Below are 72,089 nucleotides of genomic sequence, written 5' to 3'. Positions count from 1 at the left end.
AAATGATTTGTTAATGTATATGGGGATGTTCTGAAATAGGACCAGAAGCTTAGGGAGAATATTCATCTTGACAATGTTAATTCTCCCTGCTAAAGTAAGATGGAGGGTAGACCATCTATTCACATCTTGTTTGATTTTGTCCATGCAAACAGCAAAATTTTTGTTGAAAAAGAGCTTTATATTTACTTGTGATGTTGACCCCTAGGTATTTAAAGTGATCTGCAATGATAAAATGAAGGTGTCCAATCTAATATTGTTTGCTAGAGAATTTCTTGGAAAAAGCACAGTTTTGTCCAAATTAATTTTGTGGGTCTGATATATACAGTACCATATCAACTGCATATAATGTTATTTTTTGTTCAAGTACTTCTCAGAAAATTCCCTTTATCTCTGATGCATTTTGAAAGTGAACAGCCAATGGTTCAATGGTGACTGCAAATAACAGTGGCAACAAGAAGCATCCGTGTTCTAGTTTGAAGTTGTCTGAAATAATTTGAATACAAACTGAAGCTTCTGGATTGGTATACAGTAGTTTGATCCATACACATATGTTCAGGCCTAACCCAAATTTATGCAAAGTGGTGAACAGGTACTCCCATTCAACTATATCAAATACTTTTTCTGCGTCCACAGATATGATGTGATCATCTGTGTTAGACTTGAATAGGTGAATATATTGCATTAAATAGGCATCGACGATTGGAAGCCAAATGTCTACCTTTAATAAATCTGGTTTCGTCTTGTGATATTACTGAAGGGAACACTTTCTCAGTTCTTCTAGCTAGGGCTTTAGAGAGTATCTTAAAATCATTATTCAGAAGTAAGATTGGTCTGTATGATGCACATTGTAATAAATCCTTATTTTTCTTAGGAAAAATGGTAATTAATGCTTGCCGGAAAGTTTAAGGTAGAATTTTGTTTTTGTCTCTGGCTTCTATAAATGTAGCAAATAAGAGGGGTGCTAACTTAACTGAATTTTTTTATATAAAACCAGCAGGGTAGCCATCAGAGCCTACTGCTTTTCCACTCTGAAGTGAGTTTAAAGCATCTAGTAATTCTGAGAGTGTCGGAGGTTTAACCAATTTCTTTGCACTTACAGTAGGATTTAGAAATTTCCAAGGGTCTGATAAGTTAAGATCAATTAAAAACAGTGTGACTATTTTTGCCATGTTAAATGTTGTCACCCCTCTAGCTAAACACCTATCTAGGTCTGGATTTAAAACATAATTTAAAGTCTCCAGCCATTATAATTTTGTGAATGTTAAAGTTAGGAATGGATGCAAATACGTTTTGGATGAAGTCTTTATCATCCACATTGGGGGCATAGATATTTATCAAAATCACTTTACAGTTAAATAAATTACCTATAACCATCACATATCACCTTTCACGATCTGATACTACAAATGAAATTGTTCTTTGAATTAAGATTACTACACCTCTAGTTTTTTTTTTTTTTTTTTTGTATAGCTGGAGTGGAATATATGGCCAGTCCGGGTTCGTTACAACAAAAACTGATCCTTGTTGATTTAAGTATGTCTCCTGTAAAAATACTATCTAGACCTGTTAGGTGAGAGCATACTTTCTTTCTGTTTAGTTCATGATTGAGACCTTTCACATTTCAGCTCACAAACTTTACTGTTTGGTCATAGAGGCATTGCTTCTGATCTTTTTTTGTCATTTTATAGTCTTAAATTAAGGTTGTATATTATTACATATGATAGCTGTAACCTTAATTTGTAGTATTGCAAGGAGTTATGATTATGAAGCCTATTGTTGTGTTGGCACTTACAATTGTGGGGATGAAAAGGATAGATCAGAAATAGCTTTCTCTCTTTTTCTCCTCCCCCAAACCCCCATTTTGCCTCCCCAAGTGAGGCTAGGTTACACTTCATGAAGTCCCAGTTCTCTAACATACCTAGAGAAAGAGCACGTCCACAACAAAACAAGCCCCCAAGCAGAGGCGTAGAAGGAATAAAGTAGAGATATGTATTGGCAGTACATTTCAAATACTATAAGCCAAAAATTGGATCTTAAACAGTCTTGAAAGAATAAACCTCAGGGTATAATGTTAAACAGTACCCATGGAGATCCAGTTAATGTATGATAGTTCACTCATAATACAATAAACTAAGGCTGTAATGTTAAACAGTCCCATTTGGAAACAAAAAAAAATATATTATATATATATATATATATAGACATTAAAGTAGCAGGAAAGGAAATAAATTGTATAATTATGACAAAAGCCTCACTGCAGATAGACCAAATTGCAGGTAAAATCTTCTTTGCCTTGCCAGGACACTATGTGATTCACAATCGTATTTCAAAAAGTGTCGGGATTATCAATGATGGCATTTAGTCTGATGGCCAAATAGCTCAATTTCGATCTCATCAAGCCATGTAATTTTTCCCAGCTGACGTCAGAGTCTCCCATGTGCCTTCTGTCAAACTCTAGCCAAAGTATCAAATACATTTTTTTAACAGTGGCTTTCTCTTTGTAATACCTTCAGAGTTACCATAGTTCTCTTGGTGGCCTCCTCTCTAGCCTGCTTCTTTACATTAACTCAGTTTTTGTGGATGGCCTGCTCAAGGCACATCTGTAATTCTGTCATGCACTTTTTGTTTCTTAATGATCCATTTAGCTGGACTCCAAGGGATATTCAGTGAATTGGATATTATCTTGTCTTTGACCCTGATTTGTGTTTTTCAATCACCTTTTTCATGGAGTTGCTTGGAATACTCTTTGGTCTTCTTTCTGTATGTTAGGCCACAATAATGTAATTTATACTGTATTACAATCATTTGATGCCCCATGACTATGCACAGGTGATCTTCATTGAACTAATTCTGTGACTTCTAAAGCCAATTTGCTGTACCAGTGATAATCTGAGTGTGTCATATTATAGGGGCTGAACACTTGTGTGATCAATTATTTTGGGATTTATATTTGTAATTAATTTAGACTAATTTGAAGAGATCTGTTTTCAATTTGTCATTAATGGGTCTCTTTCTGTTCATCAATGTCAAAAATGTTAAATGTGGTTAAATGTTGTATAACAATAAAACGGGACATCTTTCAAGGGGTTGAATACTGTACATTTTATAAGCACTGTAACAAGCAGATTAGAATAATCACAGATTTATGTGATGCTCCTTTCATTCCTGCCTCTCCTGGCAGCTCTTATATGAAAGTCATAAAGTCTAGATTATCATTAGCTTCACATAATTTAATCATTTCTCCTGCTTCTTGCATTGACCTAGCATAAGAATGATGATAATGGGACCCCAAAAATGGTTGCATTTATGTTCAAAATAGTCTTTATAACATCAGTTCAATTTTTAATATCTCTAAATGGTATTACACTTAAAGTGTTTTGGCTTTGCTAGGAAGGATACATGGAGATTTATTTTATAGTCACATCAGGTTTTATAAATAATTTTGTTGGATATTTGATTATATATCTTTCATGGAAACAAATACTCTGAACAACTTACTGAATAAAATAAATTATTACACAGAAATGCTATTATACAGATCATTACTATAATCAATCATTCACAAGTGCAGAAGTCCTAATTACGTTAAGCTGTTGCAGTGTTATTTATTTTAATTGTTTGGTTATAGTTTTCTGCTTTTAAAATATATCTCCAACAAAATGGGTTAAATCTGTGTGTAAAAAAAAAACAGTTTTCCAACTCTGAATCACTATTACATTTTGCACATCTTTTTCCTTCTAAAGATGCAAAGCTTTGACTGCTGTCGGTTCCACTGCAGAATTCATTCTAATCGCTTATTGGGAATGGCAATTCAAAGTCATTTTGCTGGTGACATATCAGAACAAGTCAAGTTTATGAGTCTATTATCACTTACTAAACATTAAACTGCCACATACTGTACATTATGATTGACTTTTCAAACATTATCTCAACTTTTCTATTGCTGTTTTACTTTTTTAAATCTCTATAACTGCTCTAGTTATCATGTTAGTGACGAATAACAAAAGCTTGAACTCCAGAAAGAAAAAAATTGAGAACTGCAGAAAAAGCTTTAGAATGTGAGAAACTGTGACTGTATGGAGGAGTAAGCAGAGTACCTGCTCCCTCAGCAAGTGACATATTCTTTTTACTATCGTCCTGAATTTAATTTACTTACCAATGAAAGTCACTCGTGTTATTATTATTATTTTTCAGAAAGTAAAATATGGCTTTACTCTCGCTGAATATTTCTCTCACCTAACTAGTGGGGTATAGCAGCCCTACTGACCAAATTTTAATGTGTGTATGTACAGTATGTATTTATTGCAGGTATTTCGTTTTTCCATGTGAGGGTTTATGAAGGATAAACTATAGACTATCACTGATTTGCTCAACTAAACTGAAGTGAGGTGTGTAACAATCACAACAGACACGCTGATCTTTTAATAAAGCTAAATTGGCCCCAGACGGGTGTGAGTGTGGGTGTGAACATAATAGGGTCTTGTAATGGACTTGTGGCTTGTCCTTTGCTGCTTCTTCCTTTGAGCCTGATGCTGCCAGGATAGGCTCTGAGTCCCTGAAATGGATGAAACAAGAATATGAGACTCTCATGTTATATTTTTTAAAGGACTCAATCTTTTCTCACACATACAGAAGTGGTAAGCCTCTTACACAGACGTTTTTTGGTTACATGGATGGGGTAGCAGGTAAGCCGAATGTCTTTTCATGCAGTTTCTATTTTCCTGTTGAGAATGGAGGAACAAGTGGCTTGAAGATGCCTGACATTAAATACCACTTAGGAATCTCCTGAGTTGGAACCTAAAACCGTTTTCTATTCAGATGTGTTATTTGTTATCTATCTATCTATCACCACACATGTGCATCAGAGGATCACTTTCTAGGCTCATCAAAGTTAAGCACAACCACCTTGGGACTCTCCTTTTCTACCCAGAGTTTTGAGATGCTGCCCAATGAGGAAAACTAATGCAGCCCCTTGTAATCCAAGAGCTATAAAATCAGGGATCTCCCAGGAGCTGGCATTTCATTTGTTAGTCAACCATCCCAAAAGACAGAAATCTGAATCTCAAGCCTGACAGCTTTAAGAAAGCAACATTAACTAATGGTTAGAATGATTTCTGTTAATGTCTGTAGCATCGAACACTTATTATTTTGTTTTAACCTAAATGGGGTGGCCCAACCCCAACATTCTGAGTTCCTATCCTTTTCAAATGGTCAACAACACTATCTATTTATCTATCTTTACAGTAGTCCCAGTAGAGAGCTGTAAAAGAGGACTCAAGCTTTTGTATGATACCTTCACAGTTCTGAAGCCTTTGCATTGGTGCAAGGAACATATCTGGTATTATTTTGATTTTTCTTTTTGTACTTTTTGAATTGTTATTTTTATTTGTGCTGTTAACTTTTTTGTTTTTATTAATTGTGCTGCCATTTGTTTGGTGTTTTTCTACAGACACCATCGTTTTCATGGTTCCAATGTATATAGTATGTGGCAATGACCCTCTTCCCAGTCATGTACTTCACATCCTTTTGATGTCACTGCACAGATGCTATAAAAGATGGTGCAGCACATTCAGTCACATGTGATGTTTATAATTTATGATTATATTTAGTCATGATATTTTTGGCAATTGAAGGTATTTGACACTCATACAATTCAAATTTTGTATTGATTTTTTTGAATTAAAAGTAATTTGAGATGGTGCTAATTGATTTGCATCAGTTTCATGGGCAATGCCATTTCAGGGAGTTTGCTGCATTGCTTCCTGGGAAATAAGTTGGAAGAGTGTGATGTTATTGTGGCAACAAATTAAAGTCTCTTCCACATTTGAGACTGTGGATAAAACAATGACTCTGTGCGATTGTTAATAAAATTAGTTCTGTTATATAGACCTCTAATTCCTTTTTTTATAATGATTTCTGGTTACAATTTTGGTTTAGGCAACGGTATTTTTGATTACTCAGTTTCAACTGATCTTTTGGTCACTGCTTCTCTTTTCATGTTAGTTATTTTACTTAGCACAGCAGGAACAGCAACACCATGTATTTATTTAAGTGTTTTACAAGATGACAAAAATGTATAGGACAGAAAAAACAATAAGATTAGGCAATAATATATAAGAATAAGTAACAAAGGTAAAAGGTAAGGTTCAGATGGCCAGAAAAAAAAAACTAGAACTCTAGTTAGGCTGGAGAAAAAAATCTAATCTGCAGGGTTTCCAAGGCAAAAAGACAGCCCAGCTCCCACTCTGCTTTCTACCTAACATAAATCAGTCCTCTTTGTTATCAAGCTTCACATGACAGTAATTGATGATGGTGACCTTGTGGACATCTGAGACACCCACCTTCAATCCATCAACACAAGGTGTGGTATGGTGCCTTGATTTGGTGGTGGTGGTGCAGATCGGCACCACAGAAGAACTGGATTAAACAGCAGTAAATAGAGATTAGTACAGGTTGTGGATTCATGAAGAATACTATGTTCATTTAGTGTATTAGGAAATACTAAACTAAAATGTAGCTATGAAAAAGCCATATTGAAATAATGGGATTTTAGTTTTTTAACAAAAAAATAAAAACTCCCCAAATCTTAAATGTTTGAAAGAGAACAAATTAATAATAATAATGTTTCTCACTTTTTGACTGTGAATTAAATTTTTGATTTTGTTTTTTAGTTTATGTACCCTGCTTGTTTTGACTAGTATAGTCAAAAATATGCAGGTGGATGAGTGTATGGTGTCCTAGATAAATGGACTATCTGTCCAGGAGACCAGAGTTTGAAGACAAGGACTGCATCTCAAATCTGGATGTGTGCAACACTGTAGCACCACAAGGAACATACCTGTCTCCTTTCCTCCTCACACTTTACACCTCAGACTATAAATATAATACCAGGTCATGTCACTCAGAAATTGTCAGATGGTTCTACACTTATGTGGTGTACTGATATGGGGAGTGAGACAACGGTGAGTGAATATAAGGGTCAGGTTTCTTGGTACAGAAAGAATTGCCTGCAACTTTAACATCAGCAAAAGCAAAGAACTGATATGGACTTTTGCTGTATGGAAGAGCCTCAATGACCAGTCACTGTTCAGGAATTGGATGTAGAGGTGGTCCTACAAGTATTTGCAAGCCCATATCAATGACAGGCTGGACTGGTTTCATAACACAGAGGAATTATATAAGAATGGGCAGAGCAGGCTTTTTTTTAGTAGACTGTTCTCCATTAATGTGTGTAGAGACATCCTTCATATAGTCTGTAACTCTGTGGTGGTCAGTACAATTTTCAATGGTGTGGTGTGCTGGACCAGTATCATAAGTTCATAAAGGTCCCACCAAATTAAAAAAAAAAAGATTAAAAGGGTAGGCTCAGTTACTGGGCACTTTAAACAACCTGGAGGTTGTAGCAAAGCAAAGAAGAATGCAGACAAAACTGAGCAGCATTATGAACAGTGTTGTACATTCTTTCTGTAAGATTACTGTCAGCCAGCAAATTATTCAGCAGAAGTGTGTCAAAAAATGCTACAGGGCATCCTTTATACCAATGGCAAAATGCCCGCATAATTCACTGGGACTGTAACTGTCAAGACCAAAGATTCTGGTATCTGTTCAGACCAGTGAGTGTGTGCATATGTGTATTTATTTATTTATTGAGCTTTTGTAAAAAGGCAAATTTCAACCTTGAGACAAAGTTCTATCCATCTATCTAATTTTAGATCTGCCCCTTAATATTTATTATTACCCTGTCACAAAAAACAAAATGAATGTTATCATTTAAACTGTGGTTTTAGTACTAGGGTGTTGTACCGTGTTAGCCATTATGAATGTAGTGAAACGTCAAGCAAAATGACACCTTTTATTGGCTAACTAAAAAGATTACAATATGCAAGCTTTCGAGGCCCCTTCTTCAGGCAAGATGTGAAGGAGAACCATGAACCATGGGCTAATTCTGCCTGCCTTTCTACCATTTTTCATACCCTCTTCACCTTCCTTTAAAAGCATACCCATTGATCATGAGTAGAAGAACGTTTGTTCCTAATTTATTGTCCTTTGACTATGCTGTTGTTATCCTAGCACACCTCATTATTCACACTCCTGTATTAAACTGAGCTTTTACACCTGGGACTCCAACCCTTCACAAGTCTTTTTGTGCTTTGTTTTTCAACTCTATATACTTGGATGCTAATACTTAAGCAAGAAACTCTACATTAAGTTATTTAGTGTTGTAAAGCTTTTTGCCACACACCCTGTGTGAATCATAAGTACCAAAACACATTATAATTGTTTTTAAGTTCTTTCATTTTGTTGGAATGCATAATTACTTTTGCATATGTTTTTCATACAAAAAAAGGCCATAAAGTGCTTGACTGATGAAAGTCACACCTCAAATCCCATTACTAAAGCGACATTACAGACATTGTTAATGATATCCCCAGAGAGTCGTTTTAGCTTTATTTTCTCATTTGCTGGTGAGTATAGTTCTAATTAGACCTTGGAGAATAAATTTAAAAATAATATGATGAAAAGGCATTTAAAATACATAAAATGGACTAAAAGATAAAAATAAGTTTAATCATCTACATGTTTTCATTCAGTAAGCAGCAAAATGTTACTTAAAAGGACACTTTGTAATGCATTTTGGTGAATGAAAAACAATTTTAAAATGGTTTGCATGTAGCTGAAAATGACCCTCATTATTAGAACTCGTTACTTGATAAGCCTCTCATTTCACAGTGGGACCATTACATTTTTTTTTATACTATAACTTTGCTATATTTTGTTTGACAAGGCTGTAGTCAACAGGAACATTGAAGCAGAAAAATGCTTTGAAAGATTCCTCCCTTGTCCACTATTGTATTGGAGTAACTACAGTAGTTCAGTGTTTGATGGAGATTCAAAGCTCCTTCCCATTAGACTGCAGGAACCTTGTTTTTTCAGACGGGTCACTCTTCATTTTTTTTCTGAGAATTCTGATGCACTGCTACATATCAACAAAATACATTGTAATTTGACTGGTAAAATCTAGATTAACTGTATGAGTGGAAGGCAAGCCAAGAGTGTTAAACTGTCAGGAGGGCTAAGGTGGTAAGATAAGTGTGAAGGCTGAAGTGCAAATTTTATGTTAGCTAGGCCGGACAGGGCAGTCAGCCCTCTACTTTGTGTTAATGTTAGTATCAGGTTAACACCTTTATTGTGTTCTTATTTTGTTAATGGATACCTTTTTTACCAGTATGGCTTATCTTTAACTCTGGGTTTATGAATGTCTCTAGGGTGCCCCCTATTGTTGACATGATTTAATTTTTTTATTATTATTGGAAAAATACTGTATATACTTATTACAGATAATAAATTAGACCAGTCTTAATTATATTAAGTGGGTTCAAAATTTGGATGGCTGGAGAGATGAATTGATATGTCGAGCTTTTGCTACCACCATTTTGATGTTGTACTTCAGCTGAGACAACAATAATTTGGGGTCTGTATTATCGTGGTATTTTCCTCTACTTGCCCTTTTACCTGTTTCCTCAAGGGTGTTTTCGTCAAGTTCGTTATTGGGTTGGTCTACTGTTGCACTTTAAGATGAACACACACATACATAGCTATACGCATAAACACAGACCCTATCCACAACAGTGCCCCATGAATGACGCACACACACTTATTAACCCCTAGCACTTTAAACCACACAAGTGCTATAGGAATAACAGCCTGTCATTCAGCACTTCAAGAGACTTACTTATTTTTGGTAGGAACAACATACAATGTTTTAGTGATATCTCAGACCTAAATATTACTTTTGGTCTCCAAGAATACATTTAAACATACAAAGACTCAGCACTCTTGACTATAGGTCATTTATCAGCCAAAAATACCTTCTTTTCGTATTGTCCCTAACTATTGAGTGGCGCCCTCACTGTCAGCCTTATAAACCTCACAGCACAGAAATAATGGCAAAAATCCAGCTACACTAGGTGCTCAAAGAAATGTAACTTATTATTTCAATCACTCTAGACATTAAGACAAAGCATAGAAAGTTAAAAGCAGCATGGTATTTATTGCAAGAATAATAATAATACCACTGGAACAAAGAATACTAGAAAATAGGTACTGATAGGAAAGTCTGAATATATAGTTGTCGCAGTAGGGGGCAGTAGTGCTCCCTTGAATCCTCAGTTCCCCCCTTAGCGACGACAACTGCGGCGGAGCGTCAATCCCCGCTAGGGAGTCATCCGGACCTTGGCTGTGTTGTTTAAACCTCCCAGCGAACCTTGGGGGAACGGTGTATCTTCTATCCCACCGCTCCCCTGTCCTCCGGGAACAATCTCGCCACACGTGTCCTGGTTGCCGACAGTTGTAGCACCGCCGACGTCCTCCTGGTTGTCTCTCTTCCCGAGACCTGAAACATCTCGGGAATTCTGTCAGCTCCACCCTTTCCCCCGCTAAGGAGGGTTTTACAGCTGCCTCGCAGCTCTCGATTCTTTTTCCCATCTTGTCAGGAGACCCGCGCTTTACTTTGGGGACCTCCTGTTTACTCTGGGGCTTGGATACAGCTGGGGACTCTCTACCAGAAAGAGAGAGCCCCTTTGCTGTCTGTACGCCCGTTGATTTATGTTTTTTAGGAGGCGGTTTCATCAGCGCCGCATCGCTCCGTGTAACAGCACTGTTCAGCTGTACCGGTAAGATTGGTGCTTCCCCCGTCCCTTCTGTCATCACACCCCATTCCCTTGTCGGGCACACTGTGCTTTGACACCCGCTACTTATTAACCGCGGTGCCGGTTCGCACTGTGTCCCTTTATACTGTACGATACGGGTCGGACTCATCTGTATTCCCGCATCGATCATCACTGGAGCCTCCCAACCAATACGCTGTAAATAATCCCATATTTTCTTCAGCGGTGCTTCGGCCGTCGCTCCCAACTCTTCCACCTGGTTTTGAATGTTTATTAAAGTCTTTAATAAAGCATATATGGGCTCGAGCAATTTCTCGAGATCCCGCAATTCTATTTTGTCATTTAATTCGGCCGTAGGTAATTTTACTTCCACTTTTTCCTTACCTACCGGCCGTGAGCCAATAAGCACGTCCTCTCCGGCCGGGATGGCGCTACTGGCCGACTGCAATCCGCCTTTTCTATTTTATCGGCGGATCGTTCAGTCACGTCCTGTCCCTCATTACTTTTAATTACAGCTGGCTCTGCTTCGCCTGCCTCCCCCTTCCCCTTCAGGGAGCTCGATTCCATCGAGGGAACGCTGACCTCACCTCCGTACTGCTGTCGACCTTCTCCTTCCCATAATCCATCTGGGGAAATCACGTGCCCACTTTCGGCGAATGGAAGGTGGCCCTCATGGTCATATGATCGACTGTAGTTCTTTGAGTGTTCCCAGCCTGCTCCGGGATAGGTTACATGACTCTCTTCGTCGAATGGGATCCCCCGTTTTCAATTCCTAGATGGGCTAGCCTGTTCGTCATAGCGGCCATCTTGCCTAGGTGGGAAGTACATCTCCGACTCATTGTCAGAAACGAAGAGACCGGCTCCTGCAAAATAGGAATAATAATTTCCCGGCGTATCGGGTGTTTCTCTGGCACATACCTTTCTATTTACAGGACGTTTTCCCAGTCCATTTAGGCAGTCCGGCGTGTCCGATGTCTGGCAGCCTTCCTGCTGCCTTAACGCACGGGCCCTTTCGGCTTCAATCATTATCTGGTCTTCCTCGCTTCCCGTAAGGTAGGTCCACAAGGTCGCGCCGTCATCTAGGGCCGTTTTCCTTGGGCGATCCTCATTCTTTCTCCCAGATTTCTTCCCCATTGTGTATCGATGTATAAACAGGCTGTCTATTGCAGCGCTCTTTGTAGAGGGTAGCGTTTCTACCTTCGGACGTTCGAGCGGGACCTTCTTAGGGTCGTCTGCGTACACAAAATTTGTTTTATATTCAGGTCCTCTGCGAACAGACGGCCAGAGAATCCTGCCGGCTACGCCAGTGTCGCAGTAGGGGGCAGTAGTGCTCCCTTGAACCCTCAGGTACCACGCCAAACACCTGGTAAAATTGCCACAATAATTATATTTATTATAATAATGTGCACCAAGCACCCTCCACTCCACTATATTCATAAATCACAATAACAATAATAAACCAGTAATAATCACAATCCTCCACTCCCAGACGCGTTGCCCTCCTACCACCCAGCTCAGCTCGTTGTCTGGGAGTTCCCAGAGTCCTTTTATTCCTCCTGACCCGGAAGTCTTTCTGCCCAACAGTTCCACAAGTCCTTATTCCTTCCGGGTCAGAGTAAACAGTACTTTTCTTCACCCCGGAAGCCCGTCGCTCTTCCTGTGACGAACGTCCGGGTCATGGTGCCCAAATGAGTCCATTGGCCTCCTGACAGCGACTCCCAGTGGCCCCCAAGGTATCCAGCAGGGCTGTGTATAAAAACTACATAGTCCATGAGGCCCTGCTGGAATTCGGGGCCCGTATATGCTCTCGGGAGAGCTCCTCCTAGCGGCCAGGGGGTGAGGGCCGGAGTAAAATGCCAGCAATCCACCACAATAGTCTTTAGAAAAAGCTTACAAAAAAGTTACAGATGACAAGGATGAATGTCCCAGGGAGGCGTTTGATTTAGCAATCAAAGTTCATGATGCCTTTCTGACGACCAGTGCCGTCTTCATCCGTTCCTCTTCTTCTCCTTCTGTACTTTCTTCTTCTCCTTCTTCTCTTTGCTTCTCTTCTGTCTCAAACCAAGGCATATTTATTATGAAATGTCATGCCTTGGTTTCACAACACATGCACCTGATTGGCTGGCTGTCAATATGATGGATGAATTTTGCTCCCCAGGTAATAAAGTTCTGCCTCAGTTTTTCCTTTCCCAGGCCGTAAACCCAATTGATGTCCCAGATGTCCATCCGTAAAGTAATCAATAGCCTGAGGTATCAGCTCAGGCTTCTTTTCCCAGGCTGTAAACCAAATTAGCACTAAGCTATGAACAACTGTTATAAAAGTGAGGTATAAGGAAGAGGATATGTCTTTTTTATTATAATGCCTCCTACATCTGAATTCATCTTGTTGGGACTGAGCACAATATAATACAGAATAAGATGTAGATTTTATACACTATAACAGGGTCCAAAACTCAATATTATTAAATCAGTAGCAATAGCACATAAGTCTTAGCAAAGCCAGAATTTACAATTTTCTGTTTGAATTTCAGCAGGCTATTACAAGAAGCTATGAAATATTCTGTCTTCACCAGCCATACAGTCCAAACATTTTGCTTCTTCATGGTCGAATGGATTATAAAAACACACTTACATAGTGCACTTTCAAAGTGTGATTGTTTTATATTTTTTGAGGTTGATGCATGATGTTTTATTATGCTACAGAACACATTGTATTTTAAAATATCCCATAATACTTCATGTAGAGCATTATTAGAACATCATTAGCACTTTGTGTAATCCATATTGGTAAGACAAAACACTGCAAACATTGGCCCCATTCATCCACCCATTTACAGAACTTGTTTGTTTCCCTTAATGGGTTGAAGAACGCCAGATCTGAAACAGAGTGATGAATGAGACATCAGTCCATTTCTTGGAATATACATCACCATGTCCCCACATCAGTTAGATAATCGTCTTTACCAACTTTTTTTTCAGTAACTGAAATGATTCTTATTACAGGGAAGACATTACAGCCGGCAAATGTTATTAGAAATTATTCGACCCGCTAAGACCAATTAAATTTAATTACATTGATTGACTATTTTAAGAGACTAAATTAAAGGCTGTGAATTTCTCCTAATGTATTAGCTTCTCCTAATATGTATATTATATTTCATAGTTTATCTCGGCTTGTTTTACCTTAGAAATGAACATGGCTTTGATTAGTAGCATTAATCATACTAGTTTCAAGTGCTGCCATCATGTCCTTCTGCCACTGCTTCTCGTGAGCCTTGAAATCCAGTTAACTTACCTGAGGAGATTATTCAGGTGTGTTACTTTTATTGTTTATTGTCTAGAACTAATGTACTCCGGGGCAGACCATGACACAGAACACTGCACTAACCACTCTGTACTGATAGAACATCCTCACAACTTGTTACACGCTGAGTCTCATCAGACAGAGAGGTCTTCTCTGGGGGTTTGTATATCAGATCTATGTGTGATGTTGTGGGTTAGCTCCATGCTCACACTATTCTTGGAGAGCCTGTTGAACCCGCCACCATCGATACTGTGACCAGAGATGAACCAGGCACACACATGGCAATGGGGTAGATGCAAAACTTTTAAGTGCTTTTATTTAAAAACCAAACAGTGTTCAAATAGTGCAGTGCATCACAATTTGCATAATTCATAAATAATTCAATAAAAATGAAGTGTTCAGTGGAGGTTAAAACCAGTTCAATAAATAATCCTTTAGAAATAGAGGTTAAAATTCCCAGGCAGGAAGCTGCCTATTAAAACTCAGTCCCTAGTGCAACCCTTTTAAAACTGACATCTTCTTCTTTTACCTCTCATGAGGCCTCGCAGCAGAGGAGACGTCCATCTGACAGGCACAGCCGCCCTTCTCCAAGTTTGGGTTCCTACTGCTCCATGGTTCCCATCAGGGTGTCCTATTCAAACCTCATCTCTCCAAGACTTGTGCCCCGTGCAGCCACAGCTCTCCTCCTGGCTGGCTGCCTCCTCTCTCTCTCTCCCCAGCTCTCTCACATTCCTGCCTTCCTTCTGCCATCTTAAATCTTTGTCTTTCTGCTTCTGCTGAACTTTCATACCCCTAACCCCCACCGCCATGCTGGCTACCCAGTATATACCTCTGTGGATGTAGCGACACATTTGTGAACCACAGAAAGCCAATGGAGCAATCAAGACAGACCACACAGTCACGTGCAGGTGTGTTCTGTCTCACTCACCCCACCAACCTCCTGCAGCCGTAATGAGCACACACACCACCTATGGAGATCGAGCCGGCTAATTAATTATTTATTTATTATGGACCCCATACTGCTTAGGTGCTGACCCATTATTCCATACTGTGCTGTCCTGCAAATTTAGGGTATTGTTCACATGCACCACATCCAGTTCCTTTTCACCAAAGGCACCAAAGGACACCAGACATCTATCACCAACTTCATTTTCTTGGTAATGTTCAATTGTGGGCCTCACAGTAAAGGAGAACTGGGTTCGCTTCCTGGGTCCTCCCTGCGTGGAGTTTGCATGTTCTCCCCGTGTCTGCGTGGGTTTCCTACGGGGTGCTCTGGTTCCCTCCCACAGTCCAAAGACATGCAGGTTAGGTGCATTGGTGATCCTAAAATTGTCCTTAGTGTGTGTGTGTGTGTGCCCTGCGGTGGACTGGCGCCCTGACTGGGGTTTGTTCCTGCCTTGCGCCCTGTGTTGGCTGGGATTGGCTCCAGCAAACCCCCATAACCCTGTGTTAGGATATAGCAGGTTGGATGATGACTGACTGACTGTTCAATTTTGGGTGAATCATTCTACACCACTTTACAAAGTCCACTATGATATATCTATACTTTTTTATTTCCTTTGGTTAGACATCATTAGAGAACTGCTGTAGATGGCATACACCAGAGTTGTGCTTAAAACTAGATGTGTAGACGGGGATGAGAAATGGAAACAGGACAATTTCCTTGAGGTGCTCCTGGGGTGTCTCCTGTTAGTTAGAAAGTCCATTATCCATGAGCATCTACCTACTGTATATCTCCTTGAGTTTACTCCCCATCAGTCACAGGCTGGATAGTGTTAACATAATTCGTGAAATCAAAAAACAGGACTATATCCATGGTGAAAGCTTTGTTCAGGTGGGAACAGACTTTGTGGAACATTTAGAGCATCATGTATTTCTATATTACATTACATTAGAACAGTTTTGACAAGAAGAGACCATTCAACCCAACAAGCCCTTCAAAGTTATTCACCTACATTCTCCAAAAATACGTGATTGTTAGGCCAACTGCAGGGCATCTATATATGGTCTAACAAACAGCCACAGTTGTTTCAGAATGAATCTCTCAAAGGTTTTCATGATGTGTAATGTGAGAGCTATTGGCCTGTAGTCTTCAAGAGCACTGGGGCAACCATTTTTATGCACTAGATATATAGAGAATTTTTTTAACAAATGTTGCACCATCTGAAGATTCAGAGAAATTGTGAATAGGGGCTCAAGTCATCCGGTACATGCCTTGAACATCCTCAGACTAAATGGTCCTAAAATGCTACGTATAAATTCAAAATCTCATTGAAGCTTATTGAAATTCATGGGATATATATAATAATAATTAGAGAAGCTTGTCCCAGTGTTTTTTATTAACAATTTCAGCATTCTGTTACTTTTGTAGTGTTTGGACACCAAAATGCACGACAAACATAGCAAGATGGCCTATTTGGTTCAATATAATTTGGAAATCTCATTCCATCAAATCAAGGTCTAGGTCTCCAAATATTACCATCCGCTGTAGTACTTGGAAACTTAGCTCCATGAATCTTTCATTTCCTATATGAAGAAATATTTCCTAGTTCCTGTGAAATTTACTGTTAACCAGCTTCCATCTGCGCCTTTGTTTAACATCTCATTATATAGTAACAGCTGGCATACCCAGTTAATTCCTAATATAATTTTAAACACTTGTGTTATGGTGCCTGTTAAGCTGTTTGCTCAAAATGAAAAGTTTCAACTCCACATTTAACGAATATGCTGGAATTCTATGAGGAATCAGCAATAGCATATGATCATGGGTATGCATATGATACTTTTTATCTTGATTTTTCAGAAAGTCTTTCATAAGATACCACATGAGAGGCTAGTAATCAAACTAAAAGAAGTGGGAATTCAAGGCACACTGAATTGCAAGAAGCAAAGGGTTATGGTATAAGAATCGTTTTTCATTAGGTGATGTTAGAAGTGGTGTTCCTCAGGGATCAGTACTGAGGCTGATATACTTTGTGATATATATTGTCACGCACATGAAGGGGGACAGCTTTAGGGCTCTCATGATTGTAATTACCCACCGCTCCAGGGACTGCCACTGTGTTCTAATGCCTTTTCTCTTCCTCCCTCTGCAGACCAGATGATTGACAGCTGTAACATCTCTGATATCACTTCAGGTGTCCTGGACTTTGAAACTCCTGTTTAAATAGATGCTTTTTGCAATTAATGTTTGTTTATCTTTGCTCTTCCACCTCCAAATTATACAGTGTCACTGTGTGTGGTACCCCAACTGTTTATCGTTGACTGCCTAATATCTTACAATATAAACGATTTTTATAAGAATATAAATAACAAGCTGATTAAATACTGACAGATTATGTAAGGTAGAATCACCTGAATCATTTTAAAGAGACCTGGACAGAATTCAGACTTGGCAGATGAAATTTAATGGCAGTGTATGTAAAGTATTACAAGTAGAAAGTTAGAAATGTTGCATATTAATACACAATGGGATATTTGAAACTTGGAAGTACACCTTATGAGAAGAATCTAGGAGTCATAGAGGACACATCACTTTCTATATCCAGACAGCATACAAATGTGATTAAGAAAGCTAAGAGCTAAAAAATGTACTAATGAGCCTCATCCAGAGTAATGTGTGCAGATTTTTGTTTTTACAAAAAGACTTAGCAGCACTAGAGAAGGTCCAGAAAGGAGGAACCAAATTGATTCTGTGTTGACAAGACATGTGCTATGAAAAAAACCTGAAGGAGTTTAACCTTTGGGTTTACGCGAACAGAGAATAAGAGGTGACATGATTGGAGTTTTAAAAATTATTAGGGGAATTAATGCAGCGAATCTCAGGTGTTACTTTAAAATTAATTATTTGACATGAACATGGTAACATAGGTGGAAACAAGTTTTACTTCACACAGCGAAATATAGAAACATGCAATAAGTTACCAAGAAGTGCAGTACACAACAGTATTTTGGGAATCTTCAAAACTCCACTATGTGTTGTTTTGTAGAAATTAGGTGAATAGAATTGGCAAGGTTGTAGGGATGAATAGCCTGTTCCATTCAAATGTGATATGCATAAACTTCAGCAGTGTATCATGGGTTCACATATTTAGAAACAAAAGGAGAAGACTGAGGGAGCGAACACATTTACTAATCACTGTTCTATGTCCACCCTTAGAGTGAAGGAGAAGCACTCAGAAGACACCTGACATCACTGGCCCCGCCTCTTCTTCCCAAGCTGCTGTTTAAAGCATTGGCTGATCAGAAGTCAATGTTAATTTCAGGACCAGTTACCCAGCAGGTCAGACCTCAAGGCAGGTCACCTTAAAGCCTGGCTGAAATATTTCAGACTTTAATTATTTTTCTCATTAAACCTTTCTTTTCATCCTTTCACCATTAAACATCCATCCATCCATTATCCAACCCACTGTATCCTAACTACAGGGTCACGGGGATCTGCTGGAGCCAATCCATTAAACAGAACATTCCAACTATTTACACAATATTATTCTAATTTCCTTCAGTCTTTACTGATAGTCTGAAACAAGTGTAAATAGTTCTCTAAAATTCTCTGCTGCTGTCATATCCTTTGTTATTTGAAAGCTAAATCTCAATATTTTAAATGAGCCCTGACAAGACATTTATACAGCATAAAGATGGACACATATAGTATGTAATAATTGTATTTTTTAATAACATGGCATTTTCTTTAAAACTGAATGACATTATAATCTAGTGGATGATCCGAATTTATTCAGGTATAACAAGGCAGGAAATTAGACCAAAGCCTACTTAAACTCTTGTTTTTTTGCTGCACTGCAGTTGTTTAAGGCATAACTGCTTTCAGTATCATTTGGCATTGTAGAATATAACTGAAATATACTAATTGGTGGCTTGAATGAGTCACCATGACAGCAAAGTGCTCCTAATTTGCTCTCGTTGTGGCCTGAATTCACTCAGCATGGTGTCTTTACTTGGTGTTAACTCATTATTTGTGTCTTCATGTGGAACCATCATGGAATTAGTAATCTATAAAGTTTGCAAATGTATTTTCATGTGAACTTGTCACAGTGCTCTGCACCTGTACTTATACAAAATTAAACTGAATGCAATTAATGTTTTTTATTAATTATGCAAACAGACGTTTCCTTCAAACCCACCATATGCTTGATGGAACTGAGATACGGTGGCTGTAATTGCCAATAAATTAAGATAAATTTGCAATCTTGTTTCTGAAATTGTTCCACATTGTCCTAACCTTGTCATATGGAGCATTACAGTATTTTCCAGTCATAATAATGTACACTGTAATCATAGAAAGATGGACCTGAAATGCAATGATGTTCTGAAACTGCAAAGCATTCCCTCTCCAGTTCAATCTGGTAAAGACCATCTTTTTGTTATCCCAGCTCATCCATCTATTCAGCATCCAGTTTCTGATCAGCTTGACCCATTATCGCTAATACCCACCAAGCCTGTTCTCAATTTTGCAGTGGTGAGTGAGGACCAGCTGCCCTGCACTGACCATTTTGCAACAGTCCCTCAGTCTTGTAGATTTACTCCTTACTATAGAACATCCACAAGATCAGTCAGAGTATGCACCACAGCTCCTGGTCCAGGCTTTGGTGTTGTGACATCTGGACTACTGCAACACTCTGCTGACAGGAGCACTGGCATGTGCCACCAAGCTGCTGCAGATAATTCAAAATGCAGCAGCACATCTGGTGTTTAACCAGCCAAAGTGGCCCCTCTTTTTTCAGATCAATCTATTGGCTTCCTGTAGCAGTATGTATCAGATACAAATCCTTGTTGCCTTTTTTTGTAGTTTTTTTTTTTTTTTCATTATTTTTAAAGACAAAAGAGGAAAAGGAATGATCAGATAAGAAAAGTTTAGTATCAAAAAGAGAATAAAGTTCTCATCCCACCCAACAATCCATTTGGAGATGTCTGGGAAAAAAATGAAAAAAACTGCTAGTTGCATGGTCTACACATCCTGATTACAGCAAAGTAAATTACATTTAATAAGTGCAACTCCTTTTTCTGGAAATGATAAGGTGGATGGAGAAGAGAAATGAATATGAGCTGCTGAAAGCCTACAGAGGATTTAATGGGTCTGCACCTGTATATATGGAGACATTTGTGCGGCCCAATGCTCCTTCTCAAGCACTCGGATCTTCTGATGAAAGGCATCTAATGATACCAACTCTACCTGGCATCACATCTCAATCATGTGTAGCTCATAGCTTGTGGAATGAGCTGTCCACCTCCATTCAAAATTCTGATCACCTCAATGTGCCTATGAAGTTTTTAAAGACTCATGTTTGGTGAGTTTCTGTCTAACTAATATTAGCTGAAAGTTAAAAGTATTTGACTGCAACCAGTATGGTTTCCTCTTCAGTCCTCACTACTGACTCACTGGCCTTCAGTGACTCATTTAAACTTCCTATGTTCCATTGGCTCAAATGCATTTTGTGAAAATTAAGTCTTTTGTCAGCACCTTTTCAATGGTTTAGTGAAAGTCATCTGTTTTTAATGACTAATTGAAGGGGTGGTTGAGGGGGACATATTTCAGTTATAAGCTTCTCCCCAAATCAGGTAATGTAGCACAGTTACATCAGTAGCTTAGACCTTATTTTATACACAAACACTTCAGCTAAGTAAGCAACCCCTCAGCTTCTTGTATAAACAATAATAAATATAATAATGTATAAGAAATAATAATTGTGCACAATAAGTGTTTTTATGCACAATTCTGCAAACAGTATAAATATACTGTCCTTTCATCTTGATTCTTGTATAAAGATTTTCAGCTTTAGTCAACTGGTTTGAATCTAAAATGAAAAGTTTTTTTTTTAATTTAGCTACCAATTACTCTGTCAAGAGGTGATAATTTAAACTTTATATTAATAATTGCAATATCTCAATTTAGACAACAGAGAGATATGTTACAGAAGCACTGAAAAACCAATAACAAATTGAGTAATTATTTCAAATCACAAAACACTGATGGCACTTTGTATCAAGCTACCTCTTGATAAAAACTGTCTTTGGTTAAATGCAAGTTAAGATGCCTTCTGTGTTTAGTTTACAGCTCCTTTTCCCGTCGTGTACGTGTAAGTCTGCCTCTGAGGTTCAGGTTTGACTTTATAGTCCAATGATGTGCGCTTGCGCGCGCATCGTTTACTAGGCTACTATGTAGCATACTACATAGTATGTATGTAGTACATAGAATGCTACTATGACATAAAGGAAACTCCATCTATCCCAGAAACGTAACTGGCTGATAATAAATAACGGAAACCTGAAAAGGTTCTTAACTCGAACTAAGCAAAAGCTTGTATTGGTTCACGTGATTCTACTATTGCAAAAAACAGTAACTGTTGTGAAGATTTTCAACAGCACTGCTTTAATGTTTTTTTTTTTGTTTTTTTTTTGTCATCCGACTTCATAATTCCACACCTATTTGTAGTATTGCACTCCCCCCTTATGGCCGTTTGGGTGATTCGCACAAAGATAGCAATGCAGACTGAAAGAAGTTCTAGAAAAGTCCACAACTGCTGTGATCGTTCTTTGGGAGTGAATCAGAGCACTTGACAACAGGCGTTACGCCCTATAAATACGTAGATCAATAAGATCAGCCGCAGACCGCTACCAGACTGGCTGAGCAAATAACGGGTGAGTAGACCGACAAGCGGACACTCATCTCTGTAAATAACGCTGGCTGTCATTGAGCTCTGCATTAAAAAAAGGAGATTTTATTCCATTCCAGTCGAAAGAAGAAGGAATATCTAGCATTCTAATTTCAGTATCTTTTAAAATATACTAGCAAATAAGTGCGGTGGGATGCGTCATTGCAGATACAACGCAAGCTTTTAAAATGCTGCTCAAGGAATACTTGGGATTTTTAATTACTCACATGTTTCCTGTTTTTGCAATTTCCTTTGTTGATATGTTGGAAAACAAAACAAAAACTCATTGTAAATCAAATGGACTATTTAAACTGCAGTATGTAATTTAACCTTTTTTTTTTTTCAAATGTTGCGCAATTTGATGCAGGGCAGTCGCTTTGCGCAACTCGTTTGCTGCATCATTACGCTGCATAGATGTGACGAATCTTTTAAATTATTCTTCTAATAAGCAGTTAGAAAAAGTTTGTGTATGGTCTGTTGGTGTTATTAACAGCATACGAGCTGATTATTTACATAACGAAATATTAAATAAACATATTTTCTCATGAAATAATGAAATTGTTATTTGGTGCTGTTGGTTAAAAGCAGCGTCGTAGTTGCCGTCTGTTTGCAATCTGTTTGTATGTGCGTTGATTTTCCGGTTTTATTCAAATTTTCGAAATACTTTCCTGTTAGTTTAATTGACGACTGTAAACTTAATGCGAGCGTTGGTGTGTGAGTGAGTGGGTCCTGTGATGGGCTGGGCTGGATTAACCAGTTATGAGAATGCTATAATATTTAAAAATATATGATCATTTTGTAATGCATTTCTACATGATGGCATTGACAAATGTGGCATCTTTAGGTTATACCTCAATTAACAACAGTGCAATGCAAAAAAAAAAAAAAGTGCCACACATAACGCATATTATTATTATTATTATTATTATTATTATTTTAATATTATTTTAATATAAGGGGAGATGACGGACATGGGATGCAGCTTCTCAATGTTTGGATCCTGATCTGATTCCAAGTTGAGATTCCTTTTGTGGGCAGTTGACAGGTTCTACTCCTGAACCCAGACACTCCATTATCTCCTCCATTAAGGTCCAAATACAGACCATCTAATTCTAAGTCAACTAGGTATGTGAAAGTTTGGACACGAGCTTGTGTGTGCCCAGTAAAGGGCCTGACTGAGTATGACACCATTGGATTTTGGCTCCCCACAACCCAGAGCTGGACACAGTGGGTTCAGAAAATAAATGGGTGGATGGATAAAGAGGGGTGCCAAACACATTATTATCAGAATCTAGTTACAAAGCCACTTATTTTGGTCAGAGTTACTTAACTATTATGATCAAGTCATGCTTCAAATGCTTATTTTGGTTGTGTTTACTGTTATTATGGTGTTTCGAGTTTATTCATGAACCTCAAAAACATGTTTATTGTGGTCAGTGTTCCTGGATAAAGATAATTATGATTGGTACTTTGTTTTTAAACTTAATCTAATCAGTTAACACAAAAGCAGATGTTTGCAAAAACACATTGTTCCTTGATGTTTCTGCCTTCAGTTCTTTAGAACACATGGCAAAAGTATTAATATATTTTATCATAACCATTTGAAATTTTCTCAAAATTCTGGTGGAGTACATCTATCCAAATCTTAATTGTCACACTTAATTAGTCCAGTTTTAAATTCCATGGGCCAAAGCATTTTTCGGGTAGTACTGGCACCAAAAGCAGGGTGTTAGTTCATCTCAGGCACCCACACCCATACCCGCTCAATCTAAAGTGGCAGTTAAATCAACGCCTCCTTCGTGTGTTTGTAATTTCTGAGGAAAGTCAGAGTACCCTGAATAAGAAAGAAGAGGGAACAAAGCCCAAGCACACGGTACTGAGGCTGGATTTGAACCCAGGATTTTAGAGATCAGTGCTAATTACAGCACTACAGTATTCACCGTGAAATTAGTTATTCTGACAAATTATTAGAAAAAAAAAACACTTTTTCTGCCTTGTAGCTTCTATGTAACTTCTCATTTAATTTATAGTTGCACATAATCCTTTTAATTTTAGAGGTTCCATGCTTAAAGTACACAATTTTAGCATTGATCCTTACCATTTATATAATTTTCATTCATATACAATTATCATATTAAATGTGAGATTTATAAGCCAACAAAGAAATCATCTGTTGATGACGTTTAGACAAAGAGATTTCTGACGCTCAGCCCTTCTGTCCCAAAGGGTGATTAAGATGTGTCTTCATTAACTTTGCCAATATCGCTTTTGCAGCTGCAACAAGGAAAATATTTCATCATTAGTAGGTCAGCATTTCTCTCAGAAATCCTAAAACAAATGCATTTGTTAAGGCTAGGCAGTCCGTCCGGAGAGAAGGTGACCCTGTTTACAGTACATAATGATTATCAGTGCCCTGTACAGAGTGTTATATAACAAAGTCAAAGCTTGCCAATGAGGCCAGAATTCCTGCATTGCCTGCATATCAGCTGACATGGGAACTTTCAGGCTACGGACACAGCAGCAACGTGTTTTGTGTGTGCTGCAGGCTTTAATCAATGGCTGTCCTGAAAGGCATGAAGCACAGCATTTATAAATTCATTAAATTTATCACCACTTTAACATTAAGAGATACTAAACTAAACAGAAGGTTACATATTTTTATAACAGACAAAATATTTATATGCTTGTGACGAAAACAGATAAGATCCATCCCCCCAATGTGTCTATTCTGAGTGCATGCTATCTATTATTATTCATTTAGAAGACACCTTTATCCAAAACTGTATTTTGGATAAAACAACACACCTCACTTATCTCCATTAACCCATTGTCTGCCTAACATAACAACAGTCTCAAATCTGCTTTATCCTATTCTAAGTCACAGAGAACTGGAACCTATCCTGGGAGCATTAGGTGTAAGGCAGGAACCAGTCCATAACAGAGCACACTCAGGCACACACCATCACTCGCTCTCTTGTGGAGCCTAATACTGTAACCCACCACTAATCCAAGCAGGCACTGGGACAGTCTAGCTCCACACCAACATGGGCATCTGAAATATTAGGGGGATGCATGGCGTAACGAACCCCTAAAAATACAACAAGCAATAGTATAACTGACAGGATGGGTGGAAGGACTTGATATGACATTGGTGAGGGGGCTTAGCCCAGTTAAATGACCCCCTGGATCGGAACCCACAAACTTTCCATAGATAGAAACTAACCCACTGTGAGCGCTGAAGTCGAAAAACAACGAGATAAACCCCCATTTAAAATAAAAAGCAATTTCTTTAATATTTATTCTTGGTGAGCTAGAGAGACTGCAACACTGTTCCCCTCCCCAGCTCAGGCCAACTGATTTTAGTTCAGACAGACTGGCCTAAAAGAAAAAATATTCTCTCTTTTATCACCTAGCTTGTTCATTAGCCAAAGAGAGAACAGAAAAAAACATAACGGTTTATTTTGAGGTCGTACATAGATTATGGGCTACATCCTAATGTATTTCATACAGGAGTATACCAAAAACAAAGGACTACCAGGCACTTGCATTTTCTAAGGAATGTGCCCTTCTCAGTATACACACACAAACCCAATTTAAGCAGTTTTCTTAAAGTTCATTGCATTAGTTATAAAGAGATTACATTCTTATAGCTTTAATATCTTCATTAGATTATATTAGTTTTATTAGATTAATAATCCTTATTTATTAATTCATAAATTACTTTTTTGTCTGATATTTTTAAGCAAGAGTGAAGAAAACGATCACATTGATTTATAATATCACAGGGTGTTCTGTTAATATCAAGAGGTCAGCATTTTCACATAGAAGAATGTACAGTAAGCCAGACTCATATTCTGTGCATAAACATAATTTCTTTCCTACCTAAATGAAGATCAAATCATACAGAAGTATAAAATCATATAGCTCTCTGCATCATGATTAATACAAAATACAGTCATTGGTATTTTGTGAGTTAAAATACTTATAATCATCTGCAGTGGGCTGGCGCCCTGCCTGGGGTCTGCTTCCTGCCTTGTGCCCTGTGTTGGCTGGGATTGGCTCCAGCAGACCCCCGCAACCCTGCAGTTAGGATATAGCAGGTTGGATAATGGATGGATAGATGGATACTTATAATCATTATAGTTAATAATAATGTTTTTTCTGCTTTCTCACCACTTAATCCATTGTGTGTATAGAAAGAATGAGTTGTGCGCCTGCTTATGTTGCAAATGTTGTGGACAACACACACTCAGCTGCTATTAATAGCAACGTGGACAGTCATGGTTAAAAAAAACACACGGTTTGCCTTTTGAATGAGATGCATGTTATTGTACAACAGAAACAGAACAAACCCAGAAAGAAAAAAACACTCCTGATTATCACTGGCAGTGATGATAAATAGTAGCAGTTATGACCTGTGCCGTTCACATCCTCGGGGTTCTGCAAACAACTTATTTATACCAGCCTGACTGTGCATCTCCAAAGTTACTGCTGATATTTTGTAAAGCTGTTGATAGCTTTAGTGAAAATGTTGTTAAAAGGTTATACATGTATTGATTTTACACAAATATTCAGTAAAGTAGTTCCATATACCATATACAGGTATGGTTGATTGTAAAGTAAACCATTATAGCTTTAGTTAGTGGTAACTCTTATCATGCTGTGAAAGTTGTGCTTATTCTCGTGGGTATGGACCGTACACATTGGTTGTGGTAAACAGACTCTTAAGTACCTGAAATTCTCTAGAGTTTAAGTCACTTCAGAGTACAACACCCTTATTTCAGCAACTAGTCCCACTGAAAATAGGAGACTTGAAGGCTTCATGGTGTTTTACATATACTATGGCTGATTGCCCTGTTGTCAAAATATACAAATGTAAACAGAAAGTTTGTTTTTAACACCTGTAGTAAAATGTAATAATAAATCCACTTGTTCTCTAACTGGGTTCATCCAGTTCAAGAAACAAAAATGTTTCTTTGTCAGCAAAAACAGTGAGCACTACTTATTATGCAATATAGCTATCTATTCATATGTAATAATTTGAAAAGATTACAGAACATCCTTAAAATGTATTTATTGAGTTGAAAAGTTAAAAATAGCTTGCCTTAATGCTAGAAGTATCAAAAATAAGGTAAGTAAGTTGGAGCTGTATGCAGCAGAGCATAATTATGATATTATAGCAATAACGGAAACCTGGCTAAATAACAGAGATGGGGATGAGTGTAATATAGAGGGATACACATTTTTTAGGAAGAATAGACAGAACAGAAAAGGAGGTCGGGGTGCTGTTTATGCCAAACAGAATTTAAATGTAAGTCCTCTTCAGTTGGACGATGAGCTCCATCTTAGTGAGGACATGTGGCTTCGTCTAGAAAACATTAGGGAAAGAGGTCTTATTTTAGGAATGTGTTATAGACCACCCAATTCAGACAGTAATTTCAAAACACATCTTTTTAGTAATATCAAAAAGGCAAGTTTACAGGGGGATATTATAGTCATGGGGGACTTTAATTATCCAAATATTAACTGGGATAACCTTGCAGATGGAGGAGCACAAGAGCAGGAGTTTTTAGAAGTAATCAGTGACTGTTTTATAACACATTATGTTAAAGCATCAACACACGGTGAAGCCTTTCGTCTGAATTTAGTATTTTGTAATAATCAAGATAGAATTGAGGGTGCAAAGGTGATTGAACCACTAGAGTCAAGTGACCATAATATAATACAGTTTTCAGTATTTTGTAAGAGTGCAGATGCAAAGACTAAAATTTTTAACTTGAATTTTGGTAGGGCAAATTTTAAGCAGAAGAGACGAAATCTAAGGAGGATAGACTGGGATAAGCTTTTAAGTGTGGAGACAGTCAATGAGCAGTAGAACATGTTTAAAAATGTTTTACATGTAATGCAGGAAAGATGCATACCTAAATTTGGAATTAATAGGAAATTTAAAAAAAAAACTTCACAGTGGATTAATAAAGATTTAAAAAAGAAGATGCAAAGGAAACAATTGCTTTATAAGGCATATAAGACTGATAACTGCAAAGTGAATTATATAGCATATTAGAACATGAGGGTAAGCATTAAGAAGGATATCAGAGAGGCCAAAAGACAGTTGGAGAGGAATATAGCAGATAAGCCGAAAGAAGACCACAAGAGATTCTTTCAGTATTTTAGTAGTAAAAGAACAGTTAAGGAGGAGGTCAAGTTCTTCAGGAATAGTAAAGGGGAATTAAAAGATACAGACAGTGAGATAGCGGATGCCTTAATCTTACAAGTGAGCAAGTGGATAACCTCCCAGAGGTAAAAGGGACTACTAAGGAGGTACTGAGTAGGGAATCCATTCCCGGATGGTTTTATCCATTCCCGGGAATTCAGGAATCCCGGGCTCCTGGGGATGACACAGTGCACGGGCATCTCACATGTGAACGGTTTTGGAACGACCAACAGTTATTTTTAATAAAACTACTGCAATATGTTGACACCGATAAAAGACTAACCTTATCTACAAGCAGTTCATGCTGTCATATAAGTACATTTATCTAGTTAGTTGCGGTAATAAGAGCGTAGAAAGCACAATGTGTCCAGCGTGTGGTCGTCTAGGTGAGAGCGCACCTTCGTGCAGAGTGCACCAGCCGCTGAGAAAGCATGCTCTGCCTCCACTGAAGTAGGCGGCACAGTCATCAGATACTGATACACTTGTTCTAAACAATGCCCGCGCTTGCCATTGCTATGATACACCACCATTTACAGCTTTTACATTCTGTGATGGCAAGTTTCTTGGCACGGATAATGCGGATGCAACAGACTGACGCATTGCAATTTCAAGTTGCTGTTCAAAGCTGTTGTCTGACAGACGTCAATGAAGTCTGCCCCATCCCGGCATTCGTGAGCTGCAGAGTGCAGACTCCTCCCAGTCCACTGTGCTAAGTCTTAGTCGGAGCTGGGAGACTGACTGCTGCTGGTCTGTTGTTGACTGACTTAATCGGCAACACACTACACCGTGGGCCAAAAAAAGGTTCCACTAATTATTTTCAACTATAACTCTGTTATTTCTTGATCAATTTTTACACTTTTACAGGCTATATATGCAAGCTTGGCTGTTCCCGGTTTCCCGGGAATTACAGCGGTTTCATTCCCGGGAATGCAGGAATGAAAAATGTCCGGGAATGGATTCCCTAGTACTGAGTGATTTGGAAATTGAAGAGGGAGAAGTACTGCTCAGATTAAATAGGCTGAAATCAAACAAATCACCAGGCCCAGATAATAGTTATCCTCGTGTTCTTAAGGAGGCTAGTGAGTACATATATAAACCCTTGACAAATATTTTTAGGAAGTCACTGCGCACTGGAGAGATTCTGAAGGACTGGAAAATGGTAAATATCATCCCATTATATAAAAAGGGTTACAGGGCAAATCCAAACAACTATAGGCCATTAAGCTTAACATGCATCACAGGAAAATTAATGGAAGGAATTATTAAGGATAAGATTGAGCAACCCATGGCAAGGACAGGAGTTATTCTGAACAGTCAGCATGGGTTTAGAAAAGGGAGGTCGTGTTTTACTAACATGCTGGAATTCTGAGCAGGCAACAAAATGATATGATCAAAGTGAAGCTTATGATATTATTTATCTTGACTTTCAGAAAGCATTTGATAAGGTGCCACATGAGAGGTTGGGCATCAAGTTAAAAGAAGTGGGAGTTCATGGTGATGTTTTTAGATGGGTGCAGAATTGGCTCAGACACAGGAAGCAGAGGGTGATGGTGCGAGGAACCTCATCAGAACTGGCCGATGTTAAGAGTGTTATTCAAAAGGGGTCAGTGCTAGGGCCGCTGCTATTTTTAATATATATAAATGATTTAGATAGAAATATAAGTAACAAGCTGCTTAAGTTTGCAGATGATACCAAGACAGGTGGATTAGCAGATAATTTTGAATCTGTTAAATCATTACAGAAGGACTTGGATAGCATACAGGCTTGGGCAGATTTGTGACAGATTAAATTTAATGTCAACAAATGTAAAGTATTACACAAGGAAGTAAAAATGTTAGGTTTGAATACAGAATGGGCGGTCAGAAAATTGAGAGTTCTCCTTATGAGAAGGATTTAGGAGTCATAGTGGACTCTAAGCTATCGACTTCCAGACAGTGTTCAGAAGACATTAAGAATGCAAGCAGAATGTTAGGTTATATAGCACGATGTGTGGAGTACAAGGCCAAGGAGGTTATGCTGAAGCTTTATAACGCACTGATGAGGCCTCATCTGAAGTAATGTGTGCAGTTGTGGTCTCCAGGATACAAAAAGGACATAGCAGTGCTAGAAAAGGACCAGAGAAGAGTGACTAGGCTGATTCCAGGGGTAAAGGGGATGAATTATGAGGAAAGATGAAAAGAGTTGAGCCTATACAGTTTAAGCAAAAGAAGATTAAGAGGTAACATGATTGAAGTGTTTCAAATTATGAAGGGAATTAGTACAGTGGATCAAGACTGTTATTTTAAAATGATTTCATCAAGAACATGGGGACACAGTTGGAAACTTATTAAGGGTAAATTTCACACAAACATTAGGAAGTTTTCCATTACACAGAGAACAATAGACACTTGGAATAAGCTACCAAGTAGTGTGGTAGACAGTAAGACTTTATGAACTTTCAAAACTCGACTTGATGTTTTTTGGAAGAAATAAGTGGATAGGACTGGCGAGCTTTGTTGGGCTCAATGGCCTGTTCTCATCTAGATTGTTCTAATGTTTTAATGGTCTGATGATCAAGAACTACTATAAATCACAACCTGTATTGGCATCACAGTCTAAAAGCAGAGTTGCCTGCCTCATCATATTTTGGACTTGCATTAACAAATAATGTTTTCCATCTATTTCATCCATTTATTCAATTATGAATCTGCCTTATCCAGCAGGGCCTAACCTGACAGTAGCAGATACAATGCAGAAATCAAATCCAGACAAAATAAAGTTAATTCTCAAGAAGATATCAATAATAAAAGAAAATTAGAAAAAAAGAAAAGAATAGGCTGCACCATGAATGAAAAACATTTAGCCAGCTTCAATAAAGATAATCACAGATGGCAAGCATAAAAAATGTTAAGGCTTACCAGTTAGCATATATTATCATTAGTACAGCAAACAGGCTTCTGCTTCATAAATCTGAGATTTCCAACCAACTGTTGCTTAGTGTTAAAACTTTGAGCAGCCATTATGACAAGGAAAAGCTGGATGTCTTTATCATTAGAAGACAATGGAAAGTAACTGTCATATTTCTGAGATTTAAAATCACAACTTTAAAGAGACCTTTCGATGTTAGCAATGTTCATTTTAGTTACCTGAGCTCCAGCCAATAAGCATTTGGCTTTGTGGCTGCAGACACACAGTGCCTAAGACAATAAGGTGTAATGAAAAATAAATGTTATGGTCACTTGTATTCCATTTGTATTGTAATCTATGCATTGCCTGTCTGCTTCTGCTCATGGCCCTCAAATGACATCCTGCACTGCAAAATATCAAATCGGCTCCTGCACCCCTAATCCATAGTCCACCGGTGGCAGTTTTTTAGCTATGAAAAGAAAAGAATGAATCACTGTGCTCAACATGTTTGAGCATTCGCCACCAATTTCATATTGATGCTTAATGTGAATTACAGGAAGGCTGTCCAAACTGTACCCCATTCTGTTTTATCTTTTGGCAAACAGAGAATTCCATTTTTGTGAAAGGTTGTGTTTTTATGTGTTACATTTTGGTAAGGGCTGGTGTTGAGTTTTCACTTGATTCTTTTATGTGGTTTATGCTTTGGAAATAGGATGTCAGCAAAAAGGTAAAATTATTAACAATAATAATGAAAAAACAGAATATTTAACCCACATCTGAATATATTCAGATGCATTTACTTCTCTCTCTATATATATAAAATCCAACGTCTGTCTGTATGTATGTCTGTACGCTTTTCACGAGAGAACTACTTAACGGATTTAGATCAGGTTTTTTTTTCTATAATTTGCTTAGACATTCCAGTTGATTTTGCGACTTCTCTCATCTCGCTAAGTATCATAGTTCATTTGCGGTACCAATTTATTTGCACAAATCTAAGAGACTCAGCGGGCTGAGTGTAAGGGGGCCGAGTCTAACTCTCGCCATATGTTCGAGCATACCTTAGCTAGGGATACCTGTTTGTTCAGCCGACATTATCATCTAGGGATATAATGGGGGAGCAATGTTTGTTTTTGAGAGAGAGATCACATCTACGTGTGTTTTAGAGGGAACCTGCTGCTCACTGGTAGAGATATCATGACCACGTGCTCTTCTCCCCACGTAGGGGATGCACTCCTGTCACAGTTGAACATGATCAGAGGCAACGTTTGATATTGGAGCATTCCTAAATTCTGCTTGGCCAGAGATACATATAGCTAACTTTTTACATTTTTGGCAAAGTGATCACAGCTACATTCTCGCCCCGATAGCAAAACCAAAAATATCGTATATCAAGAGTCCCTTGGATACGAAAGCTATCAATATAAATTCTTCTCAATACAAATTATTACTTTGTTTTTTTTTTATTGATTTTTAAAGTTTGTCCTATTTCCCTACTACTTGGGCGGAGCCGCAGGGGACACCTAGTATTTTAATATGTACAGTATTTCTTTAGCTAATTTCACAGTCTTACTTCTATGCAGATATCTTATATGGTTTTTGTTGTGGCAAATGTCTATCTATTCATTTTCAAACCTTATCCAGTTAAGGGTTGTGAGGATCCAGAGCCACTCGAGGCCTTACTGGGCACAAAACAGGAGCCAACCTATTACTGCAGGGTTTTATTATTGTGCTCAGTTTAGCAAGTCAATTGCTATCTAGTGAAAAAATGATGTCCAGATTGATTACATTTTACACCAAATACTTACTGGTGGACCATGGAGGCACTGGGTGACAAACAATTTGTTTAAAAAAAGCAAAAAGAAACCAGGGAGACTTTAATCATTAAATCTGTAGAGCAGTGATTGGCAACTAACTCCTTTGTATCTTCATGGGATTGAGTAGGTTCACTTTTCTCCTTGTTAGTGATGTGCTCATTTAAATTCAACGGTAAAATCATTCAGTTTCTAGTGAGACATCTTAGCTATTGTTTTAACGGGGAAAATGTTGGGTTTTTCTGTGCAACCTTTTTTACATCTTGTAAAGCACTTTGAGCTCAGTTCTTTGTATGCAAATGTGCTACAAATATGAACGTCATTGTTGTTGTTGTCAGGACTTACTCCGAGATCCTGACTGATGATGTATTAAGGATGGCTGCACAGTCACAATTAATAGTGTATAGTGTAAAATAATGTATATGGTTACACTTCTGTTCCAATAAGTGTGTTAGTGATAAGCAATGCACTTTGTTAATGTTCTTGAAGTTTTGTATGATCTTACCAGTTTTTCCTACATTAGCAATGGCATATTGCGAATTAGTGTTTTATATTCCACTTACAGTACTTACATTCACCTTAGCTTAATACAGTTCGTTTCATGCAGTTCCGGGTAATGAGGTTATTTCAACAGACTTTACCTTATTATTTACTTATGTTGAATGTCTCAAAACATAACCAAATTAGATCTCTGTACCACCAAAATGTACGTATGCTTTTTGTTGAATGACATTAAGTTTTTTTATTTTACCTGTTGTTTTTGCAACTGTATACTGCATATTGAGTGGGACGTGTACTATGTAAAATAAACTGAAATGAAATGAAATTATTTTTACACAAAATTATTATGTTGCTATGAAATGTGATTGTGTACTCTTTGGTATGGCATGTGGTATGTGGAATGGCATGTTTTGGCAAATTACAGTATTTATAAAATAAAGATAAATTGATTTGCTTTACATATCTAAATTGCACTTTTTTTACTGGAACAAGAAGAGGAAATACTGCAGGACTAACAATGTAAAGATGAAATATGGAGTCTGCCTTTAGGAGTTACAAAGTTGCTCAGCCCACTTAATCTGTTTGTAGGGCCACAGTGCATTTGAGGATTTTTAAGCATCACTGGACGTGAAATAAGAACCAGTCCAGGGTGGGATGTTTTTATTAATACTCCTCATTTTAATTATGGTTATATACTTTTTGCTCTCTTAAAGAACAGAGCCAGATACAAATAATAATGAATAGCAAAGTGAAGCAGCTACTTCGGTGACATTTCCGTCTGTGCTCCTACTATCATTTAACAGCCTAAAAAAACTAAACGGTCAAAATAAAGTAACCTATCAAAACTGATAGTATAAAAAAAACATAATGAGCTCTTTATATATAAGTCAGAAAAAGTGGTTGAAATCCATATTGTATTTTTGTATGAATGTACTAACAGTTAAAATAGGGAATGCAAAGCATGAACTAGTAATGTAAAGATCCATGTTCATCTCTTCTCTATCTATCTATCTATCTATCTATCTGTCTGTCTGTCTGTCTGTCTGTCTAAACTTTCTTGGAATATAACATACAGTTTGTTCACTTTTTAGGTGACTGTGGTGCTCAGTTGATTTACACAAGTGGAAGGCATAAAGTAAGAAAACAATCCGTTTTACTTTTTCCATAAAAACAGCCAAATCATGTTAAAATATACCAATTTTTATAGATGAGAGCTTACTTTGGAATGTTTAAAATGTTATTCCAGTTACTCTGCATCACCTAGGCAAGAGTTTCCCAGGTTCAGTTCCACTGTGGCTACAGGTTTTTACTCCAGCCAGTCTCACAGATCAATGGGTCACACGTAAAGTCTAAGTTATCTTATAGTTTCATTAGCTGGCTTTTCTTCTTTTCTTATGTTGCATTTAGAAATATGTGCTAGTACAATATTTACCTGTGAAAGAACTTCAGAAATGTGTATGTTTTGACGTAACTATAAATTCTTAAATTTTTGCATATTCTTTTTAAAACACGTATTTTTCTGTTAAGTTTCCTCCTTTAAAAAATATTGATGGTGACTGCACGCAGTGCAGACATGGGCTCAATGACACTGAATGCTCAAGGAGAGCCACTACATCTGTGTTATATTGACTTGCATACTGAAGTGTGACTGAATTGATTTATGAACCTGGTTAAAATAAAAACTAGCAGCCACAGAGGTACCAACCAAAAAAATAAATAAAAAATGCTGTGCACATCAGTTAATGTTGCCTCTTGGCAAATTTGCACATCTTAGCCCCATCTCATTTATTTAAGATTAAGTTCAGACCCTTACTAAATATAATGAGACTCTCCATTCCTTCTCCTTAGGCAATGATGGCCATTCACCCACTGCCTAAATCACAGCACGTCTTTATAGTGCGTCTTTTTACAGTCTGTTTTCATGGCTGGCTATTTACCTTATGCTGGTCTGATTTATCCCTCTATGCTCTGTTCACCTTAGGCTGTATGATTCATCACCATGTACTTCTTTTGTGATGAGATAATCACAAGTACTTCAACCCAGTAAATGATATTTCTCAATATAAAAAATATGCACACTTTAATTTACATTTTAAAATATCTCATCATTTATTTACCAAAATTTTTTCCTTAGCATTTTTAGCGGAGATGAAGCTCACCGGGTCCATCCTGCTTTTGTGTCTTCTTTGTTCCTTTGCCCACAGTTTGATTAATCTTTCATCTCAAGATCTCAAATGTAAGTAGTTCCTTGGAATAACTTTATTTTATACAGTGCCATAACACTGCACATTTTATGCAGTTAGGTAAACATTGTGCTTTAATTTGACAATCATTTCCATTTTTGGAAGTCTGACTCACATATCAGTGTGTTTTCCATAAAAATGACTTAATCAACAGTAATATACTTGCCACAGGTGCTAGAAAATCATTGTATCTTAAAATTATCAAAAATCTATTCTCATTTCTAACAATGCCATCAAGTACACCTGCCTAACCAGGTAATATGTTTTAGAAATGCCCTACACTCAGAATATCTTAGGAACACACTGTATATTTGCTTCTCTGGCAGTTTACTTGCAGTCCTTTAGTAGCTTCATTTGGAATAACAACAAACAGGATAAGATAATGCCAGGAGAAGTCTATTGTGATATCCCACACCACGTTGCTTGCATGCCAATTCATTTTACTCAAAGATAATAAATAATTTCATAGCTCAATAGAAAGGTGATCTCTTATTTAATTCATTCTCAAAATCTTCAGAACTTGGCCATCACTTTCTAATACTGTTTCAAATGAATCCTTCTGGGCTCCTGAATTTTTTTCATTTTTCAAAATGTACCTTATAATGAACTCTTCATTCAGGTAGCTCCCTGAACTGATTGATAAGGGGTTTTGAGGATTTAGTATTCCATAATGTAATTTAATGATGTAATGTTCTTCAGTTAATTGTTCTTTACTTAATTTAATGTGATCAATAATCTCAAAAAAGTATAATAAATGAAAACAAATTCTCACATGTTTAAGAATGTACCTAATAAAATGTATTCACAGAATAATAATTGCATTTTCACTTTTCAAATTAATTGTTAAAGGCAACATTTAAAAAGTACAAATGGTACTACCATATATTTATTTATGAAGTTTTTCATGAAATTCAATGACGCGTCTACTATTTTTTTTTTCTTTCAGTAATATCCTTACAAGGACAGAAACATATAGATAAAGAAATTGATGATGCAATAGAAGGAGTTAAACAAATGAAGACCTTGATGGAAAAGTCTGAAAAACAACACAAAGCCTATTTAAAAAAATTAGACAAAACCAAACAACAGAAAGAGGTAAAAATGAATTTATTGAAATCTTTATCCAAACTGCGTTCCAAACTTGATATGTCCATTTATCCATTACCCATATTCCAGTTCTGAGGAAAGATAAAAACAGATAATCCTATCTGTTTATAAAGTACTTATCTGGAGTACTCAATATTGATCTAGGATGTGCGTTTTTTTATTAACTGATTTTTGTGTAATATTTTTATTATTGTCAATTGAATAATAATAATAATATACTTTAATATAAGGAATGAATCAGTTTTGTCTACTGTTATTCTCACTGTTGGGATACAGAGTGAAATAGTATTGCTGTCTTACAGCACTTGTGTGTCATGACCAATCCAGGCTGGACCATCTTTTATGTGAAACTGTTATGCCACTCCGCAATCTATTAATGCATTGTCAAATAAATTGTTCACACTAAATTGCATTGATGTGTTGGAAGCTGACCATGAGCCAGTTCACCGACCTATAAACACATCAGTATCACTGTGTAGCATTCCACGTTTTAGCTCACAGGTAGGTGAGAGGAACTCAAGCAATTTCTAGGAAGGATGTGTCTCCTAATGTTAGAAAATTAAATGGATCATTGGTTTATGAATTGTAATGTTATACTGTTAATAACATTTAATCCCAATATTTTTTCAACCTTTCACCCATGTCTGGAAAGATTTGTAAAGCTTTGTATCAAGATCTTTGGGGTGACAACATCAACCAACCATTGTTTAAGTCCTTGTACCTCAAATAATATGATGTCTGAATTAAATAACAATACATTTTTATTCTTAATGGCTTTCATCTATGCATTCCCCAAAGATGTGCTGGTTAAGTTAACTGGCGATTCCAAACTGATTCCTATGTGTGAATGTGGCTGTGTGTATGTCAGTGGGCTCAGGTATACAGTAGATGCATACCCTGTCCAGGGTTGTTTCCTGCCTTGCACCCTGCTCTGCCAGGATAGAGTCTGGCCTCACACAAATGTACATTGAATTAAATCAGCCTGAGGATGTTAAATTACATTACAAAAAATCAATTACAAGTCAGTCAGAAATACACTGCTTTGTGTTATTTATCTCAAAGCTTGCAAATAAAACACATTCCCAATTTCAGTTTAATCATATGGATAAAAGAAGGGTTGGAATGGTTTGCAAATAAAATGCAAGTCTTACAAACTGAAAGCTGATTATGTTCCAGGCATTCCTAGGTTATATAATGCTGACATTTATTTATTTTGTTTTGTACAGTTAAAGCAACTTTATTTGTATTCTTCCATTAGGAGGCTATAAAGGTTGCTGAAGAGATAGAGGTAAAACTAAATGAAGCACAGAAGGTTTGCAATGAATCAATCCAGGCCTTGTGGGAGGAATGTAAACCATGCCTGAAACAGAGCTGTATAAGATATTATTCAAGGACCTGCAGCAGTGCATCTGGTGCAGTTGGAAGACGTGTAAGTTGTATTGTTGGCCCTTGAGAGTCATTTTAGAATGTTATTCATGTGTTGCATTCATAGTGCATCTCCACATCTAGAACAATGCCAGATAACAAGAGATATGCAAATTATGAAATGAAATAATGAAACAAAAACACTGCTGCACTACTGGGCCTTCCTAAACTCTAAGGTCTGGATCCTGATGGAAGCTGTTTGTTATAAAATGCAGTTTTACAAACATCAAAACAGATGAGACCTCCAAAAACAGGTAGGAAGCAGCCCAGACTACAGTCAGGTACCTTTGGCCTTCATCAACAGCAGGCCCCAAAAATGGGATGTTAGCAATACAGCTAAAAATCTCAAAATCTACAACAAAAACCCTACTAGGGGAAGGGTAACCGTCAACCTCTGGCTTGTTCAAAAAAAGGCAACAAAGAATTGTTATAAATCAAAGATTGTTTACATGAATCTAAAAAATGCAAGGAAAAGCTCAAAAGAACAAACAAGAGGCACAATGGGGTGACCTAAAAGGCAATCCTTAGTAAACAAAGCTCAAAATTCATAACAATAATCGAAAGCAAACAAACAATCCAATACCAAAAACTCATAATAACTCCATCAAATATAAATGATCCCTCCTCCTAGACCATCTAACTCAGTATAAATAGTCTGAGGGTGGGCGCAGAAGTGGTGATGTCAGAGTGGCTCAGTTTCCTGGGGGCTCCAGCCACAAACACCAAGGAACATAACTACACTTAAATCGACATCACGCAATTACATTAATGCTGAGTGGTAGCGCTGAGGCTAAGGATCTGTGCTGGTAAGTGGAAATTTGCTGGTTTAAATCTCATGACTTCCAGAATGCATCCTACTGTGTTGGGCCCTTGACCCCCAGAGGTCATGCAAAAAGACCATTTCTTTTTGTGAATTAATGTAATATATCAAATCAAATTAAAAAAAAAAAAAACAAAATCAATTATGAAATCAACAGAAAAAATATTAAGTGAAAAATAATAAATATCAATAAAACATCAATAAACCATAAAATATACATAATTTCAACCAAAGATGTAATATTGTTGAGGTCTACTCCTCTATGACCCATAATTCGGTTTTAAATATGATGAGTGCATGGAAGTACTGTATTTGTCTGAGACATTTCCTTTAAGTGTACAATAGGTCTGTACAATTCACCTAATGAATACTTGATATAATTCATGCTGAGTTTTAAAAGTCAAATCTTGAAGATGCACATATCAAGAAGAGGCTGGAGAGCACTTCATTCACAAATGCAATGATAAATGTAGCTGGGGCAGCCATTTAGATGGTTGCTGTCTTGCATAGTGCTCTACTTGGAGTGTAGAAATAGACACAAGACGAGCAAGAGGATTTTGCAAGCAAAACTTTGCATTTAGCTCAAATTATTCTTATTCAAATGATCTTTTTAGTAAACGACATAGCACGTGCACACACCTCAAAATACAAGGTATGTCAAAAAGTAACATGATCTTGTACTTCCTTAATATTTGTTTGAAACAAACACTGAGCCAAGTGTTGCTTTTGCCCATAGCCTCGAAACCTGTCAAGCATCTATTTTATCAGAACACGAAGGGTGCATCCCCTTCTTAGAAGAAATTTGGATTTCAGTCTGGCTTCATGTTATCAGGAGAAAATTGCTTGGATCTAAGTACTTTTTCAAAATGCCAAAGAGATGAAAATCATCTTGGAATAAGATCTTACTTTTAAGTATAGGTGGTCTAGGATTTTCACAGAAAGCACAGCAACAGCACATGGTGTATCAATGATATGATTACTGGACCATAAAGCTATACCAGTTATTGATAAATTTCAGATGGAATTTTACCCTTAGATCATAGTATCCACCACTAAGCATAAACCATGTTTAGAAATATCTTGCCATCTTGAAAGTGATACCACTAGGCATTCAGTCACACACTGTGATGGTATTTAAATTTATGTTTAAAGTGAGACTTGTTACTTTTTTTTTAGATGCCTTTACAGTAACCTGAAAATACAACATTATTAAATTATACATTCATGGATCTATTCAAATCAGATCATTTTCCATACTCATTTAGTCCAGAAGCATTGTGTAAAAAACAGAAATACACCCAGTTTGTGAAGCTAATCTATCATGTGGCATACCCACCAATGTACTCAAACTCAGTCTCAACTGGCCAATTTAGAGTGTCCAGTCTAACTGATGTGCATCTCTTTGGGACAAAACCAGAATGCCTGTGGCAGAATCACAGCCTTTACTAACAAAGTGTGTAAATAAAATATATAAATCAGACAAGCATTGTATATATATATCTATACTAATAAAAGGCAAAGCCCTCACTCACTCATCACTAATTCTCCAACTTCCCGTGTAATGCGTAGAAGGCTGAAATTTGGCAGGCTCATTCCTTACAGCTTACTTACAAAAGTTGGGCAGGTTTCATTTCGAAATTCTACGCGTAATGGTCATAACTGGAACCTATTTTTCTCCATATAATGTAATGGAGTTGAGCTCGATGGCCGTGGGGGGTGGAGTTTCGTGTGACATCATCACGCCTCCCATGTAATCACGTGACTGTCAACGCAATACGTAGAAAATAAGGAAGAGCTCCAAAAAGCGCTGAAGAAAACATGCATTATACAATTGAGAAGGCAGCGTAACAATAAGAAGCGACCGAGTCACACATACAACCATATTCATGAGTACAGCTACTTCGGAAACAAAGCACGGTGTAAACCTAAAGTTTAAATTAAGTTAATAATTAAGTTCTCATGCCCACGAGTAATGCGGGATACAAGTTTAATGAGAGGACGCAGGATATAAACTTTGTAACTAAGTTAAAATTACTGGTGAAGGGCTGTGCTTATGCAAATTCCAAGAGACTGTCTTTGGGGGGGGTTGACAGTTAAAGGCGGGTGGGGAGTCACGTCATCATCTCCCCTCCCATTCACCTCATTTCGCTGTGCGCTGAGCTCCGCAGCTAACGCAGTCTTGAAGAACCAACTTTGTGACGCTGCCACCAAATACTCACAGAAAAATCCACAAGTTAATATACACGCTGTCTTTACAGTTTCTCCACACTCTAAATCCTCCAGGCACTACTTACAAAAGGTTACATTGACAATCGCGTTACGTTATTTTTAAAATGTTTCCTCTTCTTAGCACAAGCACAGCTGAGAAGCTTCGATGCATGTGCTCCATAATGCGTTAAAAAATAACGCATTTAATCACACTTTGCATTCCAAGCAAAGGGTAACTTCTGGCAATGCATGATTTCTTGGTACACCGATTACATTGATGTACACATCAGAGCTACAAAAATGTAACAGTCGGAAGAAAACGCGTTGTTACGACTGATTGGAGGAAAATTTCATTTCAAAAGACTACCCGACGGATGCCTTGATAAAAGTGTGGTTTTGTGCACATATATATACGTATATATATGTGGATGTATATGTATATATACTGTATATACGTGTGTATATGTATATATATATGTTTATGTGTGTGTATACAGTATATATGTGTATATATATATATATATATATATATGACAGCAACACTCATGACAATGACAATGTCAGTCATGTTACGTTATTATTAAAATGTTTCCTTTTCTTTTTCATTACTTCTTTAACACACTTCTTCTCCGCTGCGCAGCACGGGTATTTTGCTAGTCTTATATATAAACATCTACGCATGGAAGTGTGTATTTCTGACCGGCCCGGAAATGAGATGTGGAGTCAGGCTAAGTGCTCCATCTCAGAGGATATGCAAGCGAAGCCAGCAAGCTGGCAAAACAAAACATCCAAAGAAAGAGTCATTTGCTTATCAGCTATTACAGAAGCGTGACAAGCACATTGGCAAAATGTTATCCCTTTTGCTTTTCCTCCTCTTGCTAATGTGCAAATGATGCGAGCACATTGGCAAAACAAAACCTCCTAGGAGAGAGATGCCCAGAGTAGTTCCTTTCAATTGCCTGACATGTCTAAATTTCAATTTTTATTTCTGACAATTTCAATAGTTTCTAAGACTCCGGGCTTTTTACAGCACAGGCTTACACAGCTAGTATATATATATATTTATATATATACTACACATAAACAGTGGCAACAGCAGACACAATACAGAGTGGAGGAACTTACAATAAAATGTAAATCAGAAAACTGTTTGTTCTACTTCTATGTTCTGTTTCTTTCATTTGGGAAATTCACCGGTTATAGATTCCCAGGCAACACCAGGTACTCCTGCTAATGTGTATATATATATATATATATATATATATATATATATATATATATATATATATATAAATACAATGCTTGTCTGATTTCTCTCCACAAAGTGGATGCGGACCGATATTTTCCACATTAATCAGTATTGTCTTGGTAATAGTGGTATGTGATTAAGATAATCCCCTAATGGAGTCTGGAACACCAATATTTTCAGAATATTACATTTTAAAATGTTTATTAAAATATGATTGCAGCTTTTTTGAAAGAAAGCTTGGAACTGAAAGAAATCAATAAAGGCTTTTTAAAATATTTTTTAATTCCAACCTTAAATGTTGTTCCCTTGATTTTTTTATTGGCAAACCATAAAAAATGAAAGAATTCAGCTGAATTTTTGCAGTATGTAGGAATAAGCAGTTTGAATTTTAATATGGACAATTTCTGTTATCTAGGTTTTCCAGATGTTGTTTTAAAAACAGAACTGTTTTATTGCAGTGAGAATATTTTCTGACTATTTATTGGCATGATTATCTATAAAATTTCTTCTTTTACCAGCTGGAAGAGTACCTCAACAAGACATCTCCCATATCTATTTGGATTAATGGTGAAAAATTAGACTCCCTTCTAGAAACAGACAAAAAACAGGAAAAGCAGTTTGAAGACCTAGAAGAGCATTATGCAGAAATTGCAGATGGAGTGGATAGTATCTTCCAAGACAGTGAGAAGGTGTTTGACCACATACATTCTCCTTTCCGGTATCGCATGAACTTTGGCTATCCCATGACCACCCCACTCATGTCTCACAGGATGATGCCATTCTACCAAATGAACCATCCCGACATCAGATCCCATTTCTTTGGACATGGATTTCATGATATGTTCAAGCCAATGTTCGACATGGTCCAAAGGATGTTCGATTCAGTTTCTCAAATCACAGAGAAAGAGTTTGACTTAATGGATCCTTTTCCAACAGGTATACAAATTAGTTTTTTGTGTGTCTAAGCTAGATGCATGGGGAGTTTGTTTGTGGTTATGTGTGCAGCCACCATACAATTAAGTTTAAAAAATGTATGAGTATAAATGAAAGTTTACCATTTGTAACAAGATTTCCACCTAAATTTTCTTAAAAGGATTTAGTTTGAGTATTTCAGGTGTTACTCCAGTTTAGTGTTATGGGATGCTGGAGCTCAACCCAGCTGTATCGGGTGCCAGTCAATAACCAGCCCTGGATGAGCTGCCAGTCCATTCTAGGGCCAATTTAGAATGACCAGTCAAGCATACGTTTTTAGGTATGTGGAAAAAGCATCCCAGTTTCCTGAGAAAACCCCACTCAGACATGGGAAGAACATGCAAATGCTACTCCGACTACAACCAGGTGTGCTTGGGTCTATTAAGCAGCAGGATTAGCCACGTTAGCATTATAATGCCCTAAAATGTGGACATTTTGAACACGGTATAACCGTTTGCTAATTGACATGTGTATACAAGAGCTACTGCAGTAAAACTGAAAGCTTTGTGCTAAATTCAAACTTTTGGCAAGAGCAGTGAAAGGATTAATTGTACCATCTTTTGTGCTCCCCTTTTTGTTTCTAATTTATACAGACAAGATAATAAGGAATCAGCATATTTCCGAGCATCAGCCATTGTAAATAATTATAAAGAATGCACTAAGGCTGTTATTAGATGATAATGGCCTTGCCATTAGAGTTTCTTTTGCAAAAGACAAGTGAGGATATTATGCATGACTTTAATGAAAACTCAACAACTCCACGGGCCATTTAAGGGCGATGATAAGAGTCACTTGCAGTTTTTGCTTCTGCTATGGTCTGAAGGGCATCAATACTTTCTTTGACTATTACAATAAGAATTCTTTCACAAATCTCTGAAACCTTTTATTGTTTTTAGATTTTCAAGACTGAAGAGTGTATCAGCTAGTCACTTCTATTAAGTGCTAACCTTTGATGAATGTATGAAATATTATATTATTCTGAAGAGGACATTTTAGGGAAAACCCACCAAGACAAAAGCGACACCTTTAAAAGCTCCATTTCCTCTCCTTACTTCTTAGACATCTCACTGTTGGCTTTCTTTATTCTTCATTCATGCGTCTCATTTTTTTTGAATGTGGTTTACTTGTTTCATGTACTTTCTGCTGCAGTGTGGATTACTGAAGGTTAGGCACAAAAGAGAGAAACTGCTGTGGCTAGTAATGGACTGTTCTATGTCTATGTTTTTGTCTCCTCTATCTCGATTTTTACTCTTCCTCCGGTCCATTTTATTTTTCTCTAAAAAACTTTTCCTTCTTTGTTAATTCTTAATCAAGCCACCCTTCCAAAATAGAAACTGGTTCATCTTAAATTTTAAATGTTAAAAAAAAAAATTTCACACACAGAACTATAGATACGAAAACAATTATTGCACATGAAAGCAAAAGAAATTTAAAATCTTGGAAATATCTTGAAAACATTGTATGAAAGGAAAAAGACTAGCTGTGTTGGGGGAAATGATCTGCTTTTTTCAAATTTTTGAAATTAATTTTGTTCTATTGAAATATTGTTTGCTTACAATATAAAAACAGAACAAACAAAACTCAACTGTTTTTTCATCAATAAAAAGAAAAACTATATTCTCAACAACAGCATTTATTTATATAGCACATTTTCATACAAAAAAATATAGCTCAAAGTGCTTTACGTAATGAAGAATACAAAAATAAAAGACACAGTAAGAAAATAAAATAAGTCAACATTAACATGGAATAAGAGTAAGGTCCGATGGCCAGGGAGGACAGGAAAAAAACAAAAAAAAAAAAACACCAGACGGCTGGAGAAAAAAATAAAATCTGCAGGGATTCCAGACCATGAGACCGTCCAGTGCCCTCTGGGCAATCTACCTCACATAAATGAAACAGTCCTCTTTGTATTTAGGGTTCTCATGGAAGGACTTGATGATGATGGTCACGTAGACTTATGGCTTTCAGTCCATTAATGTTGGAGTATCATGATGCTTTGAGTAGGTGGTGGTGGTGCAGGCTGCCACCACAAAGAAACCGGAAAAAGAAACAGAAGAGAGAGTTGGGGTCAGTATGGATTTTAGAGCCACCATGAATAGTTATTATAATGAATTGAACATACAGAGTATCAGGATTAAATTAAAGTGAAATTATGAGAAGGCCATGTTAAAGTAAAGTAACAGTATTCTCCATTCTGCTTAGTCTAATGCAGGGTGTGCAGTGTCACCAAGCACCACAGGGTGTGATGCTCTCACAAAGGATCAGTTTAACTCAGCACAAATAGGGTGTGGCAGGAAAAACAGGGTACAGTACTCAGAAAAATGAGCACAGGCACAAGGAAAAGCATGGAAATTCTACACAGACACTGACCACGTGCATCTGTGACACACAAATGCTAACCTCCATGTCACCAGTCTATTAAGACTGACTCTAAACGAAAGCCACGAGTGATGACAATGCACCCAGTTGACTATATGAATTGAACTCAACTGCATGAGACAAAATGCCTCTCTATGGAGCTGCAATATTCTGCAGCATTTTCATTCTTCTGACATGTGTGGCATACTGTGAGGCTGTTTTAGTGGCCCTAAATTTAAGGTGATCCGGTTAAAAAAAGCAAAAACAAACATTTTTAAACCACAACTTTTTCTTTTAGTGAGTGATGTGAGAAATACAGTATCTGTGACATGTATCTACGTGTAATAAAATGTACCAGACTATGAAGAACCCCACTGCCCCCAACTGAACATAGATGGTGAGAAGAGTTCTTTTGGATATAACTCACCCTTTGAGTGATGCTGACATTAAATTCTGTGCCTCTTTTTAACACTAAATTCCCATCCTACGACCCAAGCAGTGGTTATTGAAATGAACTCTTATCACTTTGGCAAGCAGATGAATTAAAGAGTGTTGTGATACTTTGTCATATGTCAAATACTTTAACCTGCCATCTTTTTCCTTAATATTTGGTGAACATTTCAAACAACTCAGTTTTAAAGAGAAACCTTTTGAGAAGAATGCAAGGCCAGCCTTCTAAGCGATGCTGTTTTTAATAGATTCATCAATGTTATTTTTGGTTAACAAATACCAAATGAACATGTAAGCCAAGATACCAAAATAATTAAAATTGTTCCACCTACTGTTCATTATCCCTGTCATGTTTATTAATTAATTAATTGTACTTCTTGGATATATACAGGTACATATCGAAAACATTTTAAATTTTTGCTTTCTCTATCTCTTATTTTATTTTTATTTAAATGTAACTTTTTGCTAAATTAACATTTCATGTTTCTTGTTCTTCCTCTGACATGCCTTCGTCCTTTCATAAAAGTATATTTTATGTTACTAAAAAGTAAAACAGGGCGGCACGGTGGCACAGTGGTAGTGCTGCTGCCTCACAGTAAGGAGACCCACATTTACTTCCCAGGTCCTCCCTGCGTGGAGTTTGCATATTCTCCCTGTGTCTGAGTGGGTTTCCTCCAGGCGCTCCGGTTTCCTCCCACAGTCCAAAGACATGCAGGTTAGGTGCATTGGCGATCCTAAATTGGCCCTAGTGTGTGCTTGGTGTGTGGGTGTGTGCCCTGCGGTGGGTTGGCACCCTGCCCGGGGTTTGTTTCCTGCATTGCGCCCTGGGATTGGCTCCAGCAGACCCCCATGACTCTGTAGTTAGGATATAGCGGGTTGGATAATGGATGGATTAAAAGTAAAACAAGAAATGTTCACATACCTTTGAATAGAATAAAAAATATAATTTTATTTTTTTTTAAGTGACATGATTGTATTCAAAAATGCACAAAAAAGTTAAAAAAAAGTATTATTTTTTTTCTTGTGGTAAGATTTTTTTGGTCATATGTGACTAAAAATAAAATTGTGGAGTACCCATAAAATAATGAATTTAATTCAATTAAAATGCGTAGATTTTTAAAGGTTGATTAAATTATGTAGGCTAATGGTTATAACTGGAGAAAACTTCAGTATAAATTAATCAAAATTATTTTTTTTAATTAATTCGTCTACATTTGTCTTGCACCATCAACTGTTTGATTGAAAATCCAAATTGCTAACCACTTAACCAACAGCACTATTGTTTTCTATATATGTGTATTTGCTAAAAGTATAATATAAGGAAATGAGAAATTTTAATTTGATGTAATTAACTTACAGATCTTGGGTCAAAACTGATGAAATATTGCATTGTCACTAGACATCAACATACATGCCAAGTTTGAAGAAAATCAGTTTGGTAAAAATTGATTTTCAAAATTTGACCGAGACAAATAGAGAGAGCAAGATGAATGACATTGTGTAATAAAACAACAGGTATTTGGTATGTAGCTGGCTACTGTGTTACTGTGTTGGTACTTTGGTTAGATCTGCTCCCTCAAAAGTCTACAGTTCTGTTTTTTCCATCTCAGTTTGTTCAGTGATTAGGTGCAGTTTGCATGTTCTTCTCTTGCATCTGTAGATAATTCTCCAAGTACTCAGGTTTTCATCCAGTACACTGTATATGCATGTAGTATTAACTCGTGAGTGTGAGTTGGCCTTTTGTCAGTGTGTCCACGCTGCTGTAAAGGAATGGTAGACTCAGGCCTCTGTTATGCTGAACTGAATTCAGTTTCAAAATGGACGATTCCACTCATTGATCATTTTTTGATATACAACAAATTACCTTACACTAAATGTACAGTATACTAAATATAAAAGTTCAATATTAACTTTCTTAAAACAAACACATTAATAGTTTCTTTTTACCTTATGACTAGATGGCTCTGTCAATGAAGATGTCATTATATCTCGACCAAATGGAAACAATCAAATGACATGCCGAGAAATTCGTCGAAATTCAGCTGGCTGCCTTAACCTCAAGGAAGAATGTGAAAAGTGCAAGGCGATTCAGTCCATAGGTAAACCCTCATTAAACCCTTATTTAAACATTTTGTAACCTAGTTTTCCTCTATTCGGTGTTACATCACCAAAGTCAAGTTAGGAGGATATGAGATGCCAGGTGTATTCTGATAAAGAGAAATGTGACCAGAGATGTGCAGTGAGTATAAAAGAGTCTGGAAAGGAAACTAGAAGGTAGATATTGAGAAGTGGGAATTCCCAGCTGCTAAAGAGAGATGGAAGGGTTTGTAAATATTAGGGAATGGGAAATAGGGATGACAGTTTTGGTTAGGAGAAGAAAATGAGGGGAAAATGGATATTTCTTAACAAGAGTTGCTTTGTTATTTGGTGTAATGGAATAGGATATGCAACAATAGAAACTGAAATTCATTTGTGAATGAGAATATCATTGGTATGAACTTTCAACAAGACCAACTTGCTTTGTGGATTGTAATGTGTACTGTGTAAGTAAAATTTACTTTTACATTAAAAAATACCTAGAAGCAAAGGCAGCTTGGTGTTGATAATATTCTGTGCCAGCTGCACCAAGCTCTGTAGTGCCTTATGGTCTTAAGATGATCACGTGCTCTACAGGGATATGATGCTCCCAGTGAATACTCTACTTTGCACTGGTAGGAGTGTGTCACAAATTACGAAGAAGTGTGAGTTGTCCTCAGACATGGAGGTGTAGGTGTTATGCTCTTTTAGATTGTATATCTTATTTTTTCTATGTCTGTTGTGGACGCTAGGGTTTGTTGTTGCCCCTTTAAACCCAACAGACAGACACTCAGGACACCAGGTAAAAGCACCAAAAAGATATTAATTATTTTCTTCTCAATAATAGTGCCCTCAAAGCACCACAGCCACAATAATAATCTTAATTCTCTCCTCCACACCTCCCAGAAAATGTTGTCCACCTCCTCCCGACTCAGGCTCGCTTGCTGGGCTTACAGCAGTCCTTTATATAGTGTCTGACCATGGTCAGATGGAGGACTTGCATTTTCTTCAGCGGGCTATGAAGGAAGCAGGACTCCCCAGGTCCTCCTGCAGCGTCTCCTGGCGGCACTCACCGTACTCAGGAGGGCTGTGAAGCCGAACTCCAAATCCCATAGTGCCCTGCGGGAATCCGGGGCACCGCTATGCTGCAGGGAAATCCCCATCTACCGTCTTGGGAGAGGCAGTGTCTAAACGTAGTTGTCTATCCCCCATCCGTCCCTTCTCAGGGCGTCCCGGCCGGGTTGAGCTGTCGGCCGTCCCTTACACTGTTTATGTGCATTGGTCACTATAGACCCAGAATGAAATACATACATATAAATTAAAAGAGTGTTGGAATGGCTGTCAGAAACAGCCTTCCTTAGAAATGGATGCAATGATAAGAGTGTGCAAAGCACACGTGAAGCAGGAATGGTTTGACTCCTCTGCGGGTCATAAGACCAACTGGCTGTCTAACTAGTGACCCTTTTAAATAATATGCCAAATAGTTGGACAGGTAGTAGAAAGAGTTGGCTATTTCTTGTCTATCGCAGAAACAGACATTGCACTTCCAGCTTTGGCCAATACTTTCCACATAGAATTTAAGTGTGATAGACAGATTGCTAAATTGATCGATCGATCAATCTCTGGCTCTTTTTTTTTTTTGCATCATATTTATAGTGACTGCGGTGGGCTGGCGCCCTGCCCGGGGTTTGTTTCCTGCCTTGCGCCCTGTGTTGGCTGGGATTGGCTCCAGCAGACCCCCGTGACCCTGTAGTTAAGATATGGCGTGTTGGACAATGGTTGGTTGGTTGGTTTTATAGTGAATATTGTTAAGTCATTATGTGCTTTGTAGTATGTGGAGGATGTCTTGTTTATAAAAATGACACATGTGAGTTGGTTGATATTACTTTAGCCCAAGGGGCAATATTTACATCTGCCTATTTGTCCTGTAATGTCATTGACTATTACAGAAGGTTTACATTGTAGGAAACTTGTACAAGATGGCATTCATTAACGAAAATTCAAATCTAAAATAATTTTTTACTTTCACATCATAGTTCTAATTCCAAGTATCTTTCTACAGATTGCTCAGGGAAAAAACCTTTGCAAGGTCCCCTCAAGGAAGAGTTTGAAAATTCTTTAGCCATAATGGAAAAACTCACTAAAGAGTATGATGAGATGCTGAAGAAGTTCCAGCAGGAAATTCTGAACACCACTGATATAATGAAAAGGCTCAATGAACAATTTGGATGGGTGTCTACACTTGTCAATGCAACTGACAGGCAGGATGGATTTTTTCAGATTACAACAGTGAGTATTTATTTTGCTGATCATTTTTATTTAATGTAATATTCCTGAACTGTACTGTAATCATCTAACAGTTTATTGATGTAAATCATATTTTCTCAGATATTAGCCCTTTTAGCCAAATGGACGTGTTGTTCTACTGAAGCCCAGGAAGTTTCATATTGACATCCTTTATCACATTTATTAGGGTTCCCAAACTTAACTCTCTGTTATTACTACTGTAGCTGCAGAGTGTTTGCTTGAGCCAATTTTGAATTCAAAATGTTTACTTGGGTGTTCCAGTTCTGCTTTCATATTACATCAGAGTTTTAGAAAGCTTTCTATTGTCCTCTTATAAGGACAGCATTTTCCTGTAATAGAATGAGCAGGCTCAGGAAACAGACGGATGCTTGTGGTTATCCTATTAGTTAGGCAAGGACGCATATCACAGAAAATGGTGCTTGAAGCCAACCTGGCCATACATAGGCAGGACACAGGTTCAAACACAACACCTGGTTTATTTACAGTTTTAAAGTGTGCACAAATCATCAACACTACAAGCCACCGTCCCTTCTTGCCATTAGTCCTTCTCCCACCACTCCTTCTCAGGCTTTGTCCTCTTACTCCTGATTCTGGCCATTGAATGGTGGGGACTGGCCCATTTTTAAAGGGCACCCGGAAGGTCTCCAGGTGCCTAACAAGCTTCTTCTGACCACACTTCTGGGTGTAGTGGTAGTGTGACCAAAGAGAGCCCTGGTAAGGTCCATGCTCCTCCTGGCGGTGGCCAAGGGTTCCAACAGGGTTGAGCTCCCATGCTCATGACTTGTGGCCCTGCTGGAAACCAAGGGGGCTGCCCTCTGTCAGCCCAGGGTAGAAACTGTCCTGAAAATACTCTCCCAAACCCCGGTCCTTCCATACTGTGGGCGTTCTGGCTGCCCGCCACAGGTGGTACTGGTTTATATTTGCTTTAGCTTTGTGTTCTGTTTATTTATTGTTTTTCTTTCAATTTTAAAATTCACATTCTTCTTATTTTTATTATTTTGTTCATTTAGTTGATAATAAATAGGTTGAATGAATGGAATGATGGACAGTTTCTTAAAAAAATACAATTAACAAACAGTTATAATGACATGTAAACAACCATCCCTGCATTTATTTTTCATTCTACTAAAGGGGAATACTAAGGTCAATTCTATTTTAGGTGAAAGGCAGGAACTAGCCCTGGATAGGCACATTCAGGTGTACATTGATGGCCACAAACACCAATAGACCTAAAGTTCACATCGTTGAGTTGTAAGAAGAAAAAGAAAGATATAGAAAAATGCATTTGGATAAGAGAAGAGTGCATAAACACTAAACACGGAGAGGCCAAATTGGAGATTGAAACAAGGTCCTTGTAACTGGGAGACTGAAATGCTAACCTCTGCGCTTCAGTACTGTTCTGAATATTTATTAATTCAATTTTGTAACCTGCTCATTCTAATATACTGTTGTAGACAGCCATAATTTTTCCTCTTGCAGAATCAGATAAAATGACAGTAATCAACAATAGATGTGACCCTAATTCATTGCAGGGCACACCATCTCACACCTGATCAGTTTAGGGAGTCCAACAGAATGGTACTGCTTTGGGATATGGGAGAAAGTGAGAAAATCTGAGGAAACTCATTCACAGTTGTAAGGAGCTTCAAAGATTCAAGACTGGGCAGGATCTGAACCCAGGAATCTACAAATGTAGCAGCAACATATAATAGTGAATGTTTGTTTAATGAATAATTTTTCTGGATTAATTAATTATCCAAAAACACCAAACTCATCATACAGTAAAATGGTTCTTAATTTTTATTTAACTTCATAATGGATACATTCTCACACACTAATTAGGTGTTCTTAGTTGTGGTTATCTTTTAGTGCTTGACTTAAAATATTAATTTATTCCTCCATATAAAAGAGTATTTTGAGCAATTCATTATAATGGGGAACCAGAGATGCATCCTAAATAGGGTAGAGATGCATCTTAAATAGGAAGCCAGTCTGTAACATAATGAATACAAACAAGGTCTTATAGGCACGGTAGGAGCTTTGAGAATGAGCCACCTCATGTGTCTTTGAAACTGAATTCACTAAAGAATTACACATTAAAACCCTATTCACCTCACCACAGAGCTTCCTGCCAATAACTAAATAACTAAATAATCCAAATAAAGCAATTACACTCACTGATTAAACTATTAGGAGCACTACAACGATACTGGGTAGGGCTTCCTTTTGTTTTCAAAACAGCCTCAATTCTTCTTGGCATGGATTCCACAAGATGTTGAAAACATTCCTTTGAGATTCTGGCCCATATGGACACGATTGCATCATGTAATTTCTGCAGATTTGACAGCTGCACATTCATGTTTTCAGTGTTCCATTCCACCACATCCCAAAGGTGTTCTATTGGATTCAGATCCGGTGGCCGGGAAGGTCACTGAATAACACTGAAATCATTATCACGTTCAAAAAACTAGTTTAAGATGACTTTTACTTTGTGACATTGTACATTTTCGTGCTGGAAGTGGCCATCAGTAGATGGGTAAATTGCAACCATGAAGAGATAGGTGCACATGGTGAACAACAATATTCAAGTAGGCCTTGGCATTCAAGAAACTTTTAACTGGTATTAGGGGGCCCAAAGTATGTGGAGTAAACATTCCCACACCATTACACCACTTTCCTTAGACTGGGTTGTTGATACAAGGTAGGTTGGGAGCAAGAATTCATGCTTTTGGCATCAAATTTTGACTCTGCCATCTGTGTGTATCAGCAGAAATCAAGATTCAGTCCAAGCTATGTTTCTCCATTCTTCCACTGTCCAGTTTTTGGGAGCCTATGACCACTGCAGCCTCAGATTTATGTTCTTGACTGACAGGAGTGGATCCCGACATGATCTTCTGCTCTTGTAGTCCATCAGCCTCAAGATTCGATGAGTTGTGCATTCTGAGATGTTTTTCTGCTCACCGTAGTTGTACAGAGTGCTTATTTGAGTTACTGTAGCCTTTCTGTCAACCAGTCTGGACGTTCATCTCTAAACAATCTAATCAACAAGGCATTACAATCGCACACCTACCTCTCACTGGATGATTTTTGTTTTTCGCACATTCTGAGCAAACTCTAGGGACTGCCGTGTGTGAAAATCCCAGGAGATCAGCAGTTATAGAAATACTCAAACAAGGCAGTCTGGCAGCAGTAATCATGACACAGTCGAAATTGTTGAGCACACTTTTTTCACCTATTCTGGTATTTAATATGAACATTAACTGAAGCTCCTAACTGATTTTATGTATTATTTTCCTGTTTCATGATTGGCTGATTATATCGAATCCATTGAATAGAGAAGCAGGTGTATTGGTGTTCCTAATAATTTTTACAGTTTTTGTATATCATAATTCATATTAACATTAGCATATTGTTTCAGAGAACTGCTTGGCTCAAATCTGGGCCAGGGCTCTGCTTTGCATATTCCTGCTGTGTCTGTGTAACCTTTTCCTAGCAGTATTACAATTTTTCTCCCATATACAAAAAGATATGAAGTTTAGGTTTATTAGTAGCACTAAAATCGCCCACTATTTTTGAGAATGGGTGTGTGCACAAGAACACCCTATGAGGCATTGTTATCTGGTTCCCACTTTCCAACTAGGTCTGCTGAGATAGGCATCAGCAGCCCAAGACCTTAAACTGAATAATCAAATTGAAAAGCGGAGAAATAACATACAGTGGGATGCAAAAGTTTGGGCAACCTTGTTAATAGTCATTATTTTCCTGTATAAATCGTTGGTTGTTACGATAAAAAATGTCAGTTAAATATATCATATAGGAGACACACACAGTGATATTTGAGAAGTGAAATGAAGTTTATTGGATTTACAGAATGTGCAATAATTGTTCAAACAAAATCAGGCAGGTGCATAAATTTGGGCACCACAAAAAAGAAATGAAATCAATATTTAGTAGATCCGCCTTTGGCAGAAATTACAGCCTCTAAACGCTTCCTGTAGGTTCCAATGAGAGTCTGGATTGTGGTTGAAGGTATTTTGGACCATTCCTCTTTACAAAACATCTCTAGTTCATTCAGGTTTGATGGCTTCTGAGCATGGACAGCTCTCTTTAACTCACACCACAGATTTTCAATTATATTCAGGTCTGGGGACTGAGATGGCCATTCCAGAACGTTGTACTTGTTCCTCTGCATGAATGCCTTAGTGGATTTTGAGCAGTGTTTCGGGTCGTTGTCTTGTTGAAAGATCCAGCCCTGGCGCAGCTTCAGCTTTGTCACTGATTCCTGGACATTGGTCTCCAGAATCTGCTGATACTGAGTGGAATCCATGCGTCCCTCAACTTTGACAAGATTCCCAGTCCCTGCACTGGCCACACAGCCCCACAGCATGATGGAACCACCACCATATTTTACTGTAGGTAGCAGGTGTTTTTCTTGGAATGCTGTGTTCTTTTTCCTCCATGCATAACACCCCTTGTTATGCCCAAATAACTCAATTTTAGTTTCATCAGTCCACAGCACCTTATTCCAAAATGAAGCTGGCTTGTCCAAATGTGCTTGAGCATACCTCAAGCGGCTCTGTTTGTGCTGTGGGCCGAGAAAAGGCTTCCTCTGCATCACTCTCGCATACAGCATCTCCTTGTGTAAAGTCGCGAATGGTTGAACGATGCACAGTGACTCCATCTGCTGCAAGATGATGTTGTAGGTCTTTGGTGCTGGTCTGTGGGTTGACTCTGACTGTTCTCACCATTCGTTGCTTCTGTCTATCCTAAATCTTTCTTGGTCTGCCACTTCGAGCCTTAACTTGAACTGAGCCTGTGGTCTTCCATTTCCTCAATATGTTCCTAACTGTGGAAACAGACAGCTTAAATCTCTGGGACAGCTTTCTGTATCCTTCCCCTAAACCATGATGGTGAACAATCTTTGTCTTCAGGTCATTTGAGAGTTGTTTGTGACCCCATGTTGCTACTCTTCAGAAAAATTAAAGGAGGAGGAAACTTACAATTGACCCCCTTAAATACTCTTTCTCATTATAGGATTCACCTGTGTATGTAGGTCAGGGGTCACTGAGCTTACCAAGCCAATTTGAGTTCCAATAATTAGTTCTAAAAGTTTTGGAATCAATAAAATGACAACGGTGCCCAAATTTATGCACCTGCCTGATTTTGTTTGAACAATTATTGCACACTTTCTGTAAATCCAATAAACTTCATTTCACTTCTCAAATATCACTTTGTGTGTCTCCTATATGATATATTTAATTGACATTTTTTATCGTAACAACCACGATTTATACAGGAAAATAATGACTATTAACAAGGTTGCCCAAACTTTTGCATCCCACTGTATATTTATAAAGTATTAGCTGTCCCTTGCAGCTCCTTCCATGTATTAGTAAAACAGGACAAACTTTAAAAATCAATAAACAAACAGGTATCGCTAGCTGTGGAGGCAAGGTACGCTCCAACATGTTGCGAGAGGTCCACCGATTCGAACGTTGGCTGGCGCATGAGTGAAGAGGGCTCTGCCTGGCTCCCCACTCCTGACGTCATTTTTCCCCCTCCCTCGGCCCGGCACCTCTGTCTTGGATTAGCACCAATAAATCGCTCCTGCCAGCGAACTATGATACTTTGCATGATGAGAGAAGTCGCAAAATCAACCGGAATGTTCAAGCAAATTATAGAAAAAAATCCGTTAAGTAATTCTCTCGTGAAAAGTGGACAGACAGACAGATGTTGGATTTTATATATACTGTATATAGAGACGTAATTATGACACAGTGGTTATCACTGCAGCATTACAACCACAAAGATCTGGGTTTAATTTTTGACCGGGGCATTTTTCTCTCTTTGTTTATGGGTTTTTCCTTGCGATGTCCTTCCATATCCAAATGGACTACAAGTTAGGATACTTAACCTGGTATACGTGAGTGTAGGTGAGGGTCCTGTGATGGACTGGTGCCTAGTCTGGGGCTGGTTCAGCCTACCTGCAATCCCATAAAATAAAATGTGTTTCAGAAAATGAATTGATAGCTGAATTACTTCAGATTATTGCAATATCAGTACATATTACACAGTATTACATATAAAACTATCAGCCTTTATTGTTAATGTGTGGGTAAACAATTTTTGTTCATTGCATGTTTATTTCCTAAACGTGAAAATGTTAAATTTCCTATAGGTGATGTCAAGAAACAGCCAAAATCCAAATGAACCTGGAGACACTACAGTGACTACTAAGTTCTTTGACTTACCAGAAATGACCTTTACAGTACCAAAGGACATTCCTTGGGATGATCCCAAGTTCTCAGAAATAATTGCAAAAGAAGCTGTGGAATACTACAAGAAAAATGTACTGTAAGTAACAACATTTATCAAGTAAAACAGCTTCACAGATTCCAACAGCAGTAATTTCATTAATCATCATTGCCCACCTTGATTGTTCTGTAAAGCTAAAGTTAGATATGTAAATTACACTGTGCTACACTACATACGTCACATTGGTGCATTTCATAGCATTCCCTTTTTATTATTTCATCTATTATTTTAGTTACAAACCTGTGAGTTGTAAGTAACCCTATATGACAGCATTTTATTGAAATATTAAAATACAGTATAAACATAATAATTAAATTAAAATTGTATTTAAATTAATTTAATGTTACCCATTGCACTCACATTACCTAGAACTATATAATGCATTTTTAAAATATTGTTACACTGTTAGGTTACCTATTGAAGATGAAAAAAAATCATTGTATGTAGGCAGAATTTCAAAGTCTTATACTGTTCTGTGTGTGTATTTCCTGTGTTTTCTCCCAGAGTTTAAAGGCATGCAGGTTACTTGGATTGGCGATGATAAACTGGCCCCAGTATGTGCGTGTGTTCACTCCGTGATGGTCTGGTGTCCTGTTCAGGTGTTGGCACTGCATTATGTCTGATGTTTACTGGTGCAGGCTGCCGCTTCCCTGTGATCCTGCTCTGGATAAGTGGATTTAGAAAACGGTTGGATAAACATTATTTTTGTCTTAATCCACTAGATGGCAGTAATACAAAAAGAAGACTTCCACTGAGATCTTACAGTTTGATTAATACAAAAACTGTACTTGAGAAATATTCATAGATATTTACATGATTGCAAATCACCTTTGAATATATTTTGTATCTCTTTTTATATATACAATTCATATTAATTACATTTTAAGGAGTCCAGCTGATATTAAGTGGGTAAACATATCCAGTGATAAAGCAGAAGTTTGCTTTTTATTTAACACTAGCTGCATCACCTGGAATTATCAGAGTGAGAAAGTAGAATTATATATATAGGTATACATGTGGGCGGCATGGTGGCTCAGTGGGTAGCGCTGCTGCCTCGCAGTTAGGAGACCTGGGTTCACTTCCCAGGTCCTCCCTGCATGGAGCTTACACATTCTCCCCGTGTCTGCATGAGGTTAGATGCATTGGAGTTTCTAAATTGTCCTCTGTGTGTGCCCTGCGGTGGGCTGGCGCACTGACGGGGGGTTTGTTTCCTGCCTTGCACCCTGCGTTGGCTGGGATTGGCTCCAGCAGACCCCATGACCCTGTAGTTAGGATATAATGGATGTATATATGTCAAACATTATTACCCTTGCCTTTTTATTGTATTTACTATATAACTTTTGTTAGTAGTAGAGAGCTTCTTTGTACAGTATATACTGCTGTTGAGGTTTGGCCTCAACACTCAAACTGCAAAAAAGTAACTCTGGAGACAATATGCCCCTATCTACGTCAGCTTGTAGTCATGACAGAAATAATGAATGAAATGATTGATTCAAGAAAAAAGATAACTGTAATGGGAGGGAATTGAATGCAAATGTATTGGTTTAAAGAGCACCACCACGTGTGCAGTGCAGTTTCTTTGTTGACAGATCACACTGCAGTGTTTCATACCACATGCTGCTTTGAATCCGTCGCTCTCTTTCGAGGCTTTTCCAGGGTATTGTTTCCAAACTTTACTGTAAATTTGAAGTGGATGAAATTGTGTAAAACTAAAAGCGATCACTGAACCCAATTCTTTAAAGGATTTTGGTCTGCTGTGAAGCTACAACCACTTGCATTGACTCCTAGCTTGCCCAGCTGTACACTGAACAAGGCTAAAAGTTATGTCTTTAAAAGATGTCTTATGCAACCTCAAATATGAAAAAGGGCAGATTGCAATGGTGGTATCATTTTCAGAGATTAGTATTATTAGTTTGCAACCCTAAATTGCAATGAATAATTCCAGCGACAATATGAGCATATTCAAGGCAGCCTGGGTCCATGACAGAAATATTGAAATAAATGTTTGATTAAAGAAAAGGTGAAATGCAATTGGCATGAATCAAAGCCAGTTGTCTTGGTTGTAACCATGCTGATCATCACACCTTGTGTGATGCTGTTTATCTGTATTTTTTTAGTTCAACTGTAACATTTCTTGCCACGTGCTGGAAGGGGGCAAGGCCAAAAGCTATGTCAAAAATTCTAGCTCTGGTGAGAAGTACCAGTGTACCAAATTTCAAAACTATGGTATAAAGAATAAACACAAACAGCCTGTGTTTTTCAAACATACAGATTCAGATAGTATATAATTTTTCATTTTGGTCTTTATATTAGTAGAATAAAATGTCATTCCTGTATTCATTAAGAATGCTTATCTAATAGTGAGTTAGTTCCTCATTTGCCCAAAAATCAGCTTTAATTTTCCAGGGAATGCACTACACATGGTGTCCAGAGTGCAGGGATGCTGGTTCATGTCAGCTCCAATGTGTCACATGCTTGATGTAAGCTGGCCTGTTGTGTAGCTCAACTGCCAGTAGCTCAATTCATATGATCCTGCAGATGTTCACTGTATTTGACATCAGCTGACCAGGGATGCAAATGCATTTGGATGAATTCCTACCTTTGGAATATTATCCTGATGAAAAAGCACATACATCGAGCATAATTATACAATGCTTCTATAAAGATGCAACCTGCAAGACAATGATGTGTAGATGTCCTGTGTTACTCTGGCATTTCTCTGACAATATATTTGCCACAAAAACACCCAACATCATTACACTACTTCCATATGATTGTCATGGCAGGACAGAACAATTTGCCCTATCCTATTATATGCCATAATTTGAACCACCAGGAAATGGGATTTATTATACCAGGTGATACTTTTCAAACCTTCAGTGTCCACTGTTTGTGTTCCACCCCTATATATTCATTTTACCTTCTTTCTTTAGATGTCTTAACATCTAAAGCCCACTAATTCAATGTTACACCCAAGATTTTGGTTTTCAGCTGCATTTCATACAATTTCTTTATGTAAGTGAATGTTTAATTGTGTTCTTTTTTTCAGAATTGTCAAATAAAATGAGAAGAGATTTGCCAGAAGCAAAGCCATATACTCACAAAAGAAATGATCAAGAACATTTACATTGCACTTCTGGAGAGCAGTGCCTGAAGGACTAGCATTACTATAAATGTGTAATTATGCACCTGCACTAACTTAGAATCCAAGATAGCACAATGAAGAGCATCATAAAATCCTTCCATTACATTAAACAACCTTTAAGCTGTTGTGATGTTTTATCTTTGTCTTTTTGATTACCGCCTATAGAAGAGCAGACTGACTTTACTGTATATTATCCGGAAATCCTAGGTACTGTTTAGGGAACCTGATGGATATAACAGAAAAAAGAATTAGGTACAAAGATTAACATATATTCAAAAGTAAGAGAGCCTCAAGTTATGAAAAATTTCTTTCTAACATTTGTGCAAACTTTACCCTTAAAGGAATACTCCAGGAAAAAATGAAATTTTTGTACATGTTTTTACCCCATGTAGTTTGCAGTGATGGCTGAGAAAAAAATTTTGTCTTATGTATTAAGCACAATGGAGATAAATAATAAAACTCTATGGTGATCAAAGTTGGACAACAGTAAACAGCAAAGCGAACTTGAAGAAATCTTACATTACTTTGTGTCGGTCGCATAATTCACAAGAGAAGTCAACCAGTCATATGCTCACAACATCCCAAACTCCTGCATTTTTACCAAAATATTGTTAAATATCACTCTCGTGAACTAAATCAGAACACGCCCAGGTATTTTATTTAATGTTTTTTTTCCTGGGTGCCATTATTTTGTGTATTATTTTTCATGGGCATTACCATTTTGTTGATGGCAAGCAATGGCAAGGCCATTATTAAAGACATGCAGGTTATTTAGATTGCATCTTATTATTGGCTGGCTGCTAATTTAGTAAAAAAGAAACAACTGATTAATTACAATCCTAAAATGAAGGCTTATTATTGCTATTCCATTAACAGCAATAGTTGATTACTGAATAAGTAATCGTCAAAAACAAACGCTGCAGGCATTGTAGCACTCCTGAGTCAAATGCTATAGAAGTATAGCAGGTAGTGCCCACTTCACATTACTGTTTTCATCTTCACAAACAGCCAATTAAAATATCCAGGAATTTTTTTACCACATATTATAGCATTGTGCAATGTTTGCCAGTTCCAAACCAATGGATTCCTGTTTTTTACATTGCTCTTTTAGGTTGATCATTGTCTTTCGAAGGACAGTTTGCTTAGATGCACTAGTTGGAGATCGTGCGAGACCGTGGCAGGGTGGCCCTTTTTATAGGCCACCCTGTAGCTGGTGCTGAAGCTTCTCCTTCAGATGATGGATTGTCATCCCATACTACTGCTGACTCATCCCTGATTTCATCCTCAATCTGGTGCACCTTGTCAGTGCCTTTACAATATTGTTGCCCACACTGAATCAGCTTTTTTGTAGAGTAGTTAGGACTTGGTCATTTTAAATACAGTATATATGGTAAGTTGAATAAGAGTGGACCTCGTTACAGCCTTCCACACCCATAGTAATGCTGGTGAGGTATTGTTTTTTTTAAATAAAAGGAACTTGGGGAACAATTAAGACAGGAAGAAAACAGAATCAAAGAAAACAAGTAAAAAAAGAACCTACAGCTTCTTTAAGTGGCTAACCTACATGCCTCCCTAAATCCACCCTTGTGTCAGTGTGTATTTCAGTGAAGCACCTCATCATTGATCCTGTGTGCATTCTGTTGCGCAGAAAGTTCTCCGATAGCACTCAACATCCCACCTGTCAGGATCTAGAGCAGATCTACTGGGGCATCAGGCAAAAACTAAGGGGTTAGCAACACCTGTTCTGCCCCAGTAACCATACTTCTTCCAGGACATTTTTCCAACAGAGTTTGATACCACTGTGTGACCAGCATGAGATTAATGGTAAGAAAGGAGTAAATCAGTTATGTGTAATATGTCACATTAAAAGCTTTTTGGCTGAAGTAATTTAACTTAGTTCATACAATGTAACATTTCATTGAGTACTAGCAAGCTGTAGTGCAAAAGATCAATTATTGTCAACTTATGAAATTGCCTTTAATTTAATGCATGGGAAATATCAACGTTTTGTCAACATAATTACATTTATTTTATGACAGCAACATTGTAATACTGATGTACAACATGATGAAATTAATCTGTAATTAATGATGTGTTTTGTGAAGTATTACAAACATAACAGCAATAAGCAGTAATCACTCATGTACCTAAATATTGAGTTTTGGGGTGAGAAAAGAACAAAATGTCAATATGACATAGGAAAATTCCTTGTGACACCCCGTGTAGTGGGAATTGGAATCACCAGCCTACACTCTAGGTGTCTAGTATGTGGGACCGAGCGTGACCAGGATGATGGTGTAAGACAGGGAGACACAGACACAAAAAGGGTTGGGTTTTTTGAAAAATAAAGTGAGGTTTTATTTACAGGTGCACTTAAAGAAAATAATCAAAATAATGTCCTGGAATTTATATATTAAAACACAGTCCAATGCCGCAAAGGACACACAAAAACAATAATCAAATGGAGCCCAGAAATGACTGTATATAATATTTACAGTGCTACTTGAAAGTCCCAAAAGAAAAAGTAAAATACACACAAACTAATGAAATCCAAATATATACACAAAAACAAAATGTGAAGCTGTCTTCCTCCACAGTGATCCAAGTCAGGAAGCTGCTCCTCCAAACAGTGTATAATACAGGATTCACCCAAAAATATTCAAAAATATAGAAAAAGTGTATATACAAAATAAACAGTGCACCACTAACCACAACCCAATAAATACCTCCACCAAAGTTATTCAAGAGATATTTATATGAAAAAATATTTACAAAAACAAAGCACAAGCCGTAATGCTGTTCTGTCAGGTACCTTTCTCTAAGAAGATCTATTCAGAAAGAACCCCCTCTAGAGGCCACGATTCCCTTTTGTATTCGGCGCCCCTACGCTGACCAATTAAACCGCTGTACGTCATCCCTCCCGAGGTACGCGATGACGTGAACATGTTTGCGAAAAGCGGCGTCTACTTTCCCACACAATTACTATAAAAATGGAGCTGCCGGCGCGCGCGCGTATAGCTGTGCCGGCTTCTGAGACGCCAACGGCACTTCTGCCATAAAGTGAAAGTAAGCACTTTCTATTCTTTTCCTCCTTCTCCTGAGCTACAGCCCAGACAACTACGAATAAGGGATCCCTTTACTAGACCGCGGTAAACTAATACTACGACGCTTTGCACTTTCTTTTACTCCTTTAGAGTTAATGAGGTCGCGGGAAACGCGTGTAGGAGTGGGGTACCGACAATGCCATCCCGGCCGGTCAATGGCAAGGCTGTCTCTCCAGTCTACATGAGACCCGCTGTGACACTCCCCAAAAGACGCTAATATCGTCAACAAAGACGTCTTTCTGCACTATATAAATGAAAAAAGGTAAGTTTCCTTTCTTTATACATTTTTTCCTCCAAACAAAAGCCTCCCTCTTTACACAGCAGAGGACGCTAAACTAATTTCATTTAATTAATGGTAATGCCAGTAGTGCATATTACCACATTCCTCCCTTGTGATTCTCTCACACATCCTTCCCTGTGACAAGGTAGTTTTTACAATTTATTATAATCAGCTATTACTGACGTCTCATTATTTTCTATTACTTTCACTCCCATAAGCTTCCTTGCTGAATCATTTCTATATTCTCATTGCTTACTATAAACCAGGAAACGGTTCATACCTCAGCACTGTTGAAATATTTTTTTCATTTTGCTACTGATCTTGACACTCATCATTTATAAAGCAAAGCTTCTAATAACTTTTTGAGTCCCATGATCTGTTTGTGTCTAATAGAATTGATACACATTAGTCAAAAAAAGTTGCAAATGAAGCTGTGACTTCTTTTCTGTACAAAGGTTTCCAAACACTACTCTGGCAGGAAGAACCTTTCGACTCGACATTTAGTTTTTAATGTAATGCAAGTATCTTTTTCATACATTTTTGTCTCCAAAATCAAATATTACACGCAAATATAATGCTCTACAACATTTGTCTTCTCACTAATCATGAAAATCATTAAAGCTTCTAGGAGTTGCATTATGTATCTCACAAACTTCCACAAATATGGTTTACTCTAAAAGGTTTGTCACATCCACCATGGGACACCTGATATCTGGATCTTATTTAAAAGGATAGCAATGGGACTGACTAATTTCTTGAACTTGAAGAAGAAACTGCAAAAAGTAGAACAAGCAAAGTGGTTGTGCTAAACCCTGACTATATTAAGAGCCCTGTGGGGAATTGTGCATTTGTGCCAGGGCTTGAGACATGCAGTATACACAAGACTGTAGATTTTCCAAGGATGGAATGACTCTCAACCTTGAGCCCAACAGCCAGGAAAAAGATATTGCAAACCACACACCACTAATTAAGAATCACTAATGAGCTTGAGCTGGATTCTTGCTACCAATAACAGCAGTACCAACCTTACAGAATAAGAAAGGATATCATGGCGATTGTGTGTCCAATGCATATACAACACAATGTATTTTTATGTGTGCTGTCTGAACTTTGGTTAAAGACAACCAAGGAGAGTGAATTTTAACAAGAGGGCAACTAACAGAGACGAATATGGATGGCCTGGTTTATCAACAGACTTCTATCCTGCCCTTTGCAAACTATTTAGTGACAGTGTTACAGTGTTTTTCTGGAAATTCACCACTGTCATATAATCTGTGTGAATGTACGACTAACCATTGCTCATTGTACATGAATTTTCCCTGTTGGTTAAAGGGGTATGTGGAATTGTTGAGGGGCAGTCTGTCTTAACCACTCTCAAGAAAGGGTGATGTAATTGAAAAGTGGGATTGTGCTAAGAGTGATACTGTCCAAATATTTCAGTAGAAGCAGCAGCAATCTCCCCAGCTGGATGTTCTGAAGATGTTTCCTTCATTATTTTCAATAAATTATATTTCAGTGGTGGAAATAAATTTCTGTCAAATGATTTGAGATTTCCAAGTTTATTAAACTTTCAAATATTTAAATAATTTTTCAAATTCATAACATAATACTTAAAACATGAAGAAATTATGTCTACAAACATCACGCAGACGAAGCAAAAATTCAAGCATATCTTTTATTTATATTTCTTAGTCTTGTGCTTTTAGAAATTTATAGACTTTATCTATCGCTCTGTCATTGGTCAAACAGCTTAAAAGCCCCATATTTTCATGAAAAAGGCAATCAACTGCTGCCAAAACAGGTTTTGATGCAACCAGTCGTTGGCTATCAGCTACAATGAAGTCACTATTGGGAGTGTGGTGCATGACTACCAGGATGATTTGTCTGCCATCTGCTGGGAGAAAAGAAGTGCATCTTTTAATAAATGCATATTTCATAATAAATTTGTATTTTACAATTTCAGAGAGACTTTACATTTTTATGATTCATTTTCACTTGATATAGATGATGAATTCACAAAGAAAACAAATGCATACTTCACAATTGACAATGTTATATAATACACAATGAATTTCAAAACTATATGATAAAGGCTGGTTGTGAAACAAAATATACTGTAATATAGAAAATTAATATGAACAGATACAGATATTTATGTATAAAACACTTCAACAGAGCTATCTACTGAATCACAGAAGTAGAAATAAAAAGGCACATAGTATACAAAGGATGTTGACAAGAAGATGCTGCCATAATGAGTAAAGCATTCTAGGATGTGTCTTTTGCCTTGCAGTCGGATCAGGGGTAACTTGTTAGAACAATAGAACATTGGAAAGACTTGTGATGAGACCACTGAGCCCAACAACGTCTACCTAACCAATTCTTCCAAAACAACATCCTTAGAGGCCTACTGCCCAAAGCACTGCCTACTAATTTATTCCATGTGTCTGTAAATCTCATTTGAAAAAAAGCTTGTAATGTTTGTTCAGACTTTACCCTTAACGTGCTTCCAGCTATATTCTCATAGTTTGTTGAACTCTTGATCAACTGTACTAATTCCCTTTAGAATTTTAAACACTTCAGCCATGTCACCTTTTAATCTGTTTCCTTAAACAGAAAAGGTTCAGCTCGTTCAATCTTTCATTATAACTTTTACTCTGCAGCCCTGAAGCCTGTTGCTCTCTATGGACTTTTTCTAGTGCTGCTATGACTTTTTTGCAGCACAGAGACCAAACCTATATACATATACCCGATGAGGACTCACGTCTGCATTATAAAGCTTCAGCATAGTTTCCTTTGACTTGTATTCTGCATGTCATGCTTTAAAACCTAAAATTCTATTGGTCTTCTTAATGGCTTCTGAACACTGTCTGAAAGTTGATGGTGAACAAGTCCCCTATGACTCCTAAATCTTTCTCATAAGGGGTACTTTTAAGTTTCAAACCTCCCACCGTGTTTTCAACATTTTTACTTTATATGTGTAATATCTTACATTTACTTATATTAGATTTCAACTGCCACAAATCTTCCCAAGCATATATGTTGACCAAGACTCTCTGTATTGATTCAACGGTTTCTAGATTATCTAACTTGGTATCATCTGGAAACTTAACCAGCTTCTTGTTTATATTTCTATCTAGATTGCTTATCTTTATTAATCATGGCAGTGGTCAAGGCACTGACCTGAGAGACACCACCCTTAACACCACCAAATTCTGATAAGAGTTCTCGCACCATAATCCTCTGCTTACAGTGTTTTAGCCAGTTTTGTACCTATCTACACACTACACCAGGGGTGGCGAACTCCAGGCCTAGAGTGCCGCAGTGGCTGCAGGTTTTCATTCTTACCATCTTCTTAATTAGTGACCAGTTTTTGCTGCTGATTACCTCTTTTGATTAACTTGACTCGGGCCCCATAGTTGTTTCTTTTTCTTTAATTAGAAGCCAAACAACAATGAGACACAAAACAAGCCACCCTGTGCCCATCACACAATATCTGAAAATAAAGAAAGATGATGGTCTCGGTAAGGCTGATCTCTCAGGTCACCAAAACATTTTGACGGTACTCTTAGAAAGAACAGAAAAACAACAGTTTTCAAAATGTGTGCTGTGACAGAATGATAGCAGCAACAAGCCACAGAATTAAATAACGGCTTTAATTAACAGCAAGAATTGGCTTCTCATTAAGAAAGTGACTGGAGTGAAATTGGTTGGAGTTTGAAGCTCCAGTTTAGCTGGTCATCTGTTAGCTCATTTCACATCTCATTTCTGTTTGGCTGTTATTTAATGAAGAAAGGAATCAATTCAGAGGTCTGAACTCTCATAACAGGGCTATTAAAGTGATGGGGAAAAAGTTAATTAGCACTGAAAACTGGTCACTGATTAGGAAAAGGGTTAGAATGAAAACCTGTAGCCACTGCGGCACTCCAGGCCTGGAGTTCACCACCCCTGCACTACACCCTAAACTCCCAGTACTTTTAGCTTCATGCCCAACCATATGTTTCTTCCTCATAGAATTCCAGAAAAAAAATTGCCCCTAGTGTGTGCTTGGTGTGTGGGTGTGGGTGTGTGTGTCCTGCGGTGGGTTGGTGCCCTGCCCAGGATTGGTTCTTGCCTTGCGCCCTGTGTTGGCTGGGATTGGCTCCAGCAGACTACCGTGACCGTGTGTTTGGATTCAACGGGTTGGAAAATGGATGGATGGAGAATTCCAGTGTATTAGTAAAGATTGGCCTTTCCATCTGAACCCATTGTGATTGTTCCCTAAAACTCCTGTTCTAAACATTCTGCTCAGTCATTTCCTTAATAATTCCTTCCATCAATGTATCTGTGATGCACATTAAGCTAACTGGCCTATAGTTACTTGGATCTGTCTGAATATCCTGTTAATTGTAATGGAATGTTATTTGCTAACTTCCAGTCCTTAGGAATGTCTCAAATGTGCAAAAAATGTGTTAAAGGTTTATATCTGTACTTATTAGCATCCTTAAGCACTCAAGGATAAGTGTTGTCTGGTCTGGGTGATTTGTCAAATTTCCATCTATTTAATCTAAGTAGAACTTTTCCTTCTACAATTTCCAAATACTTAGTGCCTCCTTAGTAGTCTCTGTTTAGAGCAGCTGCCACTTTACTGCCTGCATATTGGTAATGCTGTATTGTGGCAGTTACAACTTCAGTTCAGCAATTCAATAAATATGTATTTTCAATAGCAGCTGTTTAATGGCGTTTTTGAAACACATAAATTAAACGCAACGCACACTCATTTTGCAGCTGTCTCCACAACACAACAGGCCTTTATAACATGTTAACATGACACAGCATTTTCTTATTTTGTTCTGTTCATGTGCATTTACAGTGGGGGTTTGCTGTTCATTTTTTGATGAAAATAAAACTAAAGTGGGCAGTACGGTGGCACAGTGGGTAGCACTGCTGCCTCGCAGTTAGGAGACCCAGGTTCGCTTTCTGGGTCCTCCCTGCATGGAATTTGTGTGTTCTCCTCATGTCTGCGTGGGTTTCCTCTGGGTGCTCCGGTTTCCTCCCACATTTCAAAGACATGCAGGTTAGGCGCATTGGCGATCCTAAATCGTCCCTAGTGTGTGTGTGTGTGCCCTGTGATGGGCTGGCGCCCTGCCCAGGGTTTGTTTCCTGTCTTGTGCCCTGTGCTGGCTGGGATTGGCCGAAGCAGACCTCCTTGACCCTGAAGTTAGGACATAGTGGGTTGAATAATGGATGGATAAAACTAAAGTAAACAAATTAGATGGAGAAAAACATTTTCAGATACTTAGCCCTATGAAAGTTCTTAGGTTTGTACATTTACACATTTTATACATTTAAAATGTATAGAAATATATATATATATATATATATATATATATATATATATATATATATATATATATGTAAAGAAAATTAAACATGCAGAAAAATGTTAAAAAGGTGCTCGGGTCTGAAGCATGGATGATAAGAAAGAGGTTAAAAATATTCATAACATAATTTCCCAAATCCCGTCAGGCCATTTGAAAACTACAGGAGGCCATAGCCTATTCAGAGAGCATCATCTGTAAGGCAGGAGCCAGCAGTATATGGGGTGACCATCACAAAACCCACACTTGTCCACAATCACCTCCACATGGCCAATTCAGACCTAACTCACGTATCTTTGGGATGTGGTAGCCAAATCGGTGTACCAGGAAAAAAAAGCAGGCAGATACAGTAAGTATACACAAACTCAGCAAAGACAGTGATCTAGTTTACCACTGCATTACCACGCTATATTGTGGCACACTTCAATAACAGCAATCCAAATATTTTATAAAATACTCATGATGCTAGTAAGAGTGCAATATGATTTTCAAAAAGTTAGTGTAAAAGTATTGAATTAATTGCTATTGCTATTTCATTGAAAAAATCGATAGTGGAGCTGGCGATCTGTGAAATATGTGCCACTTAGGAGTCTTCTACTATACAATAAAACACTACTCTGTATGTATGTTTGTGTGTGTATGTGTGTCCGGTCCCTCCAAGCAATCTGACTTGTCAGTCTAACTTGGTCTGATTGGTCAATTTGTCTTGGGCTACTCAGTGGTAGGGATGATAACATGATAGCACAGGAGTGCAAAGTTCAATTCCTGAATGCGACAATTTTTTTTTCATTTTTGCAAAAAAGGGGATGAAATGGAGCATTTTAACAATAAAACAAATAACTTATCAAGCAATGTTGGATTGATAAATACTAAAGAGGCGCAAACCCAGTCATCTCCATAGAAGGGAAATATTTGCAAAAATACAAAATATGTTTTCACAGCATGTAATGGTGGCCTATCTACCATTGGTGGTAGTCAAAAAGTGAGCAGGAGTCAAGCAAGGTGCCTTGAAATGACAGAGTCCAAGAAGCAGTCTTTGTGAGAACACGATCAAGAAAGGTGCTGCCAGGCAAGATAGGTTGAGACACACAAAGACACTGAGGAAAGTTGTAGGAGGAACAGTCTTTTTAAGTTTCATCTATTACTTGTCTTCAACAGATAAGCATAACTACTTACATCTAAATATGTTAAATGCTATTACAATCCAATATACCTTATCATCTGAAGCCAAGCATTCTAATATCTATGACCTGTATTTGCTGGACAATGTACTATATGTTAAATTATTTGTTTTTTCTAATTTGTCCAATGGATGAAAGAATATATGTAAGCATTATTAATTCCTAAAACATGCACTTCACTCACTAAGGTCTGAGTTGCTCCATTAACTACTCCAATCCCAGCTCCCCACCACTACTATGATTTGATATTTCAGTTGAACTGGTTTAGACAAAAGAAGGATGCACTTACCTTTAATATTGTTAAGTGTTGCATCGATATCAGCTCCAATCCGTGAGACTACGGGGCAGAACACCAGGAGCACAAAGTCCCCTGATTCACTTTCGCTCTTTACTGTAAGTTTTATTTTATCCTTCTTCAGACTTGAAGTAACTTGATCCAGAAATTGATTCCCGGCACCACATGTCCTTTCTATTTTGTGGGTTGCTATAACTCTTTCTTGAAATCAATAAAATAATTTAAAAAAAGACAAAATTAGGAATAAAAAGTAAAAAAAAAACGAGTAAGAAATTATTACTAGTAAAGCCAGAAATGTGGAGGTCTGGTCTTTAGTTCAGCTTTAAAGCCACAGAAAAAAAGAGTTACAGTAACAAATGAAATCTGTTAAACTCATGCAGCTTTCACTGACATTAGACACATTCCATGTCCAGTATGTACTGTATTTATTGAATCATTCACGTGGCATTCTTTAAATTTCAATAACCTAATAATCGAAGATGGGTGGGAAAAGGTCATGGAAAAACGACTGAGGTCAAACGTTGATATGACAGTGTTGCTAACTGGCATACACTGTTACATGTGCAATATGTTTTATAGCATATTAAATTGAGAAGAAAATGTATATACTTACCACTCTTCCAATATTTCTGTAAAACAAATCAAAAAATGAGGTGGACAATACAAACACTTTTTCATTCTGTACTTTCTAATACAATCAAAAAACAAGGAAGCAAAATTCTCAAGTGAGTCACATTTTTTCTGTCTTTGATTCTGTCTGTATTCTAAAGTAATAATAATAATTATTATTTATCAGTTTTCTGAACCTAGTTAATACTAATTCATATTCATGAAGTGATGCCATCTATCCTAAAAGCTTGGTGACAAGGTAAAATCTGACCCTGCATCCAAAGATAATAATAATAATAATAATAATAATAATAATTAACAGAGTACAATATCTAATCTCTTGTTAAACCACTAGTGCAGAATATCTCAGTCAGATTTTACTTCATACAAATCCAACATTTTAACTCCATTGCAGTGCAATGCAGATTCATGTGGTGCATTTAATTTTGGCATCTGTCATAATTAAAAGTATATCCACCAAATGATCATTACAGTACACAATTTTTGAATCAGTTTAAAATACTATACAAAAACATTGCATTTTAATTCATGTCCATAGATTACATGTTATAACTAAAGGCAAAGCAAACATATTACAGTTTGCTTAGCCGCTCACCTGAGTGTATTACGTTTCTTTTTTTTTAATTTTATTGATTTTTATTGAAATCACAAAACATTCCATACAAATGGATCAATTTTTACATAAATAGGATAGAAAACAAATCAACCCCCTCCCCTGAGAAAGAGAGCATGGCCAGTAGAGTAAAACTTAAAACTAGTAAAAAATAAGTACAGTAAATAGGTGAATTAATAAGTGAATACAGATAAATGGAAAAGAAAAAGAAAATGGGGAGAGAATCTGCTTCCTCATTGCTCTAAAAGCTTATTCTAAAATGTTAATGATTAGATGATCCTGCCAGATTTTGAAAAAGGTCTGCACAGATCCTCTTCACATTTCAATTCAAGACCACGCTTTAGTTATGCCAAAACTGAATGTAATCAAATGACCAATCAGTGTCAAAGGGATGGAGCAAGGGGAGCGTCAACAGTTGGGGTAGGATGCATTCCCATCAGAAGTGTTTTCAGGCAGCACTAAAGATGGGGAATGGGTTGCTGATAAGGCAGGAGGTCCACCGTTCCATTGAACAGGTAGAAGCTAGCAATGTAAATGATGATTTCATTCACTTCCATGTCGACTGGTTGTTGGAAAGGACCAGTCTAATTGAAGCAGCAGGAGAAGAATTTTCAACTGCTGTTGTAACATCCTTAGAATGTATTAAAGGGCCTGGTAATATATACCCTCTAAATATGTTTTGTAAAAACCTGCAGATGTGGAAGACAATACTGACTATTAGTAAATTTGTTGACATAACAGTCAGGATTATCAGGAGAAAAATGTGACAATATGATTTACAGTAAGGCAAATATAACACATTACTTAGACAGCTCAACATATGAGTAATGACTTTTTACCTCTACGGCTAATCACTCCACACTGGTAAAATGTGTGCTTGCTGCCAGAACT

General features: G+C 37.5%; 1 protein-coding gene across 1 annotated transcript; it reads left to right on the top strand.

Annotated features, from left to right (window-relative positions):
- The first annotated feature begins 21,490 nt into the window (after positions 1-21,490).
- Positions 21,491-59,861, top strand: clu (clusterin). Its single transcript, XM_039749079.1, has 10 exons — positions 21,491-21,627; positions 34,149-34,192; positions 35,192-35,293; positions 36,247-36,395; positions 37,666-37,836; positions 42,628-43,045; positions 47,851-47,991; positions 50,031-50,257; positions 56,454-56,629; positions 59,640-59,861. The coding sequence occupies exons 3-10, from the start codon at positions 35,206-35,208 to the stop codon at positions 59,650-59,652; spliced, it is 1,383 nt and encodes a 460-aa protein (XP_039605013.1). The 5' UTR covers positions 21,491-21,627; positions 34,149-34,192; positions 35,192-35,205; the 3' UTR covers positions 59,653-59,861.
- Positions 59,862-72,089: the final 12,228 nt, after the last annotated feature.

Source organism: Polypterus senegalus, chromosome 3 (assembly GCF_016835505.1).
Source record: "Polypterus senegalus isolate Bchr_013 chromosome 3, ASM1683550v1, whole genome shotgun sequence".
NCBI classification, from domain to species: Eukaryota; Metazoa; Chordata; class Cladistia; order Polypteriformes; family Polypteridae; genus Polypterus; species Polypterus senegalus.
This window is presented reverse-complemented; position numbering and strand designations above follow the sequence as displayed.

Bases quoted from the DNA above. Each gene is read 5' to 3' on its own strand.
- clu (XM_039749079.1), top strand. From the start codon at position 35,206: ATGAAGCTCACCGGGTCCATCCTGCTTTTGTGTCTTCTTTGTTCCTTT. The intron at 37,837-42,627 runs GTAAGTTGTATT...TTCTTTTACCAG, and splicing joins CTGGTGCAGTTGGAAGACGT to CTGGAAGAGTACCTCAACAA. The intron at 50,258-56,453 runs GTGAGTATTTAT...AATTTCCTATAG, and splicing joins GATTTTTTCAGATTACAACA to GTGATGTCAAGAAACAGCCA.